Here is a 72,089-nt window from a genome sequence, read left to right as displayed (position 1 = left end):
CCATTTAAATGCTACCAAAATTTTTCAAAGTTATTTTATATAACCCAAAGCTAGGTTTAAACACCTTAAATCACATTTCTTTTCTCAAGTAACATGTGCAATCTTTTATTTTGAAAGTAATAAACTTGTTTGCCATAATCAAATGGAGGAATAAGCATTAGAGCATTCGCATCCTGAATCTTCAAACTATTCTATTTGACCATCTCAAAACTTATTTTATCGTTTATACAATACCATTTTACAATACACCCAGAACTTTTATTTTACTATTTTACTCATTAAAATAATATATCTACACAATAAAATATATTTTTTCCTTCTTTTTTTAATTTCCCAATTTTATCCTACACACGCATATTTACCTTCCCTCAACCTCTAGCACTACACCTCCACTACCCAGTCACCACCATTATGCCTCCATCATGCCCACCAAGCCACCACTGCTTACTGCCCACCAAAATCCCACAGGAACAAAAATCCATGAAAAAAAATAAATAAAAAAAAACACAGAACCCAGAAGGACTAGAACCTAAAACCTAGAAAACGCAGAACCAAAACCCAAAAAACATAGAACGCATAACCCAAAACCCAACTACAAATTCTCCATTCTTCAAAAGATTTAGAATTTCTCTACTTTTCTCAATTTCACATTCAAATTATCAAAATTCCCTTATTACTATTCTTCAACCTCAAATCTTAAATGTGCAAAACCAAAATGGCAACACAAGCCACCGATCCCACACCCAAATCAAACACTCGATCTTCTCGTATCCCATGAACCCCACAAACTCAAACCCAATCTCCTCTAACCCAAGGTACGATCTCACCATGCTGTGACTTTGCAAAAAAAAAAAAAAAACACCACCACAGTGAACTTGCCACACCGAGATCCACCACAAACAGGACACCACTGCACACCGAGAGAAATAAGGAGTGGGTGTGAGGGAGAGAGGACTGAAGGAGGAGAGAGGAATGAAAAACACAAAAAATAAAGAGAGAGAAAAAGGTTGATGGAATAAAAAACTATTATTTTGTTTTAGAATTGAGCTACAATGCGATTCTACATTTAGAATCGCACTGTAGCACAATTCCAAATATTTTTACAATAGTACCTTTTCAGAAGTCTAGATGCAGAGCGTGTTTTGGGTTTTACACTAAATTGAACCAACATATGACATATAACATTCCCAATATGAATGCTCTTAGTATCACATTGCTGCCAAACCCTAGAAGGCAAAACAAGTTGACAAAGTTTAACAAACTTTGACAAAGGACAGACTAATACCTCTCTCTCTTCAAAAAGGCATATTCTGTTAATTTTTAACATACTTCAGATTTTCAATTCCGACTAACAAAAGAGAGCTTTCATGACACTATAAGCAGATATAAATTATTAAAACTCGTATACAATAGTTTCAAAAAAAAAATTTAATATTTTTTTTGTAAGAATTTTACCTAAATGTAATTTATTTTCAATGATATTCTAGAAAATTTTCATTTATCTTCCATGTTCACTAGTAGGCCCATTACCAACACCGATATATGAACCAAACACATGGACAAAAGTACGCAGTTTTGTACTTCTGCGATTTCTCATTAATTTCCATTATTCTAGCCACATTTTCCTTCGAATTTTGCTTAAAGTGATAATCATAATGCTTTTGTGGACAACCAAATGTGTTATTTTTAGATGCGCCTGTGGGTGGTGGCTTCTCCTATGCAACAATCTCGAAAGCTTGGGGCGCATCTGACACAAAAGTAGCTGCACAAGCCTATGAGTTCTTGAGAAATGTGAGTGTAATTGATAGTGAGAGCCAATTAAAATGCCTAATTGTTACATTTAATTAGATATAATGGCTTTCTAAATAGTATTCGACTCTTGTATGATGACGCTTTTGCTCTTCCACCTAAACCATTTAATTGGAGTAATTTTGATCTTACCTTATAAAGTTTCAAAATTTTGATCAACTCCCATAACGCTAGGTGTTGTTTAGATTTACTTGCTTCTGTCAATGCACCATGCCTAACTATCCATTAGAGTTCAAAATTAATCAAATAGCCCCAAACATATAGGCTGCAAAACCAAATCGATTACAAACATAGAAGTGTCATTGGAGTGCCAATTTGGCATTTAATGAAGGGAAATGCTAACAGATGTTTTTAAGGCAATAGTTAACAATTTATTTAAAGAAAGTTTTTATGGAAAAAGAAAAAAAAATTAATGTTTTGACATTTTTTTTTTAATTTCTCATAAAAATTGTGTCAAAACTTTTCTAAAATTGATTGTTAATTATTTTCCTAAAGCACTTGTTAGCATAACCCTTTAATGAAATGCCAGACATAGTGTAACGATGGAAGGGAGCAAATCTAAACAATACCTAACTTTAGGAGAGTGGATCAAAATTTTGAAAAATCAAGGGGCGAAATTGAAATTATCATAAAGTTTAGGAGTATAATTTGCAATTTAGTAGAACTATTAAGTCTGATGCAAGGGATTTGAGATGAATTTAGCAAGAATTTGATTCGAAAAATGAAGTTTTCTATAGTTTTTTAATATTGAGTCTATGCTAATGCTCATAGGAGTAGAGATGAAGCAGGACTTCAAGTTATGGGGCAGAAGTATAAACCAAAAAAAAAAAGTAAAAAAGCACATTATTGTTTCTTAATATATTACAATGCAATCATTTATGAAAAAGAAAACTCGGCACGTCTTTGATGATTGTGTTTGCTACTGGGTAAGAGTAAAATTATTTTGTTAAATATTTTTTTTAAAAGGATCAGATTGTTTGTTTTAAATAAAATTTGTTGATTGAGTTTAATATTTTTAGTTTTACTACTGGTAATTTTTGTTATTAAGCTAATTTTTTAGACTTGTTAATTTTATTTAAAATTTTAGATCTACAAATTTTTTTTATGGCCTTTAGAATTAAGTGGAAACCAAGTGTAATTTTTTAAAACTGAATTGCTAAAATTAGTTCCATGGAGGCCAACATATTTTTATTAAATCATGATATGTTTGTTCATGATATAGTGGTTGATCGAACACTCAGATTTTGTGAACAATCCGGTCTATCTTGGGAGCGACTCATATCAAGGAGTGGTCACTCCAATTCTAGCCCAAGATATTATAAATGGTAACTTATATTGATCACAAGCATCTAATAGAGCTTACCTCATTGAATCAAGTCTCTAGTAAACTCAATATTAATCACAATCTTCAAACTTGATTCTTTTTTATTGAGTTGCAGGCAATGAAGCAGGAATTGAGCCTCAAGTGAATATCCAAGTACACAATCAAATTATTGGACTTGAATTACTCTTATATATATATATATATATAAATTCCTTTCATTTGGTATTTCGATGAAGATTAGAATATAATGTTCTTCAAAATAATGCAAGAGACTCTCACTTGGATGCCCACATACAAATTCAGATCTCGAAGATAACACAAGAGTAATATTTGCGCACCGAATGGCTCTAATATCAGATGCAATGTATAAGGTAGTTGAGACTTAAGACAAGGTTTTTTTTTTTTTTTTTTTTTTTGGGATAACAAGTACGTTAAGACAAGTTTTGATAAGTAACTAAAACTAGCTAATTGGGTTTCATTTGCGTTTCACATTTTGGCTATCATCTTCATAGTTGTTCTTGTTAAGTGCTATTTCAGTCAGCCAAAACTAGTTGCAATGGGAATTACATCGATTCGACAAATGCAAACTGCACGAGGCAGTTGCAGCAATATCCCAGGTTGGATAGAGTATCACTTACGTTTATTATAACATCATAGTTTTTGGTCAATTATATGGGCACCAAGAATGAGTGATCGTTAATCTGAATATTTAGTGCATAGAGCAAGTAAATGACGCAGATATCTTAGGTCCCAATTGTGCGTTCATATCACCAAAACCAAAAGAAGGCGCTCAAGGATTTCTTAATGAAAACTCAAGAAATTTCATCCTACCATGGTCTAGGAACGGAGACTTTTGGTGCAAAGTAAAATTCTCACTCTCACATTCTTACACCCTTTTGTGTGTGTGTGTGTGTGTGTGTGTGTGGACAAAGCAACATTCTTGCACTAATTGTTATAACTTATAAATGCTCATTCATCCACTTGTTATAAATGTAAGACTGTACAATAGTGGAACTAATTTTATTCATTTATTTATTTGTCACTTTATTTTTGCAGAATTTTGATTATATTCTCTTTGACATATGGATAAACTATAAAATTAAAGTGTCCAAGATGCTCTTCATGTACGACCGGTAAGTAATTCTTGATAGTACAGTACAATCACTACAATGACAAACAACAAGTTTAAGGACACAAATATTTTCTTTTACAAAATAAACATTCACATCAACAATTAAAAAAGAAATTGTGAATATTTTAAGTATACTATCAATGAAAAGCAAATGGGTGCTAAATAAGTAATTCTTGATAGTTCAATACAATGACAAACAACAAGTTTAGGACAATTTTTCTTTTACAAAATAACATTGCCATCAACAATTAAAAAGGAAATTGTGAATATTTTAGGTACTATCAATGAAAAGCTGATGGGCGCTAAGCTGCTTGTATTGTGAGTTATCTCTACAGGGAACAGTCAAAGAAGTCTTTAGATGCAACATCACCTTGACCTCGGAGTACTCCTACAATGTCAAAGATGCAATTCCCTATCATAAAAATCTGACCAATTCAGTCTTGCAAATCCTGGTTTTCAGGTTCCAATCTACAAGATCACTACACTAAGTATTTATTTGTATTAATTATTACTTAAGCTATTACTAATAGAAAACCAAACTGAAATATAAGAATTAGTTACATAATTAAATTACAGCAATTTAAATTGTATGTGCCAGATAATTAATAATTTTATTCATATCTACAATTTTACTCTTGCGTTGGCGATCATGACATGTCTGTCACACATATTGCTGTTCAACAATGGATAAATTCTCTAGATTTGACAATTGATACTGAATGGAGACCATGGTTTGTTGATGGCCAGGTTGCAGGGTGAGTTTATAAGATATGATATCGGACATAAGCATTTTGTTTCCTTCCATTTTCTTTTTCCCACTTGCAACTAAGGCTTTATTGTTACTGTTGTTTTCTTATTGTTAATAATGTGTATATTATTCTCTAGGTACGCAAGGAAATATACAAATAGTGGATATCGCTTGACATATGCAACTATAAAGGCAAGAAAAAGAACCTTAATTTTTTACTTCATTAAAAAATTTTCATTTATTTATGCAAGCAATTAATTAAAATAAAATAAATTAACATTAATTCTTTTAAACTTGTGTAGGAAGCTGGACACTCTCCAACAGAGTACAAACGCAAGGAATGTTATGACATGTTCCATAGATGGATTCACTACTATCTAGTTCTTTCCTTTCAAGTATTGTTATTGTTTTGGGAGGAAGTTTTCTAATATGTTTATCGTAAATAATTTCAATCCAAGTCCATGCTGTGACTCATTTCAATGATTTTAATCCTAGTTGTAGTTCCGATGTCCTACATTATTGCTTTTTGGAGGAATGTCAAAGCATATTTTATTCCAAGTAATAAGTGTTAGGGTTTTAGGTCCCAGATGTCACAAGATTAATCAAATTTTAACCATGAACTTAACCCTAAATCTATTACTACCTCATGTAGTACTTAGTGGTGTGACTGCACGAAGTTCCAAATTCACGAACTCTTCTATTATGGGTTGTTGCACATGAACTCTCATGTTTGCGACTTCAAAATTTTTGCTAAAATATTTGATCAGCAACTATGGTTAACTGACTGCAACAACTTTACTAAAAAATTGGATCCAATGTTTGCATGTAGTCTCTAGTTGTAGCTTTAAAAATATTTGGAAAAACTCCAAACTTGTGTACATAACACTACCCTCTTGTTTCTTAAAGAATGTGCTCTAGGGTTTGTATTCATATCTACATAAGATCCATCAAAACCCTAGATGAAACGGCTGAAAAAAGAAGTTGAAATTCCATTCTATTCGAGTCTTGATTAGTTGAGACATGCAGTTCAATTGGTTGAAGTAAGTGACTTTCAACCTTTCAAGCCTGTAGCTGAAATGCAGTATTCTAGCACTCTATTTTTTGCATTCTTGAGTCTTCATTTGTTCTAAACTTGATTTGTCTTGTTCCAAGGTTTAATCCAACACTAATCAACTAGATAAACTATGTTATAAAATGCCATGTTTGTTTATGGTTGTCAATCTAAAAATATAGACTCTACAATAAGGATTATCATTCCTTTCATAATCTTCATTTAATGTACCAAGTGTGCCTTAATGATTTCAATCTGCGTTCATATAGCGACTCATTGCAATGATGTTAATCCATGTTGCAGTCTTGGTCTCCAACATTTAAATATGTAATTCAAGACCAAACAATAATGAAAGATAAATATTTTTTTAGTTTTTGATTCATACAAAATTCATTATTTATGTTGCTCTATATTAATTAATTAATTTCAGTTCAATAGTAAATCCCTCAATTCAAAATTATCTATACTATTTATAAGAGTATTACTCTCTTTAGACTGATTTTTTTTTTTTTTTGGTTTAGAAATACCCTTAAACTTTAGGTTTAAGGGGAAAAAAAACTTGAGGAAAGCCTAATAAAAATATATCTCAAACTCCACTTAAAATGTTTATAAAATAGGACATTCTCTTACTAATCCGTATCTTCAAAACAAACTTATCCAAAATTAAAAGAAAAAACAAATTATGACACTAGACCAAAAAAAAAAAAACTCATTGCACACGCAAAGCGCATGTGATGAGGCTAGTTTTAAATAAGTATATATAATGTCTCTTAGAAGTTTTTAAATCATCAATTTAAACCTACAATCAAATCCAAAACGTCCAAGATTTAAATTAATATGATTTTTTAAGTTTAGTGTTCAAATTTGAAACTAGAGAAAGTATAAGGTTTAATTTAAAACATTTAAAGATATATGGTTTAATTTAATTTGAAACTATCTTTTTAAATAAAGGGTTTAAAATATAATTTATCCCCCGCCCTCCCAAAAAAAAAAAAAAAAATCTATAGTTCAATCATCAATGATGCAAAGAAAATTTTCTAGGTGCGCACGTTTCAACAAAATTTCAACCAACGTTCATGAGCTAGACTACCTGGTCATTCACCTGACCACCTTCCATACCTATAATTCAGTTCAAACTTCAAACAACTAACACCATGGCTTCACTAATAGTAAGTTTGAAGCCTAGTCATTGTACATAATATTTTGGAAGCTAGTAGCCTAATAACCAAACCACGTGCATGCACCTTGACAATGTCTTCGGAAGCAAGTTCAGTATGCTTGCATTTGCTGTTTCTACTGCTTGTATCTGGCACGGCAGTCTCACACTGGATTGTCAAGACTCTTCCTGGCTTCCCTGGTTATTTGCCCTTTAAACTTGAAACTGGGTATGCATTACTTTCTTTTATTTGCACTGAAAAATTTCTACTTGCACCAAAACTGGGTTTGGGTTAATTGATTGTTGATGATGTTGATGAGAATTTGTATACAGATACATTAGTGTTGGTGAAGTGGAATTCTTCTACTATTTCGTCCAGTCGGAAGGGTACCCAGGAGCTGACCCTCTCTTGCTCTACATCAATGGAGGCCCTGGTTGTTCTGCATTGAATGGATTCTTGTACCAGATTGGTATGACTTTCTTCTTCCTCTTCCCTTTGCGTCTAATTAACCCCACACTAATTTTGAAATTTTCGTGAGCATTTGGAAATTTGTTGTAGCGGTAACATTTGTTCTTTTGATTGGTCTTGACACTATCTTTGGGCACATTTGGCACCTATTGACGCATTTGGAAGTAGCTTAGAGAGATATGCACTTTGTTCATTTGTTTTGCCTCTAATTTGGGTCTAGCAATTGATGCATTCATGGATTAGGATAAATCTAGTCACGGTGGAGATTCGTGATATATATATATATATATATATATATATAAAAGGTTGGGCTTAAGTTACATTTAGTGTAACTCTAAGTAATATTACATCACCCAATAACTTGTTATAGAATTCAAATTTTGAAAATCTCATCGTCAAATTACATTTTTTATATGTTCTTAACAATCATGCCAATTTTCATATTAATTGGATGTTATTTATTATTTGATCCATAAACTTATCTTTTATGCATTATTTTAAACTACAATAATTTGAATTTAAAAAAATTATTGATAACATAACTATTAATTTTTTATCACCTTGAAATTTGGCAAGCATGAAAAATATATGAAAATAATATAATCTAACGGTAGATTTGTCAAAATTTGCATTCAATTAAAAAATATTGAGTGGTGTAATATTGTTTAGAGTTACACTAGGTGTAACTTAAACCCAACTCATATATATATGCTCAATTCATGCCAAAGTTAAGAGAGGAATTTGATCAACCTCAATGCTCTATAAATTTTGCCAGGGTAGAAAATTGTTCTAGGGTTTGGCTCACTTGTGATTTTACTTTTTGAATTAGGGTGAACTTTCTATATAAGAAACCAAGATTGTAAAAATTATAGTTAGTGAAAATTATAGTTAGTGTATGGTGTAACCATTGCTTATAAGTCACACTTCAGTCATATGCAAACAATTGGGCTACACACATCTTGTTGGTCAGGAATGAAAAATTAATAAATAAACACCAATTTAAGTACCAAATATATTTTTAAAAAATTAAATGACATGTTACTATTTGACCACAGTTGAACCTCAGCCTGACCTTAAAAACCTTGAACCTTTCTATCTTTTAGTTCATTGAATGGTCCAGATTTAAAAACCATGAGTGTAACTGACATTGTTTAGAATTATTCTAGATATAATTTAAACCCAACTCTTACAAATTTTACTACAAAATGATTCTAAATTGATGTGATAATGAATATAATTAGCACTATTATAAGAATAAATAAATAAAGGCGTAAATACACTTTTAGTCCCTATACTTTTAACTTTTTTTTTTCATTTTAGTCCCTACATTTTATTTTTATTACTTTTAGTCCCTAAACCAATTAACGCCCTTCATTTTAGTCCTTAAACCCCCATTCCGTCACTAATTAATGGGGAAACTGACAGGATCAATAAAATAATAATAAAAATTCACTATAGCACTGACATATCAGCATTATAAATTTAAAAAATTAATTTATTAATTTTAACTAAATAAAAAAATAAAAACAGAATTAAAAATCAAAATTCAAATGAATTATGATTTAAAGATTAAGAAAAGAGAAGAGAGATTTGGTTCGCAGGGACAGGGCCTGATTTTTTCTCACCGTGAGTCACTTCTCCCTTCGTCAGCTCCACTCATCACCGCCGGAGGTTGGTTCTCTAGCCTCCAGTGGTATGGTTCCTAGACTCGGTTCGATGCGGTGCATCGGTAGATCGACGTCCACAGTCAATAAGCCATAGAGTGACACCCACAACCACAGATCGACACCCTTAAATCCAAAAAATGCAAATCAACACCCATAATCATACATCCAAATATCTACACCCACAAATTGAAACCCAGTAACCCACAAAGATCAAAACCCACTAAACACAGAAAACTTAGGTGAGATTGAAGCTTATGAGTGTTGGGTATCGGAGGTTGAGGTTGAGTCTAGTGAAGTTGATTGAGGTGATGCTAAACGATCGGCTAGGGAAGAAGGTGAGAGTGAAGTGCAATGAGGACGACACCATCAGAGACTTGAAGAAACTCGTGGTGGCGTAGACGGGTACCCAGGCTGACAAGATCCGGATCCAGAAGTGGTACAACATCTGCAATTAGGACCATATCACCCTTAAGGACTATGAAATCCACGACGGAGGGACTTCCAACCAAGTAAGCAGATCGGCGGCGGTGGATATCGCCGATCGCGACGAATCGACCCGTTGGCACGTTGAGCTTGTTGTGGGTTTTTCCATTATGAGATTTTTTTTTTTTTTTTTTTTTTTTAAAGTTTAGGTGTTTGTGTTTTTGTCTGTGAGAGATTTGGGCGCGAGAGAGATTTGGGGGCTTTGGAATTTATGATTTTTTTTTAATGGTGTTTTTATGCTGAATTTTCTAGGTTTATGAATTTGGTTTCTGGGTTTATGAATTTTATTTTTTGGAGGTTTTGTTGTTGATTGAAAGATGAGAAAATTTGGGTTTGAGTTGAGATTTTGTATATATGGGTTTTGTAGTTTGAGAAAATCTGAGAAGATTTGCTGCTAGGTTTGTTTTTTGTTCTTGCTAGAGATTGATTTGTGTTTGTGTTTGGTTGACAAGAAAGGGCAAGAAAATGCAAGAAAATCTGGGCATGTGTTCTTATGTTTAAAATCTGGGTTTGTGTTCTTGATGATCTTCGGTGTTCTTGTTGAAGATGAACAAAGATCTGGGCAACTCATATTTTTTTCTTTTGTTAAAATTGAAAAATAAATATTTTAAATTATAATCTGATGTGGCATGCTATAGTAAATTTGTATTATTATTTTATTGATACCGTCAATTTCCCTATTAATTGGTGACGGAATGGGGGTTCAAGGACTAAAATGAAGGACGTTAATTGGTTTAGGGACTAAAAGTGGTAAAAATAAAATGTAGGGACTAAAATGAAAAAATGTCAAAATGTAAGGACTAAAAGTGCAATTACTCCATAAATAAAATTTTAAATTACCTCTATGCCATTTGTGACATAAAATATATAAGGCTTATATAGGAAAATATGTCATAGTCTTAGCATCACTCAAGTATGTTTAAGGGTTAAAAGACAATCTCAAACTTGATGACTTTATTGTTCGCCTGTAGGCCCATTAAAATTCAATATCTCTGATTACACTGGGGGCTTACCGACACTGCTATACGAACCAAACACATGGACAAAGGTACAATGTGTTTTGCACAGCAATTTTTCATTCCTTTCCATTATCTACATTTTATTTTCTTTCCACTTTTGCCTTATCATACTTTTTTCCTTTATTGATAATCCTAATGCTTTTGCAGACAGCCAATGTGTTATTTTTGGATGCACCTGTGGGTGCTGGTTTCTCATATGCAACAACCTCAGAAGCTTGGAACGCATCAGACACAAAATTGGCAGCTCAAGCCTATCAGTTTCTGAGAAATGTGAGTGTAATTAAAGTCAATTAAAATGCTTGTCGGTAATTTTAAATTGGATCAAATTGCTTTGTTAGCTCCATCATCTAAAGCATGAGTTTGGGTTTTTTTTTTTTTTTTTTTTTTGGTTTTTTTTTTTTTTTGGTTTCCCAACCGGTATCCGAACCCACTGGGCCGACTAATCCGGTTTCGAACTTTCAATTATAGCCTTAAATTTATTCACTGCGGGTCCTACAGCAAAGAATCTCCTTTGTAGTGAAAGTAGATTTCATCACACGGGGCAAAAAATCTGCCACCGAATAATAGATTATGGGTATCTCCGCTTTTGAAAACTGGAAATTTATTAAGTAGTTTGGGAATAAGTATGCATTTAGCTTAATTCTATCCATGGTTTGCGAGTCCCGCAAAAACATACATATTTCAAGTTGCCTATTGATCTGCTCAAAATGCTAGTTTGACTATAATAAAAGAGTAAAACGTTCGTATCAAAAAAGAAAAAAGAGTAAAACGTTACTTTTTTGATAATCATGAGTAAACGTTACTTGCTACTGTTTCTTTAAAGGTTGGTTTACTTTTCTGAATATAATCGTTTATCAGGAAAAAAAATAAAAATAAAAATAAAAACCTTTTTTGAATATAATCAACGTGCACAAGGATTTGTCATGAATTTTTTGGCTTTTTTTTTTTCCTTTAATTTGTCTTTTTTCTAAATCTATTTGATTCTTTTTTTTTTATTATTGGTTTTGCTTTTTAGTCTTTTTCTTTTACGTACTTCTCTCTCTCTCTCTCTCTCTCTCTTTTCAATCCTTTCACTTGGCTCTTCCCAAAAAAAAAAAAAAAAAAATACAAAAGAAGTGATATAATTGTGTTACTTTTCATTTTATTTAATATGGATATAATTGTAAATTTCTTCTCAACTGTTTTCCATCTCTTTTTTTTTTCTTTTTTTTCTTTTTTTTTTATCTTCCCAATTAAATATAATTAAGAGAAAACTAAGGTTATGTTTGGTAACTGTTTTTGTTTTTTATTTTCAAAAACTTATTTTTGAAAATATAAAGAAAAAATAATTTTCTTGTATTTTTGAAATAAAAAACATGTTTGATTAGTTGAAATTAAAAAGATAATTTTAAAAAAATGGAAAATACTAAAATATGTTGTTACTAGGATTTGAACTCTAATGCTAACTTATTAAATGTGACAAATTCATTAAATTAAATGTGTTTTTTCATTAACTTTTAAAAATTAAAAACTAAAAATAGTCTTTTGCATGTTTTCAGTTTCCTTCACAAATTGAGTTTTAAGAACAATTTTTTGTTTTTTGTCCATTTTGGATTGCCAAACAAGTTTTTTAGTCTAAAAAGTAAAAAACTGTTTTTGAAAACAGAAAATAAAAGGAAAAAACAGTTACCAAACATACCCTAAGGTTATGTTTGGTAATAGTTTTTGTTTTCTATTTTCAAAAACTTGTTTTTGGAAATATAAAGAAAAAACAATTTTCTTGTATTTTTGAAAACGAAAACATATTTGGTTAGTTGAAATAAAAAAGATAGTTTTTAAAAAAAAATAGAAAATACTAAAATATGTTGTTATTTGGATTTGAAATCTAATGCTAGCTCATTAAATGAGACAAATTCATTAAATTAAATGCGTGTTTTCATTGACTTTTAAAAATTAGAAACTGAAAATAGCATTTTGCATGTTTTCAGTTTCCTTCACAAATTGAGTTTTAAGAAAAGTTTTTGTTTTTTGTCTATTTTGGGTTGCCAAACAAGTTTTTTAGTATCAAAAATATAAAATTGTTTTTGAAAACATAAAATAAAGGGAAAAAAAAAAAAAACAGTTACCAAACATACCCTAAATATTTTCTACCCTCCCAATTTTCTATCCCTTTCCCGCTTTCTATCCTTCCAATTTTTCACTTCTCTAACCAAACAGATCTTTAATTTTAAATTAAAAAAATATGAAATTTGAACATTTGATTTTTGATGACTAAATCTCTTTCATCCTCCCTTTACTTAGAGAATTATAAGTATGAATATTTTTTTCGTGGCACAGTGGTTGATGGAACACTCAAATTTTGTGAACAATCCGGTCTATCTTGGAAGCGATTCCTATGCAGGAGTGGTCAATCCAATAATTGCTGAACACATCATAAACGGTAACTTATATTGATCACAAGTCTTTGGTAAACTCAATATTAATCACAAACTCAAAACCCAATTCTTTGTTATTGATTTGCAGGCAACGAAGCAGGAATTGAGCCTAATGTGAACCTCAAAGTACACAATTTATTAATAGGACTTGAATTGCCTTCCTTTTTTCCTCTTTTTTAAATCGTTTTTCATTTTTTATTTTAATGAACATTAGAGTAAAATGTTCTCTAAAATATTGCAAGGGACTCGTGCTTAGTTGCCCACATACAAGTATGGATCTCGAAGAGAGCACAAGAGTAATATTTGCTCACAGAATGGCTCTAATATCGGATGCAATGTATGAGGTAGGAAAAACAGGCTAACTAAATTAAGTCTTAATTCTCGCTGCTTGGGTTTCATTTGCGTTACACATTTTGGCTCAAAACCTATCGTCTTCATAGTTGTTCTTGTTAAATGCTATTTCAGTCAGCCAAAACTAGTTGCAATGGATATTACGTCGATTCGACAAATGCATACTGCACAGAGGCACTTGCAGCAATATCCCAGGTTGGACATGGATTATCAGATATATTTATTGTAACATCATAAATTTTGGTAAACTCTATAAGCAGCAGGAATGAGTAATATCGTTAATATGAATATTTAGTGCATAGAGCTAGTAAATGAACCAGATATCTTGGGACCCAGTTGTGCTTTCATATCACCAAATAAAGCAAAAGAAGAAGGTGCTCAAGGAATTCTTAGAGATTACTCTGGAAATTTCATTCTACCATGGTCTAAGAAAACAAACTTTTGGTGCAAAGTAAATTTCTCTCTCTCTCTCTCTCTCTCTCTCTCTCTCACACACACACACACAAAAACACACATTCTTGCAGTAGTTATAAATTCTCATTTATGCACATGTGTAAAAGACTGTACAATAGTGCAACTAATTTTATTTATTTATTTACTTTTGCAGAATTTTGAATATTTACTTTTGGACATATGGTTAAATTACAAAAGTGTCCAAGATGCTCTTCATGTTCGACCTGTAAGTGATTCTTGAGAGTTAGGTACAATTATATTTAATGAATCAAGAAGTTTAAGGATACAAATTTTTTTCTTTTACAACATAACCTGTCACATGAACAAGTAAAAAAGGAATTGTGACTACTTTGTGTACAATCAATGCTAGACTTGGATTATGAGTTAATCTTATCTTAACAGGGAACAGTTAAAGAAGTCTTTAGATGCAACATCACCTTAAACTCCGATTACTCCTACGACGTCACAAATGCCCTTCCCTATCTTAAAAATCTGACCAATTCAGGCTTGCAACTCATAGCTTTCAGGTTCAATTCCAATCAGCAAGTTCACTGCACTAAGTATTTATTATTATTAATTATTATTACTTATTAAAATAAACCAAACTCAAATATTGTTAGCCACATAATTAATTAGATTGTCTGCGCCAGATAATTACTAAGTTTTTTGACAACTACAAATTTTATTCTCTCCTGCAGTGGCGATCATGACATGGCAGTCACACATATTGCTACTGAAACATGGATAAATGCTCTAGACCTAACAATTGATACTGATTGGAGACCATGGTTTGTTGATGGTCAGGTTGCTGGGTGAGTTTATATGATGTCCAACATTAGCATTTTTTCTCATTCAGTGTTAATGTTTTCTTATGGCTAATAATGTGCATATAATTCTTTAGGTACACAAGGAGATATACAAATAGCGGATACCGCTTGACATATGCAACTATAAAGGCAAGAAAAAGAACCTTAATTTTTCACTTCATCGATACAAGCAATAAATTAAAAGAAAATTAGATTGAATAGATTGTTTTATTTTGAATAGGGAGCTGGCCACTCACCGGCAGAGTACAAACGCAAGGAATGCTATGACATGTTTCAAAGATGGATCCACTACTATCCTCTCTAGTTCTTTCCTTTCAAGTATTGTTTTGGGAGGAAGTTTTCTAGTATGTTTATCGTAAATAATTTCAATCCAAGTCCATGTTGTGACTCATTGCAATGATTTTAATCCTAGTTGCAATTCCGGTGTCCTACATTTAAATATGTAACCCAAGACTAGATTGTAAGAACAATAGCATCTGGAGATGCAAAAAAAAATCTATTTTGCATCCTCAAATACCACTTTATCTATTTTACCATTTCATTTTACAATTCACGCAACATTCTAATTTTTATTTTTACATAGAACTCATCAAAATAATATAAACTATCCATCAAATAATACTCCTTCCGTCCCAGTTTGTTTGTCCTTTATTCCATTTTGGGATGTCTCAAAATATTGTCATGTTTCTAAAAATAAAAATCATTAATTTACTCATGTTCCTATTATACTCCTACTTTATTTTTAGAACTATTTGAAAAGAAAACTAATAAATATTTTTAAAAAATTAATCTAATTGTGACACATTTTTAGTTGCCTTATTAAGAACAACTTTTTTTCAAAAAAAAAATGATAAATTTATTTAAGGGTAGTTTTGTAAACTTATACATTTTTAGAAGGTAGGCAAGACAATAAATGATACTGCTTTAAAAAGTTAAACAGGACAAACAAATTGGAATGGAGGGAGTATAATATAAACTCACTTCTCTCTCTTTCTCTCTCCCTATCCATCAAGCTTCAAGCCCACGGCCAGTAATCACCACCACCACCACCAGCAGACATGGCAAAACGGGTCAGAATTTTCTGACCCGACCCGACCCGACCCGAAAAATACCCTACCCGAACCCGATTTTTTTGACCCGAAGCAAAAACGGGTTGACCCGTGACCCGACCCGTGTTTTTTGCGGGTCAACCCGACCCGACCCGCGACCCGACCCGAACCCGAACCATTTTTTTAAAACTTTTTTTTTTGGGTAAAAAAAATAGTAAAACTAAGACAATATTGGTTTAATTGTTTATTGTGAACTTTAAGGAAACAATTGATACATTTACATAACTATATGCAAATTAATTGAAAGATTAATAGTTGAACATTCTGTAATGAGTGAATATTTTTAGATATCAAATAGTAAAGTACATGCCAAGATAATCTGGTTACAGTAGAGTTAAAAACATAGATTTAAAATTGTAGACATGTAAGAAATATTCACAAGTGTGAAAATAGTGAAGCTAAAGTATCAAATTAGCATAAATTATGAATACTTAGACCTATTTTTTAATAATTTATGTCCAAAATAAACAGTTTTTCAAAATAAATTATGATATATTCTAGAGTGTGTGTTGCTTAACAATAATATGATATTCATAAAAGAGACCATGTATGAATAAGTAAGCAATCAAATTTTAAAGTATATCTCAAATTGAAATAGAGTGTCAACCACAACTGATAATAGATTATAAAATTAATTTTCAAGATTGTAAATTTCTTATATATTTTTATTCTTTATCAAATGAGTTATCCAATAAGTCATTTGTAATTTTGTTTTATATTTGGAATGTTGATATTGTGCAGAAATAAAACTTGTGTATTTGTTTTACTTATTTTTGTGTTATTTTGTTTTAGATAGTAATGTTAGGATTTGTATAATTTTAAAATTGTTGAATAAGTATTAATAAGTTTAATTGAGTTCATTCTTGATATAAGTGGTGAATTCAAAATAATGCATTTTACATTAAGTAATTTATTGCATAACTTTCCAAATGACATATACATGTTGTTTTCTATATAAAAATTAAATAATAAAAAAATTCATGTGAAAAATACGGGTCAACCCGACCCGACCCGCAACCCGATTGACCCGAACTCGATTTTGACCCGCTTAAAGTGACCCGTTTTGACTCGTGACCCGTTTGACCCGTAACCCGATTGACCCGACCCGAACCCGACCCGACCCGCCTGTTTTGCCATGTCTAACCACCAGTAGCCCACCAAAGCCAGCAACCACCTAAACTCAACCCAAGCACCAAAAGCTAGCTGCCACCAACACCACCCAAACACCACAAAATCCTAAATTTTTATGAATACCAACATGAAAAAAAACACATCTGATCCGAACTACATCAACACACTCCCCAAACATCTTACAATGAAAATCACAAAAAAAAAAAAAAAAAAAAATGTCAACAGCTCAGATCTGAACCCAAAGATAGCAAAAAATAATAATAAAAGACAAGAAAAATAATTTCATAGGAGCTTATGGATTTTAATAGCAAATTTGGGTTCTTGAATATTGTTATGGATTTTTGTTGTTGTTGTTATTTTTTTTTTTTCTTTGTCTTGGCTGGGTTCAGTTGAAAAAGAGAGAGCAAACCTGGGTTTGTGAGAGAGAAAGTGTGAAGGGAAAATGGGTAGAGGGGTTAAAGTGCTAGGTTGAGCGGCGATGGTGGCGGAGCAACAGCAACGAAGCATCTATTCGAAACCCAGAACAACCAATCTTCAAGCATCAGTTCAAAACCAACCTAGAACAACCAATCTTCAAGCATCAGTTTTCAAAACCTAGAATAACCTAGAACAAGCATAGAAGCATCGATTTAAATCCAATACCCAAGCGAGCAAAACCCAAAACAACCAATCTTCAAGCCACCGCCGCTATCGCCTTCATTCTTCAAGCCTCTACCATCGCCGTCATCGTTGCCTTCACCGCTGCCATCGCCATTGAGACAAACTTAGCTAAGATGGATGGGAGAGATGACAGCAATGAGGGATGAAAGAAATGGTGGGCAAAAGGCAGAGAGAAGAGAGAGAAAGAGAGGAATTTTTTTTTTTTAAGCGGAGGGAGAAAATTAAAGTAGAGAATAAAATATATTATTTAGTTTTTACAACTGAGCTACAGTAAGTTGTATATATACAACCTTAGAGCATTCACATCAATCCATCCATTTTACACATCTATTTTTACACTAAAAACTTACTTTTTCTATTTTACGGCCCTATGTTTACAAAACCTCCACATCAGTTTATCTATTTTACAAGATTTTTTAATAAAATATTCATTCTTCTCAATTTTTTTATTATTTCTCTCAACTACCTATTTACATACGCGCTCTCTCTCTCTCTCTTTCTCTCTCTCTCTCTCACTCTCTCTACCCATTTTTCTGAACTGTTGCTATCTCTCTCTACTTATCTCTCTCTCTCTATCTCCATCTCAGATCTCCACAGCTTCACTCCTCAAACAACAAGACCCAATCTCCAAACAAAACCCATCTCTATACCCGGTCAAATCTCCAGCAAGCACCAATCGATCAGATCTCCAGCAAACACCAATCGGTCATCTCTCTCTTTATCTCCATCTCTATACCGGTCAGATCTCCATAGACAGCTTCACTTCTCAAACAAGACCTAATCTCCAAAAAAAACCCAATCTCCAAACAAAACCCAACTCTATACCCGGTCAGATCTCCAGCAAGCACCAGTCAAATCTCCGAGCATCGATCTCCAGCAAGCACCGATCTCCAACAAGACCCACTCCCTCTCGGTCAAGCACCAATCAAGCAACTGTAGCGTGGGTTTATCTGTGTGGGTTTGTTTGTGTGTGGGTGTGTTTGTGTATTGATTTGTCTATGTGGATGTGTTTGTGTGTGGGTGTGTTTGTATTTGTGTGTGTGTGCATCTGAGGAGAAGAAGATGAGGAGCTGAGGTAGTTGTGCACAGAGAGAAGAGAAAGAAAAATTGGTGCGAACTGATATTAATAAAATAATAAATACATGAGCTACAGTAACCGTGTATATATACACGGTTACTGTATCTCATGGATAAATATACATGATTATACAAGATTTTGGAAGCACTGATGTGGAGCAATTTTGAGACAAAATGTGTAAAAATAGTAGTTTTTTCTATTATACATGATTTTCCATCCACTAATGTGGATGCTCTTAGAGCAATTGCATTATTGGGTGTATAAGTGTGTATAATAGAAAAAGTTCTCAAATTTACACATTTTTATTCAAAAATAGCCCATAATAGTGGGTGCATAAGTATGTATATTTACACATCTGTTACAGTAACCGTGTAAATATACACGGTTACTGTAGCTTTGTAAATCAATATTTTATACTATTTTCTCCGTCACCAGTCATATCCCTCTTCTTTCTCATTTCACTTTCTCTCTCCCTTTCCCTCTCTTCATCTAAATTAGCACAGTCGATCAACCATCCACCCACCACCACAATCCAGTACCATCCCACCACCACCATTACAACACATAATAATCCAACCAAAAAATCAATGGAAAATCAAACCAAAAATCAACAGAAAAGGGAACCCAAAATCAATAAAAAAATCAAACCAAAACTCAAGCTAAAGCTACTATCGCCGTTGCCATGGAAGCTTGGGTGGAGTATTCGCTGCTGTCATGAGAGAGTGAAGATTTGGATCACTGTTTGTGGTGGTGTTGCAGCTGATCTTTGCTGCCACCGGTGATAGCATGGTGAAGGATTTAGGGCTCTCGGCCCTGGATAGAGCTCAAGGTGAGCTCTAGCTATGGCTGATTGTGAGAGAAGAGAGACTGTTATTCTGAAAAATGAGAAAAATAGAGAAGGAGACCGTGTGTGGTGGATGTTGTGGGTAGTGGTGGGTAAGTTAAATAATAAAATAATAATATTAAATGATTATTTAAAGAAAAGATAGTGTATAATAGATGATTTGATGTGGGTATTTTTATAAATTGTTTATGTAATATAGAAAAAGTAGGTTTTTAGTGTAAAATAGACAGAAAAATTTAAAAGAACTAATGTGGATGCTCTTACTGTAGCCAGTTTGTATAATTTATTAAGAATAAAAACTTGGATGTGGCATGTTTTTGAAGAGTTGGATTGTAAGAGCATTCATACCCTAAATGTCAAATGCCAAATGTAAGTAATTTTAGCATTTAATCCCAAAATCTTCACTCCATCAAAAATTGTAAAAGCCAAGTATTGTAAAAAAATTTGCAATATTGTTACAATGCAATACTGCTACAATGCAATTCTACATGTAGAATTGCACTGTAGTTGAATGGTAAACTCTCATATTATTATTTAATTCTCTCTCTCCTACTTTTTATTAAATGCCCTGTAACTAATGTGTTGTACTATAGATGAGGGAATTATTGTGTACTCCCTCCTCTCACATGAATGGTGGGTCTCACTAATTAAATTCATGGTAGAACCCACCATTTATGTGAGATGGAGGAGTATGCATCTACGATACTCTAGAAGTACCTAATAATTTTCCCTGTAGATGATTGTGATTTTAGGTTATATTATTTTATTGTGTATAAATATTATTTTAATATGTTGTATTGTAAAATAAAAGTTGAGATGTTGGAGTATTGTAAAATGGTATTGTATAATTAATAAAGTAGTTTTTTTGGATGGTAAAGTAGAATAGGATGGCATTTTGGTATGTGAATATTCTAAAATAGCAACCGGAGGGTGTTTACACCCCCAATGCTAGTGCTCTAATGAAAGATAACTATGTTATTAATTTTAGGTTTGTACAAATGCAATTCCTTAAGTTGCTTTCTATATTAATGAATTCATTTGAGACTCATATATATTGAATTATAGAAGAGGAGCCTTGCACATACTCTTTATATAAGATAGTAAGAAACTCAAGATCACTAGAAGATTTTAAAAGACTTTGATAAAAAAATTATGTGTAGTAAACTATAATAGTAAAAATTTGAAATAATATCATATTAGTAAGGGGGAGAAGCTAATCATAGAACAAAAAACTCAAAAAGGAAGAAAAAAAAGTTTCAACATGAAATAAACAAATAAAAATGCTGGAACAAAACTTTCATAAATCCAATCAAAGCAGGTGTCAATACCCCGTTTTGGTTCACCACTAAACAAAAGCTATAAAGCCCACAACCACAACTAAATTATTGTACAAATTGATTATATAAATTAAAAAAAAAAAAAAAAGTATTGTACAAATTGCCACTAGTAGTCGCCCATACACTATACGGTCTAAGTTGGACCCTAGGCTTGTGCGACTACCAAGGCTTTACCTAGCTTGGTTTAACATGAAAAAAAAGCCTCTAAACAGTTCAGAATGCAAAGCCCACCCCACATATAGTGTATATGCAGTATGCTTTGCTTCACAGCCACGTTTAGCCCACGATATAGGGTTTGTTTGGATACTGCTTATTGGTAAAAACTAAAAATTGAAAATACTGTAACAGAATAATTTTTAAATGTGTGAATAATGCCATGGGACCCTTTTTTTTTTTTTTTTTTTTTTTTTAAGGTTGCTGAATATGGTACTTGTGGATTTTAAATGTGTGAATAATGCCATGGGACCCTTTTTTTTTTTTTTTTTTTTTTTTTAAGGTTGCTGAATATGGTACTTGTGGATCTCGTGAACAGTGCACAAGACCAATTGAAAAAATGCTTCCGTTGGAAAATGTGCAAAACGCGCTTCCCAAACGGAGGCATAGTCATACCATGGCATTGCATAGGATTTAGATCCCAATATGATGCTAGATGATTCTACCACAAGTTCAAATCAAACCATGGTTTTCACTTTCAAACCCAATCGAATGTTAACCATGAACTAGAGCCCAAATTGGTTTTTTTAATGATAAAAACAGGCCTAATGCAATATTTTCGTGCACTGGTTTGACCCGTCAGTGGTGAAAGGAATTGAGTAAAGCTTGAAAAGTCAAATCAATTGTAAAGCAAGCAAAAAACTATGAAGCAAAACACAGAGAAGCATAGAGAACAGAGAGTGAGAGAAAGAGAGAGAAAGAAAGAAAATTCTAGTGATTTTCTGTAAATGCTTGCTTAAGTGATTTTCATTACATCTGTTACTATTGTTGATGCCCACTTTTGGACAAAAGGCCCAATGGCAGAAGAAACCCAACAATATGAAGAAAAATTGGAAGAGAAAATAGTAAAGCAAAGACTAACAGGCCAGAATGGCAAGAATAATGATCAGCAAGCCCACAGAAAATAATAAGTGACAAAGAAGAAGCAAATGGGCTGAGGAAGCCCAAGGAATGAAGTAGTAAACCCAGGGGAATAATAAGAGGTAAAGAAGAAGTAAATGGGTCGGGGAAGCCTAAGAAATGAGTTAGTAAATTTATAGGGTTGACATACAGGCCAATAAGCCCGAAAGATAGTAAAATGTAAGGATGTGGTAGTTGGGCTGAAGAAGCCCAAAGGATTTAGTAAAGGCCTATGGGAGTAAAAGAGGTAAAGAAGAAGTAAAAAAGCTGAGAAAGCCTGAGAAATGAAATGGGCCGAGGAAGCCCGAGGAATGAAAGGGGCTGGCATAGCAGGAATGTGGTCTAATAGAGCCCAAAAGAGGTAAGGATGTGGAAAGTGGGTTGGCACAACAGGAATGCTAGTCAGTAAAGCCCAAAAGAGGAAAGGATATAGAAAGTGGACTAGCAGGAGTCTCAGCTCGTAAGCCCACAAGCAACAAAGAAATAAAAGAGAAGTGATGATATAGTTGGAGTAATGCAATGGCATGGCAAGACCACCAACCAAAAAGCCCACAAACATAAGAAAGAAGAGGACGTGGGCTAGGCAAGAAGGAGAGGGGCTACACCCAAATAATGCCTAGTCCAAAGAAGAGATGGAAGGTAGAGAACATAAACCCAAAGGCCCATCTATGTTTCACATCGCAAGAGTTAAACAACTACCAGAACGTACAACAAAATTAGACAAAAATGGAGGCAATGGAAAATGCGTGAAGGCCAAAAAAGTAATGGATTTAGAGGAAAGTAGCATACATATAGGGCCCAACCACCACCTACTTGTACCTAACCAATACATGAGAGGTGGGCCATAGGTTAAGGGTATGAAAGGGTATAGTCTGGCGGTTGAGACAAGGGGAGCCTATTTTAGAGTTCCTGCTCAAACTTCTTTAGGGAGAAACATCCCGCTGGGATAACATCTCCCCAAAAAGAAGTAAATATGAGTTGGAACCACTAGATGCATGCCATAAAGGTAGGTGGGGTAGAGGTTTAACCCTTATTTAGATGAGAGTAGTGAAAACAAAGAGAGGTAAGAGACAAGACAAACCACTTTTGTCTAGGAATGAGGCGTGGTGCAATCGACACAGTATAATGGTAGTGGCTAGATAGTCGGTAGGCCAGTAGGCAGTCTTGGAAGGAAGCCCACAATAAGCCAAAAGTGGTTGAGGGGTAAAAATGGTAAATCTTGTCATGGCAAGTAGTATAAAAGGCCATAGTTGTGAACAGTGAAAAAAGGGGGGACCAGGGCAAGAAATAGAGGTAGAGAGAGGAAAAAAAAAAAAAAAAAAGGAAAGACACAAAAATCCATTAAATAGGAGTGATAGGAATAGAGGCATACCCTCTCAACAAATCTATTCTTTGATGAGCTAAGAATTCAAGTTTAAGTCATCTAGGTCCTTTTTCCAAAGTGTGTAATCTTTATGGCAAGAACCTTCTCTAAGGTTACCTACATTGGAGATCGACTCCCTTTTTAGACTTGTGTTTGCTAAAAAGATAAGCCCTTTTTTTTAGCAAACGAATCTTGTTTTTGGTTGACAAATGACTAATTTGTTACCTTATTATTGAATTGTTTTCTGCAATTTTGTTATTCGTGATTGTATTATTATGTTATGACCTCATTATTCTCCCTTGTTGTGTTATTTACGTGTTATTATTATTTGTAAAGATGTTTTAGTTATTTTGTTGTATTGTTTTTCCTACTGTAATATCTATAACAGTTATTCCTACCGTGAGTATGCTGCACATTTAAGACTCCTGCCAAGGCGCATCTACATGGGGATGGCCCAACTTGTGCATAAGCTGGCCTAAGGTGTGTTTCAGTTAGTCCAGTCCCAACTCCCCTACCTCAGAATCACAGGTCGTTGTACAGCAGGAGAAATCAAGCCTAAAAGCACAAAAGGCCCACCACAACTATATATACATAATCCCGCTATAACTACTTAATTAGACTACCCCTAAATCACGGAATTGATCCGTGAATGGTGGACCAAATCCTAGAGGTAGAAACGGTCTTTCTCGCCTAATCCAACTTACAACGGCTTCACTAATAGCCTCTCTAGAACGACAGTATTTTGCCTATACACATAATTCAACTAATTAAATAAAACGACACCATTTAGAATTTAGCCATTGCTCTGTTCTTGAGATTCAAAAACTATACATTGGTGAACAAGCTTTGTTTTATCTTTAGCCTTAGCCTTAGATATCTCAACATCCCCCTTCAAACATAAGGCTGAATCAGCCAAGAGTTTGCTATGAAGAAACAAGAAATAAGGATTAGACAACGGCTTTGTGAAAATATCAGCATAACTATCACAGCCAAAGATAAACTTGATGCCCAAGTAACACCTAAGAACACTCGCTCACACATAATGGCAGTCCACTTCAATGTGTTTCATTATGGAATGGAACACAGGATTGGAAGCTAAGGCAATGGCAGAATTATTGTCATACCAAAGAATAGGGATGTGAGGAAGACACAAATGAAGCTCCCTAAAAAGAATACAAAGCCAAGCCAATTCTACAATAGTGGAAGCCAGAGCACGATACTTAGCTTCAGTGGAGGAACTAGAGACTATTGATTATTTATTGGAAGACCATGAAATTGGGCTAGAGCCAAGGAAGACCAACATACAGCAGCAGGTAAATGGTCGTATGATGAGAATGATAAATGAACAATGAAGAGTTTGCCAAGGAAGCCACAAACCTAAGATGAAGAAGTTGAGATGAAAAATGATCAATCCAAGCCCAAGGGACTTGTTTGGGGCCATATAATGATTTATGTAGCCTATGAACATGAGAAGGAAATTGAGAGTCAACATAGCCAAGGGGTTGTTGCATGTAGACCTCCTCCTTAAGGAAATCATGAAGGAAAGCATTAGACACATCAAGTTGTCTGAGAGGTCATCTGAAACTCACAGCTATAACAATAATAAGCCTGACTGTAGCTAGTTTAACAACTAGACTGAAAGTCTTATTGTAATCAATGCCAACCAGTTGATGAAAGCCCTTGGCAACTAGCCTTGCCTTATACCAAGCTATAGAGCCACCACTACTAAAATTCAATTTGTAGACCTACTTGCAACCTACTAGATTGATATTAGGTGTAGCAGTAACCAAAAACTAGATTTTCTGCCTTTGTAATGCAGAGAATTCCTCATCCATGGCTTTAGTCCATTGAGGATATTGAGAGGCAATCTTGTAGAATGGTGGTTCTGTGTAGGTGTAGTCAAGAACTGCCTTGTAGCAAAGCTTGGGTTTGGTAATGACATTCTTAGATCTGGTAGTCATGGGGTGAATATTAGTGGTAATCGGGAGGACACGATAAGGATCTGCAGAAAGGACAGGACTGGGTGAATTGGAGGTGGACGATGGCAGTAGGGCAAGTGACTAGATAGGTGAAGTAGTTGGAGAAGTAAGGGAAGGACTAGAGGAGTGAGAGATAGGAATGGGAGTAGATGTAGTGGAATATTAGAGTGTAATGATAGAGAGAGGAGAAGTACTATAAAGTATAGGAGTGGAAGGATTGGAAGTGGATTGAACATAAGAACCTGAAATGGAAGGTTGATTAGAGGAGTGAAAAAAGAAGATGGGATAACCATGTGTCAGGTACTGGTTTAGCAAAAATTGGAAGAGGGTTGAGATGAAAAGATTGAGAAGGAAACTTGGATTCATTAAGCAATACATGCCTGCAAGTATACAAGTGATTAGAATGCAGATCAAGACACAAATATCCTTTAGAAACAGTGGAATAGCCTAGGAAGATGCATTCAATAGTTTTGTGTTCATGTATATGTTTAGTGCAAGGCCTAATGTAAGGTAGTGGGCACAACCAAACACTTTTAGAGATGTGATATCTGGATGATGACCATAGAGTTTGAACCAAAGAGATAGGAAGCCAAGAGTAGTAGTGGGAAGAAGATTAATGAGACTCATGGCAATTTGAACAGCAAAAGACCAAAACTGAGAAGATAAGGAAGCTTGGGAAAGGAGAGTAATGGTAGTCTCAATTAACTACCTATGCTTCCTTTCTACTAACCCAATTTGTTGAGGGGTATAAGGACATGAGATTTGGTGTTGAATAACATGAGAGGAAAGATAAGATTCAAAGAGTTTAGAGGTGTACTCCCCATCACCATTAGACTTGAGTGTCTTTATAGTTGCAAAAAACTGATTTTTAACCAAAGCATGGAATGTGACAAATTTGGAATAAACTTCATATTTATTAGCACAAATACAACCAAGTGAAACGAGTACAGTGATCAACAAAAATAAAATAATACTTGAAGCCATTTATTGAATCAAGAGGTGCAGGACCCCATAGATCAGTATGTACAAGCTTAAATGGTGAATTAGCAACAAATCTAGAGCTAGGAAAGGGAAGTTTACGCATTTTCCCATGAAAACAATGAACACAAGAAATAACAAAGTTTGTACAATTATTGAAAGACAAGCCTTTGTTTTGAAAAAGAAATCTAAGAACTTATGAGTTAGGATGCCCAAGTCTATTGTACCACGAAAGCCAGCTAGGTGGTGAAGTGAAGGTAGAATTGTAGATTTTGTTAGGAAGAAGAAGCTTAGATGCCTTGTTAGGGTAAATAGGATACATCCTACCTTCATGCTTACCCTTGTAGAGCACTATCCCTATGGCCAAGTCCTAGATAGATAAGGTGTTTTCATCAAAATAACACCAACAATTATTATCATGACATATTTTGTGGACTGATGCAAGATTGGATGCTATAGAATGAACTCTTAACACATTTTTAAGTTGAATGGCAAAATTAAAAGATGGAATAAAAGAGTAACCTATGTGTGTGATAGGCAGGTTTTGTCCACTACCCACTGTGAGATGATCCTGCCATTGTAAGATTTAGGAAAGCTCAAGTGGTTAAGGCTAGAGGTGACATGGTCAGTAGTTGCACTATCTGCTAGCTAGGGCTACTCTTGTGCAATCACAGATTTGGAAGAAGTGGCCATTGTTAACAATTTAGTAGGTGGATGTTTGCCTTGATAGGCTAATCCATCCTATGGTAGCAATCAATAGCTAGATGGCCAGCTTTGCCACATATTTGACAAATTGGTCTTTTTGATCTTATACCAGACCCTTGATTAGGTGAGTATTGTGAGAACTAATTAGGTGAAGAGCCTCTTCCTCTGCCTCTATTATTATTGCTCCTACCTTTACCTTGATTTGTAGACTAATTGTAGTTGCTGTAACCACCATTGTTGTTAGATCTAGGTGTTTTGTTGACAGCCATAGCAAAGGTAGGATCTTTTCTTCTTCTGCGTTTAACATAGTGGCTAATTCATCAAAACTTAGTTTTGTGCTTCTTGTCCTAATTGCATATGTCATGCCGCAAACCCAAAAGGGTCAAAAGCATGAGAAAAAATCTCAAAGGTACCTATAAATTTTTCCTTTTCAACAATTCAATCCAAAATTCATTATCGAAGCACCAATATCAAGAATTATCATAATAATTTCATTAATGATACTTCTAAAGTAAGTCAAAGATCTATGCAATAATTACAATGACCATTGACCACAAAAGAATGGAGGTCTAAATAAATACAATTACCTATCATTTACTTGTCCCATTAGTGAAATAAAGTCATAACCGATATAATATACAAAAGAATGTGTCAAGCCTACACTAGTATATGCATTATCTAAATATCATCATTGCAAAAGTCCAACCTCCATCAAAAATTAGTCTAACTATTGCTATCCACAAAAACATGCCTCAAAACGATCATTGCCTACTCTGAAAATTTTTGTAAAATAATGGGATAAGACAGAGCCCAGTAAGTAGCATAATTAATGGGGGTGGAAGAAATGTAAGTTTCATAATGATGAATAGTTTGCAAAGCATGTTTTAATTTGGGAAATTTCAAATTGAAAACCACATGATCATTTCAATAATAATACGTCAATAATGATTAAATAATGAACACAAAGTTTCTCAAAATAAATACCTTCAAACTATATACTATAATCTATGAGCACTAACAATATAATTCCAAAACCATAAAATCTAACATAAGGTAATTTATTACAAATATACCACATTACCACATAGACCGGTCTAGGGATCCACCCATTCACAACTAACATGATATTGTCCTCTCTGGTATGCAGTCTCTGGGCAACAGCCTCACCCATACTCTCAAGATTTTGTCTCTCCCCCCATAGGCAGCAGGGAGAATGCATCAAATAGGACCTCTTTTGCATGTGGTCTTTTAGCCCCATGGGTAGCAACCTCACCCACACGCAATTAAGGAACCTCTTCCCCCCATGGGTAGTAGGGAAGAACGCGTCATCCAAAGTAAAAGGGCACTGACCTAGATTTAATTCCATTGTCACAAAGACTACGGAAACCAAATCAGGTGATCATCGGAAAATCACACATGACATAGAGTTAAAACAACATAAGCTCATAGGTTATATTTTCTTTCAAATACTTAGTTTATATCCAGGTAGTTTCAGAAAAACCTTAAACAATCAAAACTTCCATAAAGTTTGTAAGGTTTTCAACTTCATTCTTTGTCCAAAAAGGTCTTCTATCAATTTCCCGACAAGATAAATAAAAACCTTTAAGTTTTCTAATATACCATGAAATCCATGATTTTCCTTATCAAAGATTAAATCAAAGATGCTCATATTTTCCATGTCAACAATTCATGCATTTCCCCATATGCAATATTAAACATTATGCGCTTTTGTATATAATCATATATAGTAGGGTCACAACATAACACTTTTTTAAGAAAACATAGTTCCACAAATAATTTTCCAAAACGTGTTTGACCCAAAAACAATGTTTATGCAACATGGTTATTTTCCAAAAATTTCATTAAAAAGCTACTTACCTTGCAACACGCAAAAAGCCTAATTCTCCAAACTCGAAAGGAGATTAGCTAGAACCTAAACAATATCAAGAAAATCTATCACAAAAAGCATAAAGCTTGAAATTGTATCTACCTACAAATTAGGAATTGCCAAATAAGCACCTGATTAGGCAAGCCTAGTATTTAACCTCATCAATAATGTATTCCACTTCCAAAGTTTCTCAGCAAATTAATTCACAACGCATAGGTTCCAATTTATAAAATTAACCCATATATATAAACACATGAATATCACTTCAAAGCTCATAAATCACATGGGTATCATTATAAAAGCTTGGATAAAAATAACGACAAGCAAAAAGCATATAAACCCACCAAAAAGATTAGAAAATTCTACCTCAAATAAAAGATGTGAAGATGCAAATGTTCCTAAGAAGTTTTTTTGGTGATCTTGCCAGAAAAATGATGGTGGAGATGGTGGTGTGGAGTGTACCAGTGGGAGAGTGTGAGGGAGTATTAGAGAAGTGTTTGTGTTGTGTTGAGAGAAAATGGAAAAGGAGAAGCAAATAAGGGAGTGATGGCAAGCTAAAAGGGAGAAAGTGAGATTTTTATGAGATGTGTGGTGTGGATTAAGTGGGGTAGGTGGGGCACGAGGGTCTCCAAAAAGTTTGACCATACTTATAAAAAAAAAAAAATGGGACGTTATAGCAAACCTTAATGCGCTAAATTCCTTTGGAAGCCCTTTAATTGCAACATGAAGCAATGCTTCATCATCTAGAAAAACTCCAACTGTCATTAGTTTGTCCCTAATGACCTTGATTTTCTGTAGATATGCGTTTATAGAATCTGAGCCTTTCCTTACATTATGCAATTCTCCCTTGAGATTCATCACATCTGATCTCAAGATAGAAGAGAACCCATTCTCCACTACTTTCTAAACTTCTAAAGCTGAAGAACAACCAATAGTTATAGCAAGAACTAAAAGGTGTTAGAGTGGAGCTAATAAAGGTAAGCAGTGCTTTTTCCTTTGATTTCCAAGCAAGATAGTTTGGATTGAGTACTGTTGTAACAGTACTGGAGAGATCTTTTAGAAATTTCTTAGGAACAAGTGGAATTTCATCAAGGAGTTCAATCATTGAATAGGTCTCCAGCGCCATAGAGATCTAGCGCTTCCACACTATGTAACTAGAATTGTCAAGCTTGACAGTCATCATGTTAGCCATGTTTGCAGTAGCAACAGAGGCTGATTAGTGAGATTGATTGGAGAAGTTGTTGTTGATGAAGGCATAGTCGAAGAAGAAGAAGTTGATGTTGTAACTACCATTGTTGAATCAAAGTTGGCAAGGATCAATTGTTGCTTTGATACCATGAAAGGAATTGAGTAAAGCTTGAAAAGCTAGATCGATTGTGAAGCAAATTCTAGTGAGTTTTTGTAAATGCTTGCTTAAGTGATTTTCATTACATCTGTTACTATATATATATATATTTATATATAATCCCACTATAACTATTTAATTAGATTGCCCTTAAATCACGGAATTGATACGTGAATGGCGGACCAAATCCTAGCGGTAGAAACGGTCTTTCCCACCTAATCCAACTGACAATAGCATCACTAACAACCTCTCTAGAACAACAGTGTTTTGCCTATACACATACCTCCACTAATTAAATAGAACGACACCGTTTAGAATTTAGTCGTTGCTATGTTCTTGAGATTCAAAAACTAGCAGTTGGTGAACAGACTTTGTTCTATCTTTAGCCTTAGCCTTAGCCTTATGGCTTGTTTGGAAGTTTAGAGAGGGAGGAGAGTAGAGGGGAGTAGAAGGAAGGGGAGTAGTGGGGAGGAGAGTAGAGGAGAATGATTCACCTCCACCTTATTTGGATGTTTTTAAAATTAGTAAGGGGAAAGGGAGTAATTAGCCCTTCCCCTTGTGTAATTTTGTTAATATAATAAGAGCAAATTAGGTAATTTACTTAATCAATAGTTTATGTACTCTACTCCCCCTCCAAATCTCTCCAATTTGAGGGAATTAAAATTAGGGGGCTAGAGGGAGTCCAAACCCCTCCAAACTCCTCCAAACCCCTCTCCCTCATTCTTTAAAAAACTTCCAAACAAAGTAATTGCATTACTCTCCCTCCCTCTACTCTACTCCCCCTCCTTTTTTAAACATCCAAACATGCCATTAGATATCTCAATAGTTCAAACCGATGAACCGCTGAATTATTTGCACTAGTTGACTTTTTTGGGCCTTTTAAAAAGCTAGTTCACATAGTTTTGATAAATCGAGCTTGCTATCGATCTCAATAGATTGATATTTGAACACCCTGATCCTAGATTTTTTTTAAGCTCGGCTAAAATAAGTTTGAATATAATCCTCTTAACAATATCTTGGCATCTTTAAACACAAAACAAAAATCCCAATAACAAATCAATTTAATCTAAAATATGGAAGAAAAAAATTAAGGGCTCGTTTGGTTAGAGATTTCTAATATCGTTGTTTAAGTGTTATGAAAATACATGGGTTAAAAAGTGTTGTGAAAATACATGTTTCAATGTTTAAATACTGAAAAATGTTATTTAAACAATTGTACCAAACACCCCCATAAGTCCAACAACAAAAGTAGAAATTTATTAATCTTAAACCTTAGAAAAAACTCATTTAAATCTTAACAAGTTCGAAATAAATCAATCAAATTGGAAATTAATTGATGAATGATTGTTTGGTTGTGTACATTGAAATAGATATAACTCGTAGGATTGATAATGACGAAATCATGTAACAATTTCAAAATATGAAAAATCATAGAAAGCAATTGTAAAATTTTATGTATTTCAATTTTTTTTTTTTTTTTTTGATATCGATATATTCAAGTTCTCTTTTGTTTTATATTTTTTATAATTTATGTTTCTTATTGACCTCCCTTAAAAATAATCCTAGAGCTGACACTGTATTTAGAGTGATGTTACAATTATTATAAAAGTTTTAATACAAAGATTTTACGTATTGATATGTTGGTAGTTAAAAAATAAAAAAATAAATAGTAATTAAGAAATTCATATATTATATTTTTTACGCAAGCATTAATCACATTCATTGTTATGTGAGCTTCTCTAATAAAATTGATGCTAGATTTAGAGTCTATTTGGCATTAGTTTTAGTTTTTAACTTTTATCTTTTATGTACAATTTTTTAAAATTTCACTTTTTCCTAATTTTTTAAAAGTATAAGTATACTTTAACATATTTTCTAGTAAAAAAAATTTCAACAAAAAATTAGATAAATTGTTTTCAAACGAACACTTAGTATTTTTTATTTGTTTTTCTATATGGGTAACACTAACAGCATGCATTCTTCAGGTACATAAGGAAGTACACAGCTTGACGTGCAACTGTAAAGGCAAGATTTATTTATTTATTTATTTTTTTATTTTTTTTAATTTCCACTTCATTGCTCCATCAATTATTTTTTATTTTTTGGTTTGCAGTCTATCTTAATTGATACTAAGGTACTAAAAAAACCTTTTTAATTTGTGTAGGGAGCTGGACATTCACCACATGAGTACAAACGTAAAGAATGTTATGATATGTTCCTCAGATGGATCCATTATTATCCCGTGGTTTTTTTTTTTCATCGTATGCAGTTAATAATTGCAATTCCAGTCCTTGCGAATTGCGATAATCGTTTCCAAGGAATGTAAGAGCTTGTTACTTGTTAGTGTTGTAGTCTTGTGGGCAGTTTATGAATACTAATCTAAGAATATGAACCATAATGAAGAGAACTACGTCATTGCTTTCAGTTAGTCCTACAGAACTGTTCTTTATGCTTCTTCAAATTGCAATAATTCTCCTATAAAAAAAATTAAAATTAGAATCATTCTAGACAAGGTCCAAATCTATTATATATAATAGTTTTATGTTTATTGTATTAGGATTTGCTTCAAGTAAAATTAAAATAATCCTAATGAAAAATCTTTTTAGCCCCTAGGTAACTAAAATACTGAATGCTTTAATATTGAATACTCAAGTTTATTATGGAATTTACCCACAAATAGATATATCAACCACATCTTAAATACAAAATTTAAAGCAACAATGTTTTTTAAAATATAAAATAGTAAACTCCCCCTAACAAAACGTATCATCTAAACCACATATCAAATTACTCCACTCCACTCCCCTAAATCTAAACTACTCCCCCTTTTAATTAATTATAAATTTTTTTAATAACTAAAAATTTTACTCTCTCCTGCAATGAAGATCATGACATGGCAGTCACACATATTGCTACTAAATTCTCTAGACCTCACAATTAATACTGATTGGAGACCTTGGTTTATTGATGGGTGAGTTTATTAGTATTTTCCCCCTTTTATTGTCAATGTTTTCTTATGGCTAATAATGTGCATATTATTATCTAGGTACACAAGGAAATATAGCGGATACTGCTTGACATGTGTAACGTTACAATAAAGGCATGAAAAAGAACTTTAATTTTTCACTTCATTGTTACATGCAATAAATAAAAATAAAATAAAATTACATGAATTATTTTTAATTTGTGTAGGGAGCTGAAGTGCTGAACACTCACCAACAGAGTACAAATGCAAGGAATGTTATGACATGTTCCATAGGTGGATTCACTACTATCCTTTCTAGTTCTTTCCTTTCAAGTATTGTTTTTGGAGAATGTTTTCTGACATGTTTATGGTAAATAATTTCAATTTGAGTCCATCTCCATGCCATGATTCATTGTAATGATGTTAAATGTTGTTGTAGTCACGGTGTCCTGCATTTAAACATGTAATCCAAGACTGGACCATAATAAAAGATAGCTAATTAGCTATGTTATTAATTTTAGGTTTGTATAAGTGACATTCCTTAAGTTCCTTTCTATGTTAATAAAATTCACTTCAGTTCAATAGTAAATAATCTGGATTTAAAGTTAATTTATATAACTCTTCTCTCATATATAAATCAGGGAAAATTATTAAGTACTCCCGGAGTACCATAAATGCGTACTCTCTCCTCTCACATGAAAAATGGGTCCACCATTCATAAGAGAAGAGAGAGTACGTATTTATGGTACTCCGGGAGTATATAATAATTTCCCATCAATCAGACTTATATTCGTAGATTACATTTACATAAGAGGGGCCTTGCATATACCCTTTACATAAGATAAAAAAGATACTCAAGATCACTAGAAGATTTTAAAATGATAATCAATGCAGTTGTGCTTTAACTATAAAGTCTTGACCTTAGCTTGAACTGGATCAAGCTTCACAATTTATCATCGTCAAGGCCCATGAGGGCAGTCCATTAACTGCAAATGTCAATGGCCCATTTTGTTCCGCACTAAACAAAAACCATAAATAAAGCCCACAAATAATGGCCTGTTTCTGTACAAATTGCCACTAGCCGCCGCCCATACAGTAAATGATCTAAGTGGACCATGGTGTGACTCCCAAGTTAAAAAAAGGCCGGAAACTTTTCAAACAGAAAAGCCCACCCTCCATTTAGCGTATTCGCAGTATAGTTCGCTTCACAGCCACGTTTAGCCTATGACATAGTCACAAGAATTGAAAAAAAACAAAAAAGGAAATGAAAAAAAAAGGAAAAATATGCTAAAATAGTTAAATTGGTAAATTTTTACTATTTCTCATTTGAGCCTGCCAATGATATCATTTTTTTCCAACCACTAATAATCTCTCACATTTATTACTATTAAATTTTTTGCGTCTATAAACTTTCTCTAAATTAAGTATTACTCCCAAACATATCCATTTAATGCAAATTTAGGAAACTTAAGATATCAAGAAACTTCACAGAAGTCTTTAGATGTAACATCACCTTTAAACTTAAATTTGATAAAGTTGTGTTTGAAACCAATTTACAAATTCGAGAGTTTGGTTACTAGTGGAGAATGTATTAGGTACCCCCGAAGCGTCCTAACTTAATCTGTACCTAATTTTGATTATCCTATAAAAATGTTGTGCAATGTAATGTAAACGTAATATTTGCCCAATTTTTGGGGCATAGGTTCCATGATATAATGCATGTATCAAAGAAGTATACATGAAACCTTTTATCTATTTATTTTTTTGGAGAAACAAATATACATGAGACTTAATAATTTAATATCAATAGTTTTGATTTTAAAGGGAAAAAAATGGCTAAATTTAAATCAATTTTCTAAGAATTAATGGCATTTTCATGTCATATATCGTGCAACTTTTACAAGAATAATTATTAAGTACTTTCGGAGTACTATAAATTCGTACTCTCCCCTCTCACATAACTATGAGTCTCACTAATTAAATTTATGGTAAAACCCACAATTCATATAAGAGTTATTCAATAATTTTCCCTTATACAATGGTAACTATAATAAATATAGAAAATTAAACACAAGTGATCATTTATGTGATCATTCAATTAGTCATGACAAATTGGAATTTTCTTTTACGCTATGAATGTAAACCTTTTTATGGCCAAACCATATTAATTCTTTATTCTCTCTCTCTCTACATCTTCCTACTAATTTCTTTTTCAGATAATTATTGAGTACTCTTGGAGTACCATAGATGTATATTCTCCCCTCTCACATAACTATAGGTCCCACTAATCAAATTTAATATGGGACTCACAATTTATGTGAGATGAGAGAGTATACAATTTTGATACTCCTGAAATATTCAATAATTTTCCTTTTTTTTCTAGCATGGTATCAGAGAAATGTCTCACGATTTCTAACTATTCTCAAACATAACAAAAGGTCAATGTCAATTGAGAGAGAGAGAGAGAGAGTAAAACAAAACAAAACTAAACACTCCCAAAAAATAAAATAAAATAAAATAATTTGCAGCCCAAAAGATGATGCTGTTAGGACCTGTAAATTACATGACCCATCCGAATTTCTCTCTCACAACGAAAATTCTATTTCTTTTACTTCATGTGACAATGTGACATCCAAAAGCTCTTCTTGACTAGTTGGTAAAGCACACGCAAAACTAACGGGTCCTTTGCCTTAATTAGGGTCAAACCGGAAGTGTTGTTAACACCTAGCTAGGCTATTTGGCAACCAGACATTTTGATTAGCAAGTTCAATTTTATTGCAAAATTTCAATTCCATTACTGTTTCGGATTGTACTACATAATTATCTATGTTGGATCAGAAACTGGATAATTTCACATGGATAAGCCAACCAAACATGCAACAACCATGACCACCAGACCTCTAGTTGGGATAGCAGCTCTGACTTTCCCTAAGCGGAAGAGTCCAAATTCTAGTCCCCATGGGCACTAGGTCTCACTTTGTTCTAACCCTAAAAACACCCCAAAGACCTAAATTGACTAGGTGCATTGATGAAAGAGTTATTCCCATATGGTTTATTTTGAAGTAAGTCTTTAAGTCAAACTCTTAAGGTGTATTTATTTGGAGGTAAAATAGAGTGAATAGAAAACTTTAAAAAGAAAACTTTTTAGAGGGTGCTTGATTGGGAGGGAAGAGAAGAAAAAAATGTGGTGGGGCCTGAGTGTTTTTTCTTCAGACTCACCAAAATGTTTTCTCTCTAAAATGGAGAGAAAACTGAGAAAGAGAGTGTAATTTGTTATATGGACAAAAATGCTTCCAGTTGCTTTCCTAGGCAATGTTGGTTTTTTTTTTTTTTTGGGCCAATGTTGGCTCTTTTCTTTTTTTCTTTTTTTTTTTTTTTTTAACTAGACGTGATTTTTTTTTTTCTTGACATGATTATTATTTTTTAATAAATTTGAGTGATTTTTTTTCTTTGTTTGTCACTTTTTTGTTTTAATTGAGCATCAATTTTTAATAAGGATATATGAGTAAATTTATTCAAACTCTTTTTTTTTTTTTTTTCCATCCATCCACTTTTTCACTCCCAGCCAAACAAAAAGGAGAGAGATTAAAATCTTCTCTATCCTCTCACTTTTCCATCCTCCCATTATTTTCTATCCTCCCACTTTTCTACCCCTCCAATCAAATGGACCCTTAAATTCCACATAAGTTATTAGTTCATTTAAATTTATATATCAAGTGACACTCTAGTTTTTTGTAACTACTCATGATGCAAATTAAATAATTAGATACGAACAAATGCCATCTTTTTTAAGAGAGTTATAATCTATGTTTTCCGCTCTTAATGAGAATTCTTTATCATCAGACTAAAAATTTGTGCTTTTGAGAAGATATTATACTATAATGGGCAAGTTACACTTAAGGTTTGAGGAAATGACATTCTCCAGTCCCCCCAAACTTAGAAGGAAACTTATTGTTGTTGTTGTTGTTGTTGTTATTACTCATGCCAGATCTGTTTCTCTCAAGGATTTTTCCCTTTTGCCTTTTTTCCTTGTTTTGTTTATTTGTGTTTATCTTTATTTTGCATTTATCTTCTCCACCCACCCATACGTGAATAGACTTCTTATCAAATTTGTCTTTTATGAGTTAAAATTCACCACCCATCAAGCCAAGTAATTCTATCATTTTACAATTCTATTTTTCATTATTTAGATAGACAATAGACACACACACAAATATCTTCTCCACCCACGCATGTATAGACATATGCTTGTGTCCTAGTTTTTCAAAAATTGTCGTATTGCCATATTGTATCCATACTTATATTTGTGCCAGTATTAGTGCAAGTGCTTCCTAAGTCATAGTTTACTAATTTTTTAATCAAACTAAGTTAAACATATGAATTCTTCTACAAGCACAATAAAATCCTAGACCATTTTTGCAATAAGTTTAAGGCGCAAATCCACCATAAATCAAAGCAAAATAAGATTGCATTGAGATCCATGACCACAACTCAAAACAAAATTATTGTGAAAATATTTGGAGATTTTGTTGTGCTTCTATACTTGCTCTACACAGATAATTTTTGTGTTGAGTTGTGACAAGTGACAACCATAGTTCTTAGAACCGGACCGGACCGGAAAGTCGGATCGTGAAACCAAGAACCAGGATGAAAACCGATTTTTTAAGCATAAAGAACCGGGCATATGTGGCAATTCTGTGAACCCCTAAAACCGGGGTTGGACCACACGAACCGGGCAAGAACTATGCAATCCAACCCCTTAGCAATTTTTTTTTTTTTTTGAAAAAAAACAATTTAACACACTTTTATTCTACTTAATTAAATTATCCATCTCTTACAAGGAATAAAAAAAATTATAATTAAAATCCTTCAAAGATATTCAACTTTACTTCAAAAATTAATCATAAATTTTAATGTTTTCATGGTTATTATTTTATTTTATTAACTTTCTTATTTAATTATTAAATATATGCTTGAAAATCATTAAATTTACCTCACATATATAGATATATTAGTCAATTTTGCTAGTTTTATAAATTTAATATCTATATTTAGGCTTTAATTAATTATTAAAAAATTATAATTAAAATCCTTCAAAGATATTCAACTTTACTTCAAAAATTAATCATAAATTTTAATGTTTTCATGGTTATTATTTTATTTTATTAACTTTCTTATTTAATTATTAAATATATGCTTGAAAATCATTAAATTTACCTCACATATATAGATATATTAGTCAATTTTGCTAGTTTTATAAATTTAATATCTATATTTAGGCTTTAATTAATTATGACGTCATCACGGTTCAACCCCGGTTCGACCTCAGTTTGACCTCAAAAACCTTGAACCTCTCCCTTTTACTGTTCAATGAACGGTCCGAGTTTGAAAACCTTGGTGACAACACGCAGGGGGTTAAAGTTAGTATGAAATCGTGGATATAGAGAACTATCATACTAACATTTGAAACATGTTCTATGTTGGTCCACCCTTTACTAACATCGATTGGGTGGGAGATTGAGAATGTCTATTTGGAAGGTGATAGATGATTAGAGATTTTAAAGTTTTTTTTTTTTTTCCCCCAGTACTTCAAGAAAAGCTATTGCTTTCTAGTTGGTGATTTGTTTTTTACTGTTAATTTTTATAATTTTTAGATTTTAAAGACTTTTAAAAAATAAAAATAAACTATTTAATTGAGGTGGTAAGTATAAATAAAATGACATGTCATAATTTCATTGGATCAACTAGCTCACATGATAGTCTTTACTGACAATTAGACGCGGTGCATGGATGGAATGGAGTAAATTTAACCACAAAATATTAGGGGAGCAGACAAAATTTTGAAACTTTAGAAGATAAAATTAAAATTAACCCAAACTTTAAGAGTGTAATATGTAAAAATAATAAATAAATAAATAAAAACAAAGTTGGAAAGGACTGCAGTTTTTTTGTACTGTGAAAAGCTTATCTAAAAAGTAACCTTGGACTGCTTATTTCAAAAGAACACAAGCTGCTTCACAAAATTGACAAAAAGTTCAAAAAGGCATTTGGTTTACCATATAAAAGATTTAGGGTAGCTTCTGAATTTTAAAAGTCCAAGCACCATTAAATAGTTACATGTACAACTAAAAAAAAAAGAGTCACGTTTATAAAAGCAGATAGTATACTATTATCTTATCAAAAAAAAAAAAAAAAAAAATAGTATACTACTACACACAATTTGTATAACAAATGTTCAACCCACTTGGTTAGATTTTCCCCTATGCTTATTGTCAACCGTACTTCAAATCCCATAAACCCACAACAACAATTCTTTTCTATCTTCTACTATTTTTAGTTATTGACTTCATCTAGAAAACGTGTCATAGAATTGCTTTGGCTTTAACCGAAAACCATAAATAAATGTGAACTACTTTGGTATCTATACTTAAACATTGTCATCTTAGCCACATAATTTTAGAAACTGACTTGGGTTTTAGAAATTTTTGTACACTCCTCTAGGCCAGACCTCACTGGCAACATAGACAGAAGAACCATTTAACAATGGTATTTAGCTCAGGAAATTATGCAAACAAAGTGTGTTTGCATTCGCTTCTTCTACTGCTTTTCTCAGCAAATGTGGCTTTCTCTGGCACACTCGTTACCACCATTCCGGGATTCGATGGTGACCTTCCTTTTAAACTCTATACTGGGTATGTTTAAAAAAAAAAAAAAAAAAATAGTATACTACTACACACAATTTGTATAACAAATGTTCAACCCACTTGGTTAGATTTTCCCCTATGCTTATTGTCAACCGTACTTCAAATCCCATAAACCCACAACAACAATTCTTTTCTATCTTCTACTATTTTTAGTTATTGACTTCATCTAGAAAACGTGTCATAGAATTGCTTTGGCTTTAACCGAAAACCATAAATAAATGTGAACTACTTTGGTATCTATACTTAAACATTGTCATCTTAGCCACATAATTTTAGAAACTGACTTGGGTTTTAGAAATTTTTGTACACTCCTCTAGGCCAGACCTCACTGGCAACATAGACAGAAGAACCATTTAACAATGGTATTTAGCTCAGGAAATTATGCAAACAAAGTGTGTTTGCATTCGCTTCTTCTACTGCTTTTCTCAGCAAATGTGGCTTTCTCTGGCACACTCGTTACCACCATTCCGGGATTCGATGGTGACCTTCCTTTTAAACTCTATACTGGGTATGTTCTTATCGGGGTAGATTTTGTTGGTGATGTGTTGCAATTACCTTCCTGAAATCTATACCTAATTCATTACACTATGTTTCTTTTTGATTGATTTTCAGGTACGTAACAGTAGATAAAGCTGAGATGTTTTACTATTTCATCGAATCAGAGGGGAGCCCCAAAGAGGACCCTGTTTTGCTTTGGTATAGTGGCGGCCCTGGTTGCTCTGCTTTCAATGGTCTCATCTACGAGATTGGTATGCTTAACTGAAAAATATGTTTAAGGAGTAAGTTTTTCAGTACTTTAGTGGCGTGTTACTCTTTTCTCTTGCAAAATAAAAGGTTTGGCTAATTAAATTTATGGTAAAATCTATTTTTTACGTGAGATAAGTGAGGATCACGTCAGGATATATTGAGAGTATTTGATAATATTTTTTGTTTGATAGGACTTATTAGACTCTCAATTTTGAGCAATCTATGCAGACCCCATATGGAACTTTATAAATTGTTTCATTTTGTAAGATTAAATGGAAATCTTTTTTTTTTTTTTTTCTTTTTTCTTATATCACCTCATAGATCTAATTTTGGAAATAGGACCCTTCTATTCTCACTTAAAATACAAAGTGTTCATTTCGGTGTTAAGATTTCATTTTTAGTATTCACTAGGCTTTGCATCTATTATAGAAAACGTGATTTGACACCACACATGTCCTAAATTGATCACATGTCAACCTCTCATTTGGTTGAGCGCATAGAGGCATTGGATGAACAATTTAACCATTTAAAATATAGCTAATACTAAATCACTTAAAAATTTTAAATGATACAATAATAGATCATTTTCAAACATGTTATACTTAATTTTGGCTCAAGCAGCCACAGTCTAAATCCACCGAATTTTTGAAATACTTTAACATGTCATATAATTTGACCGGTAGGGTGATCTTTAAGGATCAATCTGACCATTAATCCTACCCTCATGAATCAAATTCCACCATTTGATTCATCCAATATGTACTATACTACTATCTTATTCTACCAAAAGTTCAGCAAGTTCATCTAACTTCTTTCTTGAATTGTACTGGGTTTTGGCGAAATGGAAAAGGGGATTCTCCATGTTGGTTGATGAACTCCATAATAAAATAAAATAAAATAAGCTAAAACAAATACTTATAAAATTATAAATGTTTCTTTTTTAGAAATATCATTTTGGATTGTGTTTATTACACACAAATTGTTACACAATTTTACACACCTCATTTTTGAACTAAAACGATGACTTCAAGTCACGGTTTCAATTCAAAAATTTTGTGTGTATCCTTTCGGGTTATGTCCTATATCGTTAATTACATCATGTCACTTTACTTGTAGGTCCATTAGCTTTCAATATGACACACTACGCAGGGGGTATACCAAAAACATATTATTATCCATACTCATGGACAAAGGTTAGTACACCACACGTTTTATCTAATACTAGTACTCAATTTCCACATGAGCTACATCTAATTTGATGTGTTATGGTGATGTTATTGAATGTTGGTGAATCATTTCCCAGGACGCCAACATTTTATTTGTAGATGCGCCTGTTGGCACTGGTTTCTCCTATGCAACAAGTGCCGAAGCTTACGCTGTCTCAGACACAAAAACAGCAGCACAAGTTTATGCTTTCTTAAGGAAGGTGAATAACGCTCTTAGCTTATTACAACAACAGAAACAATTAGAGCATTAGCAGCTGATTATTAGATCTCTTGACTCATCCCCACAGTTAAATGGTGATAAAATAATCTTTGCCAATGTTAATAACAAAAAGTAGTGCTTACAAAGTACTTCTAGGTATTTATATCTGAGTTCTGCTAGAGCTACAACTTAATTCAAGACACAATGTTAATAAAGTGATAGGTTCTGATTGGAATAGTATCATGTTTACATGAATTAACTACTGGCACCAATTTTACTATTAATGAACAGTTGTATAAAAAGTAATGAAAAATGTTGTATCGTAGTTATAAGCCAAATATTGTTTGTTGGTTCCAAACAATATAATTGAAGTTGTAAATGTTGTCATGGAAGTTTTTTTTTTTTTTTTTTTTTTTTTCACTTGTAATTTTTGTTGTTGTTGTAAATGTATTGTTGATCTTCCTTATGTAAATTGCAATCCGTGTATTTGAACCCAAAAAGATGCCCTATCAAAGGTTGTGTCATCCACTGTTGCTACATCACTTGGTTTGTATATAATTCGATTGAATATTTATCAAAATAACATGTTCCTTGCATGAGGATTCGATTTACATCAGCAGCATCTTCAAAGATGATTAAAACGGTATTAGCTCATAGGTCCCAAATTTCAAAAGCTCCCCCAGATCTCCACATACTTTTGAGGGTACAATTGATAGCGTCTAGGTTTGTTTTGCATTTGGTGAAGAATTTCGCTACTAAAGTCTTGGAGTTATCAATAACATCATCCACTAACTCCACGGTTTGGCTCTCTTTTGTGTTAAGAGATAATCTTGCCCAGTGTCCTGTAAGATCCTCTATAGAGAGAACTCTGTTGAGTGTTAATGTTTTCACCTAGAAGGGAAAAGGTGGCCTATCAGGGGATAGGTGAGAGTGTTTCACTGTATTAGGGTTTCTTAAAGAGAAAACCTAGCACGTGAAAAGTTTTTAGCGAGAGAGTTGACGGATAAAGGATGGTTATTGTAGTTACATTTTGATTCGTAGCACGACTTGATATTGATTTTAATTAAGTTCACTTACACCAAGTGATTAATTGATTAAATTTCAGTTTGTAAGTACAAGGACACTAAATAACAGTAAGTAAATCACAACACATGCACAAATAGAGGCAATATGTAATTTCTAAGTAAAACGTGTCAGGTACTAGCCAATTGCAATATTTAACATGTTCAACACAACAAGGCTACATAGACTCTATGAAAGTCTAGCCAACAACACAATAAAAATAATAAAAGTAGAATTATTCAATACAAGCACAAAGAAACATAAATTAATTGCATTAAACTAAAAAATGAATGTTTAATGATACACATTGAGCACAATGTAAACAAAATCTCTAACACTATACAAAAGTAACATTATAAGAAAAATGTCTCTCCCCCTAAGAAAAAATAATAAGACAACCCACAATTGCTCATTACTCCCTCGAAGAATGAGCAAAACCAAGGCAAAGTAAGAATTTTAACTCGAGTGCTAAAAGTTGATTTAGAAGCAACCACAATTATAGAAATGCTCAAGAGATCCATGTCATTAATAACCATTTAGAAAACCAATTTTAATTCTCTTTCCAATAAGAGAAATCATCCAATTTTGCATATGAGATTCAAAACGGGTCGAGTTGCTAGTTAACCCAACCCAACCCATCATTTCAATAAGTCAAGTACAAGTTGACCCATTTTCCCTACTAGTCTAAAAACCTCAAGTCAGGTCAAGTTAATGGGTTTAAATATAATTTTGCCATATCTAATATTTTAGGATTATTGAACTCTCCAAGACAATAGCAAAAAATCTATTTAACTTTCACCACCAGCCTATCATCAATCGAAAGGCATTTCTCCTCTTCATTCATTACCCTTCATTTTTGGCCAAAAAGAAAAAGCTGCTTTAGATTGATTTGCATGACAACCTCATCCTTTGAAAAACATTCAATCGACTAAAACCCTATGTAACAATGAGGGATTGTAATGCACAAAAAGAAAAAGAACCTTCTATCAAGCCCCCACACCCAAACACCCANTTGTAATTTTTGTTGTTGTTGTAAATGCAGTGGTTGACTGAAGAATACCCAGAATACCTGCTAAATGAATTATTTATTGGGGCTGATTCTTATTCAGGCATATCTGGCACAATTGTTGTTAAACATGTAACTGATGGTAATTAAATTTATGATTTTGCTCTTAAAAAGTAGTAAATTTTAGTTTTATATTTGAAACAAACTTTCAAATAGAAGTGACTCATATTTTTCAAATTGGCTAAAAATATTACAGCTAATAATGCTGGAGCCGTACCACGCCTGAATCTCAAGGTAATTGTTCGAATTGCAGGACTTAAATGACTCAAGTAGCTCGTAAAGTTACTTCAACACATTGATAAATTAGGCCGTGGGTTTCGAGAATTATGAGTTGAAAAACTCTTTGTTTGAAATGGTTTCAGGGGTATATTCTTGGGTGCCCTCGGACTGATGCGGACATTAATGACAATTCAAAGATAATATACGCCCATCGAATGGGGCTTGTATCAGATGAACTCTATGAGGTAATTCAACATGTTCATTTGTAATTTTTAATCTCATTATGTGTTCAGCTTTTTATGGGAGTTCTTTTTCTATTAGGGTAAAACTTAAGTAGACTTTCTTAGGCAGTCTACCTTATGTTCATTAATTACATTCAATTACATGGCTTCATTGATTAATGTAGTGCAAATACCATCTTCTTTTATAGAAACAATTAAATTCAACTATGACTTACTAGTCAATACAACCGCATAATTGAATTTAATTGAAAAAACTACTATAAAGTGCCTAAGAAACTGACCTCTGTAAATACGAGCTATGGTTTTGTTTTGCTTGTCATCATGAAATTGAAAATAGTGTATGCTTTTACAGGCAGCAAAAGAAAGTTGCAATGGTAGTTACGCTGATGTTACCACATCGCAATCACAATGCTACGAGGATCTTCAATTAATGAAGCATGTAAGAGACTACTAACTCTTCTTAAAACACATATTTCTTTGTATGGATATTTGGAAATCTAACACCAACAGAGAATAATTCCCTGAATTTTCAGTGCACTAAAGACATAAACAAAAACCATATTCTGGAGCCTAAGTGCACCTGGACATCTCCACATCCATCTGGAGAATCTCTTAGAAGAGCCCTTGAGGAAGACTCTGATGGCCTCACCTTAAATTCTGATGATGTGCCAGAATATTTTTGCCATGTAAATCTCTCTCTCTCTCTCTCTCTAAAAACAAATTTACAGCTTGTAGTGTAAAAATGTTTATAATGAAATTGATCCACTTTTTGCAGACCTTTGGTTATGCACTTTCTTACATTTGGGCCAATGATAAAACTGTCCGAGAAGCCCTTCATATCAGAGAGGTACTGGACTCCTATAACATTAGTAATGGTGGTAATATTATAACATGATGGGGCAAAGTGCTAAACACATCTCTGTGATTGCAATCAGGGAACAATATATGACTGGAAGAGATGCAACAAGAGCTTATCATTCACATATGACGTCACCAGTGTCATTGATTATCATAAAAATCTCAGCAAATTGGGCTTACAAGTTCTAATATACAAGTATATTCCTTAACTCACTGCATCAAAATTCTTCCTCTTTTTTTGGACCTGTTATAATTAAAAGTTAAACTTGTTTCACACAAGTTATTTTATACAATTTTACACATGCCAAAAAGCTACTGAAATCGTGACTTGAAGCTCAAGTCACAAGTTCGGTTGCTTTTTTGTGTAAAATTGTAGAAAACAACAAGTGTGTAATAAATGGCACTTGTGTTTTTTTAACAATAAATTAGGCTTTGGCCCTAAACATCCATATTTGCCATGGGATTATACCTTATGTATAAAATTGGTATATAATTGAGGATTACATTTTCTTTAAAGCAATATGTTTATAATTTTGCTGTACGATATGGTTTTGCTTATTTTTCCCGCAGTGGTGACCATGACCTAACAATCCCAAACATTGGAACGCAACAATGGATCAAGGTGCTAAATTTGACCATTGTTAATGATTGGCGACAGTGGTTAGTGGATGGTCAAATTGCAGGGTAAGTTCTTTAACCTTTTAGATGTAGCAGGATTGGCTTTTTCAAATTATAAATATCACATATTAATAATTTTTATCATTTGTTCAATGCAGATACACGATCAAGTATTCTAGTAATGGATACCGCTTGACCTATGCATCTGTTAAGGTAAGTTTAAAAAATTGATAAAAAATAGTTTCATAATTATAGATGAGCATACGTGGAAAAAGTTTGGCTTGAAACATATTTGAAATTATCCTATTCCAACCTACTATTTATTAATTAAAGAAACCATTTATATGTAATTTTAGTTATCAGGTAATAAATTAGAAAAGATAAATCCAAACATATTTAAAACCAAATTTTGTCGATCAATAATTAGGGCTTAAGATATGTCTTAACCATTTTCTTATCGTTTGTTTAGGGAGCTGGTCACTCACCACAAGAGTACAAGCGTAGGGAATGCTTTCAGATGTTCAACAGGTTCATCCATTATTATCCAATCTAATTAACACCCGTAGCTTCAAGTTTAAGGAGTGGTTCTACTCTCATTATGCGGAAAATTTTCTTCTTGTAATTTTGTACTATTTCATTGATGTAATCGAGAAAGTGTTGAAAACAATTAGTAGTTGATTCCTTAATAAAGGTTAGCGGGATGTACAATTCATGGCATTTTGAAGCTTTGAGTTTGATGTTATAAAAGATTTCGGCTTTCCCAAGGAACCGTGGAAAGGGTTATAAGGAATTAGCGAGAGAGAAATTTTTTTTTTTTTTTTTTTTAATAATAAAAATACTGTAACTTTATTAAGAAGAAGATAAATTTAATACATCCTAAGTCAGAACAAACTCAATCATAATAGGATTTTCCTCTATCCATGTTACATAATCATCAATATTCTTAGTATATTGTGCCAAGATGTGTGCTGGATGATTACCTTGCCTTTTAACGTGGGAAATAATTGTATGTCTAAACTCTAGTAGCTTAAGCCGTGTCCCCTCAATGATATTTGCAATACACACTAGTGTTATACCATTACCTTTTAAAGCATCGATAACAGCCTGTGAATCACTCTCCATCACCAAATCTCTAATGCCAACCTCCCAGGCAAAATTAACTACTTCCTCTAACACCTTTGCCTCAATCTCCATAGGACCTAAGGGAGCATATAGCTTCTTGCTCAAAGCGGCCTCCACCCTTCTTGCATGATCATGTACAATAGCTCCTATACTAGTGGACTTGTGAATAGAGAAAGTCGCCCCATCCACATTAAGCTTGAAATAAGGCTCAATCGGAGATAACCATTGCACTGCATCCTCCTTCACCCAATGAGATATAATCAAATTGGCTGTTTGGAATTCCTCCAAAAGATGTCAAGCTTTTTGCAAAATTGCCGATGCTAAAGATCTAGCTCTACCCTGCCTCACCTCATTTTGATTGAACCAAAGACACCATGCCACTGTAATAACCAATCCCAAATGTCATCATCCATTTTCTGCCAAACTTTAGGTGCCAAATGAAGTCCACAAACTCCATGAAGGCCATTGTTGCATGAAGATAAAGCCACCCTATACGCACTTCGAACTGTAAATACTCCCCTAGGTGTATATGCCCAGACCAAGCGATCCATGGGTAATCAATAGCTAAGTGGGATACTCAGAATAGCTGCTGCATCATCAGGAGAAAAGAATTGTTGAACCATGTCAATCCTCCAAGCCACTGTATGTGGGTCATTAAGTAGGGAGACCTTAGCATCAGAAGGTACAACAATAGGTTGGGAGGTAAGACGAAAGGTTGAGCATTGATGTAACCATGTGTCCTTGAAAATCTCAACAGAATGGCCATTGCCAACATGCCACCGAGTTCCTTGTCGGACAATGGGCTGGGCTGCCATTATGCTACACTAGGCATAGGATGGGTTATTTCCTATTTCCATGGATAGAAAATCACCATTAGGGAAATACCTTGCCTTATGTACTTGATGAACTAAAGAATGTGCACATATCTATAGTCTCCACCCTTGTTTCGCCAATAGAGCTAGATTGTACGCCTTTAGGTCCCGAAATCTAAGCCCTCCTTCCTCCTTAGGTTTACACATTTGATCCCAACTTAGCAAAGCCATCTTGTTCTTCTCATTTGTTTGACCCCACCAAAACTTTCGGACCAAACTAGTCATCTCCTCATAAAGAGTATTATGTAGCTTAAAGACACTCATGGTATATGTTGGGACTACTTGTGCCACAGTCTTTATAAGAATCTCCTTTCCCGCATTCGATAATAATTTTTCTTTCCAGTTTGACAATTTGTCATTTAGTTGTTCAATCAACTGATGGAAAGTATTATACTTATCCTTACTGATGAGAGATAGAAGCCCCAAATACTTTTCATGTTGCTTTATAATCTATGCTCCAAAGCAAAATTTGACGACTTCTTGAACTTCTTGGGGTGTATTTTTACTGAAGAACAATGAAGTTTTCTCTCAGTTTAATTGTTGGCGTGAGGCTTGTTTATATTTTGCCAAGATAGATATCAAAGTGGAGCATTCTTCCTTTGTTGCTCGACAGAAGATCAAGCTATCATCCGCAAAGAATAAATGGGAAATATTAGGTCCCCTTGCACATGCTGCAACTCCCTTCAGTGTTCCAAGTTCTATGGATTTTTTGAGAAGTGCTGAAAGACCCTATGCACATAGTAAGAACAAATAGGGGAGTAAAGGGTCACCTTGGTGTAAACCCCTAGTGGGATAATATTGCCTCAGGTTTTCCCATTATTTTTTGTAGTATATGTAACAGTTTGAACACATCTCATCATGATATCCACCCACTTTCTGTGAAAACCCATTTATACCATAATTCTCTCTAGGCAACCCTATTCAACCCTATCATAAGCTTTGCTCATAACTAGTTGAAGGGCCATCTCCCTCATTTTCCCACTTTTCTTTTAGCTTATATGGTGCATAGTCTCAAAAGCAACCAAAACATTATTAGTGATAAGACGATTAGACATGAATGCACTTTGATTTTCACTAATAATATGTGGAAAGAATAATTTCAATCTATTAACTAAGACTTTTAAGGCCACTATAGAAATCACATTGCTAAGGCTAATAGGTTTATATTGGGTAATTTGTTTTAGGTTCTTTACTCTGTGGATGAGAACGATATGAGTTTCATTGAACTTAGGGGGACAATACCATGGTTTAGAAAATCAAGTACAGTACGTGTAACATAATTGCCTACTAAAGATCAATAATGTTGGTAGGAAAAAAGGTTGCATATCATCAAGTCCCGGAGCTTCTTAGATGATATATATATATATATATATATATCTTATGTATCAGATATATACAAAATGTGTCCAAAAAAAAAAATGCCACCCACACACAAAAAGAAGTGTCAATTCAAAAGGATTGTTTGATACATAAAGTCGATGTTCAAGTTTTTCTGATTGAATCTATAATCCAATTATGACTTGAAGCCTTTGTCATTGTTCCCATCATAAACATATTATTTGTTGATGATGATTGATGAGGCAGTTATATCCGCTATTTTTAATGGAAGTTATTGTTTTACCAAAAAAATAAAAATTAGGGGTAGTTTATATCCTCTCAAGTCTCAGAGAAGGTTTGGGTAGTAAGGTAAAGGCAGCCTTGCAAATCCAAATCAAAGCTCCACCAATTATTTTATTTTATTTTTTTGGATAGAAAACTAAAATTCCATTAACATAAACTAGAAACAAGTATATCAGTTGAGAGAGCATGTTCTACGAAACAAAGGCTCTCCTCAATCCAAGCAACATATTGCTCAACACCCTAAGCATGTTTTGCTAACAAGTGGGCTAGCCGATTACCTTTCCTACCAACATGTGAAATAGAAAATCTACGAAAAGCACTTAACAGAGAACTAATTCCATACACAACTTATGCAATCGAAGATGGAGGAGGAGAAATGCTAGCAATAGCATTTGAAACCATAACATAATCCCCCTCAAGAACAATCTCATGAAATCCCATATCTTTAGCAAACATAATACCCAATTCATAAGCTTTTGCTTCAGCTTACAAGGATCCCAGATGCTGATTTAGCTTCATTGACAAAGCTCCCATGAACAAACCTTCACAATTGCGTATTACCACTCCTACCCCAATCTTTCGTTGTTTCGCGAAGACAGACCCATCGATATTTACTTTAAAAACAGAAGCAACCAAACCTGTTTGCATTGTTTTGCCGAGCCTAATGCAGAACTTCTAGAAATTGTAGATGTTGCAGCATATACAAAAGTTGCTACATTTGTAAAAACTGCATTTGCAGAAACTACATTTATAGAAACTGCATATGCAGAAACTTCATTTCTAGAAACTGCATTTCCAGAATTTGATACTACATTTGATGAATCGCCAAAACTTGGTGAATTTGAAGAATTTGCTGCCCTGAATGACTCAATATATTTTCCACACCACTTGACTAATTCAAATCCTGTCATAAACTGCTTTCCATTTCTTTTCTCATTTCGCCTAGTCCACAAAGCCCAAGCAATGGTCACAGCTAATGAGAGGACATCCTCACCACTTTTCTGAACATGCACCAGGAACCAAAACAACTCCATAAAATCATTAAAAAACAAATGTTGTTGCTTGCAGAAAATAGAAGTAAGAGCCCAAGTACCTGAAGCACATAAGCAGCTCCAAAACACATGACCTGAGGATTTGTAGCCCATTTTACACTCTTCGCATAAATCATTCTCAACAATTCCTCTCTTCTTAAGGTTAGACAGTGTTGGTAGAATGTTTTTACATGCTCTCCACCCAAAGTGTTTACCACCCAAAGTGTTTAAGCTTATTTGGAATTTTCAAACCCCATAGCACCTTCCAAAGTGTCTTCATATCACTATTGTTTGAACAAGAACCAAAATCGGGTTGTACTCTAGTCTCCATTGCAATTTTGTAGGCACTCCTCACTAAGAATTTCCCATTTGAGGTTGTACTCCATATCAAGGTATCTATAGGCAGAGTTGAGCTAAGTGGCAAACCCAAAATGATGTCAGCCTCATGTGGTACAAAAATCTGATGAATCAATTCATATTTTCACTCCACAGTATCACTGTTTATCAAATCAGAGACCAATGCTTGACTGCTCAACACTCTTGGTGGTGATATTACTTTAAAGGTAGATGGAATTGGCAACCATTTATCAGACCAAATCCTAATCTTCTGCCCATTGCCAACCCACCATCTTACTCCACTCCTAACAATATTTTGTGCAGCCATTATACTCCGCCACAAATAAGATGGACACTTCCCAATAGTTGCTGCTACAAACTCACAGTTAGGAAAATATTTAGCTTCAAGGACTTTATATACAAGGGAATTAGTTTCCATCTAAAGCTTCCAACCTTGTTTAGCTAGTAAAGCTAAATTAAATTCCTTCAGCATTTTAAAACCCATTCCCCCCTTACTTTTTGGAACACATAGTGACTCCCAACTCGTCCAAGACATTTTCCTTTCATCACCCTTCTGCCCCCACCAAAAATTCCTAACCATACTTGTCAGTTCTTCCCAGATAGAATCAGGAAGTTTAAAACAACTCATAGTGTAAGTAGGCACTGCTTGGGCAACAACCTTTATCAAAATTTCCTTGCCACCTTTAGATAATAATTTCTCCTTCCACCCTGTCAATTTGCTAGCTAACTTCTCTTTAAGGTCCAAAAAGGTATTGCGTTTAGAGCGGCCCACCAATGATGGAAGACCAAAAGATTTTTCATGTTGGCAAATCACTTGAGCATCAAATCTCAATCTGAATTCTTCCTTGACATCATGAGGAGTATCAAACCACCAATTAAAAAAAATGCAAATTTTGATCCAACCACCTGTCCAGATCAAAGTATCAAACCATGACTCGGCATCACAGGACCTACCCTTCAAATCTGCATAATAAAGGATAGTATTATTGTAGGGACAACTAATAAATACTAGGGATAGTATTAAGTATTATACACATGCGGATTACTTATTTTAAATAAGAAAATCAAGAGAACATAATTCTTGAAACACAGTCTTAGTCCGGTGCCTCTGCTAAAGTGAGCTTCCCAAACACCCCCCCCCCCCCCCCCCCCCACAAAAAAAATCTACATGCTTAGGTTCAATTCCAAACAACTATCAATTGTGGATAGAAAAGGTTTCTAAAAAAAAAATAGTGGATGGTAAAGGATTTAAGAGGGGAAAGAATTCTCTCCTTTTTTTGATTCTCAAAAACAAAAACAAAAACAAAAAAGGATTTTTTTTTTTTTTTTAAGTCTTCTTCCTAAATTTATATATTAGACACATTTTAACTACTTTCATATCAAATGGTAAAAATTTGTTGCAAAAAGAGATTTCCTTGTTGGGAATTCAAAACATTTTTCTCTGTCTGTGTTTCTTTCTCGTGAAGATAAAAGAATCAAATGTACCACTTAATTAAAAAAGGAAAAATTTAACAAATGCCTTAAGGACATTAGTTTATGAAATATTTTTAGAAGTTTTTTATAGGAAAAAGAAAAAAGCAACTGAATTTTTTGATAGATTTATTCATTTCTCATGAAAGTGATATCAAAACTTTTTAAAAATGACCTATCAACATATACCTAAGGATACTCATTAACTAGACCCTTAAATAAATGAAGAAACTCTTTATTTGATCCCTAAAATTTATTAATGTTGTTGAAATTAAGGAGTAAACAAAGAAATAATTGTAAAGAAATGTAGGAAATGCAAAAGCAATGAAAGAATGAGAGAGAAAACACAAGTAAAATGGGAAATCATTTCCCATCAAATGTTTTACTTCAAAACAAACAGAGTGTTAAGTTCTTTTCTATTTTCAAATGTCTATGGGCATCTTTATCGGTTTATCCACTTTTACAACACATAATACATCATATTCTTTATTTTACAATGCATCATATTAAAATAATCTTACTTTAATGCTACTCTAGGAGAGAAGAGGAGAGTAAGCCTTTTTTTTTTAAAAAAAAAGGATAGACCATAAAGAGAATAAAAAAAAATTAAAAACTTTACACAATATTGCTACGGTGGTATTTATATAACCACTTTAGCAAGCTGTAAAATTTTATGAAAAATGCCACATTTGGGTGTTTTTATGCTTTTTTTTTTTTTTTTTTTTGTGAATAATATCATTCTTGTATTTGCATTTGTGGGTTTCACAGTACCCAATGAGAATGATCTAAGATTGGTCCCCTTTCTTGTTTAACATAGCAGCTTAACCCAATTTCCAATTGTTTGATTAGTGGGCTATATTTTAATAACGGTCCAAAAAGTTGAAACCTAACTGGTGCCGATTATCCCTACTCATACATGGCTAGCCACTGCCCACTTTTGGGTCCTTCAAGATTTACATTCATTGGTATAAACACCAAATTTGTATTAAATAAAGCTGTAATATATCTTTTATTCTGAAATAAAATTAGGTTAGATTAAAAATTTGAAAACTTGCCACAGCTTGAAGAGTTTAAAAGTGATATTTGGATATTGGGTATCCTTATTTCAAGAAAATAATAAGATAGAATTGATGCAGAAATATTTCAATACTTTGTTTTCTATCTTTACAATTGAATAGAGAAAAGTTTGACTTGCTAGTAGTGACCTTCTGCTTTGGTGGTAGCTCCAGGGAACTATTTGAACATATCTTTGATATGAATGATTTGAATAATAATTTCTAAGCACACAATCCACGTTGAAGATATATAAGAACATAGACATTTTTTTTGGCTATCTCTGCTTCCTTTCTTCTATTGTTATTGGCTGGTAAAGAAAGTTTGTTGAATAATGAATATACTTACAGACTTCGAATTCTTTGACCATTTAGTAACAAAAAGCCTAATACAAAAATTGAAGATAAGTTATACCCACCTAGCGTACCTAAATCTCATACATCAATTAGTCATTGCACGTGCCCAATTGAGAGCTTGATTCACGAATCCATTGGTGACACATAAAGCCTATTTGGTGTCAAAATCATATATCCATTTTTATAATTAGATGTTGTGCTCTGCTTTACAAGAACTTTAGCTTGGCATATTGGACACAGTTCCATCAATAACATGTGTACAAAGCAAACACTTATGTTTAATTCAAGCACTAGAATTGTTAAAATGTGCTTGAGTATACTTCTCTTACTGGTTTTCTCTACCATTGCCTTTTCTCAATCAGTCATTGAATATGTACCAGGATATCCTGGCAAGCTTCCTTTCAAACTTGAAACTGGGTAAGCAAATTTATTAGTATACACAATTTATATGTAGCTTCATTCTGAGATAATTAACATCTACAAAATTTTCGGTTGGTGTAATTAGATACATTGGAGTAGGAGAAACAGATGAAGTGCAACTATTCTACTATTTCATTGAGTCTGAGAGGAGCCCAGCCAACGATCCCCTTGTCTTCTGGCTAACTGGAGGCCCTGGTTGTTCTGGGTTCTCAGCACTTGCCTATGAAATTGGTATGTTTTTCAGCTCTGGCAAAATAGTTAAAGAAGGAATGGCCTTAATGTGAAATTATCTCTTTTGAGATGGATGCAAGTTAGGAGAAAACTACGACGTTTTTTTTTTTTTTTTTTTTATATTTTAACAACAATAGGGGAGTGGGAAGTAGGATTCGAACCCAGATTCTTTTAGAGCAGACAATATAATTGAATTGAATTGCAAGGCTCTTGGTCTTGTAAGGTTCCGTATGTTGCTAGTTATTTTATAGACGGTGAATGATTTGAAGTTGTGGGTGCAGGTCCATTGACATTTGATTATGCATCTTTCAATGGGACTTCACCAGCAGTCACAGTGAACCCATACGCATGGACTCAGGTGCATAATTTCATATATCACTAACCCTTGCTTTGCTCTTTAATCAAAAAATTTCTTCATTTCTTTTGCTCCTCTTTTCTATTGGAAACTCATTATTATAATTAATTTATCCAGGTGGCCAATATTATATTTATTGATGCACCAGTTGGAGCTGGATTTTCATATGCAACAACCTCAGAAGGTTACTATACCTCAGACACAAAATCAGCACAACAAAGCTATATTTTTTTGAGGAAGGTAACCAATTTATCCCTTTATTGTTAAGTGTATTTATTTTGTTAAGTGTTAAGCAAAATTCTAATTTATCTTGCAACGTAATTGTGACAGTGGTTGCTTGATCACCCACAATTTCTTGGAAATCAACTCTACATTGGTGGTGATTCCTATTCTGGTCTCATTGTTCCTATGCTAGTCAAACATGTACTTGAAGGTATAAGAACAAATTTAATTGCATTTGGTAAACAATGGATATAAGCTAATGTTTAGTTTATACTATGAAAAATAGGTCTGGAAGCCGGACTCAAGCCAACAATGCAACTTCAAGTACGTGATTTAATCCTGTAACTCCATTAATTTTCATAAGGAAAATTGTTAAAACTACTATCGATTTTATTATAAAATGCTTACAAACTGATGTGATAATAAATTTCATTCATACCACTTCAATATTTAAAAAATGAATTTCTAAATTACTCTTTGCTGATATTTGAAAGGTTTATGTATTAAATATATAGCATCACTAGTATTACTCTTTTAATAAGAAGATGAAGAGAAAGGATCTTAGATTTGAAAATTTAAAAATTTTTTTCCTTCAATTATTAATCATTTTGTGTCTTTGGGCAATCACTGAGGTAGATGGTTCCTTTGAATTGTAACAGGGATACTTGCTTGGGAATCCAGTGACGGATTCTTATACTGATGTCAATTTTAGGATCCCTTATGTGCACAGGGTGAACCTTATATCAGATGAACTCTATGAGGTACAAAAAAATGATGATAATTAGTATTTGCCTTCATTTTGATGACCTCTCCTCATGAAACCCTATCAATAATCTCAAGCTCAAGATCACTTGTGTGCTTATATAATATACATGATAAGTTTGTAAAGCCTGAAAAGCAATTTGTACGCTCACATCAGAGAGGGAGGGTTCTGTTTTCTTAAGTAAAAAACTTTTTAGGTTCTTTTAAAAAAAAAGTGTTCAACATTAAATTAAGAGTGTGTTTTTCCTAACCAACAAAAATTGATTTTGGTTTGATCAAGTTTTACTGCCACTCAAAACTAACAAAAAATGAGACAAAACATTTTTGGAAAACAATTTACTTGCAAACAATGGCCTTAGTTACTATAAGCTTGCGAATCATGGTAACTTACTCATGTGTTTGCTTTGCTTGGTGTCATCCATTTTTAGTCACCATCCATACACCCTTTTTTTTTTTTTTTTTAATGGCTAACTTTGAATAATTTTTCTTTTCTAGGCGGCCAGATATAATTGCCACGAGGATTATGTCAATTATAATATTAACAATACACTATGTGTGACAGCTCTTCAAGCAATCAAAGAGGTAAATTAAATATTACTACTTTTTTTCACCCAAAAAAAAAAAAATTACTACTTTTCATGATCTTGCTAATGAATTGTGTCTCTTAACTTTTAAGGGAATTGAGAATGAAATTCCATTTGAATTTGCAGTGCCTTCTACAAATAAACCTAGCACAAATTTTGGAACCTCAATGTGCTTTTGCATCCGGAAAACCAAAGGAGGTTGAATGGGATTTGAGAGTTCAGGAGTTCAAAACCATGAACTACCTCCTCTCAGAAACTAAACTTCCTGAACTAGAGTGTCGGGTAAATCTACCTTTCTCTCATAAATGTGGTTGTCGAAGTTTGCTACATCATGTATATTCTTGAAATGTACATGAATTTATGAATTCGATCGACTTATTATCTGTAGGGCTTTACATATGTGCTCGCTTACAAGTGGTTGAATGATGATAGAGTCCGAAAAGCTCTTCATGTTCGAGAGGTATGTATTAAATTATGGCCTATTTGGGAGTTAAAAAAATGAGGGGGAGTAGAATAAAGGGAGGAAGAGTAATTCAATTATCTTGTATGAAGATTTTTAAGGAAGGAGGGAGAAGGATTTGGAGGGGTTTGAACTCCTTCCAATCCCTTATTTTTAATTTCCCCAAATTGGAGAGAGAGTGGAGCATAAAAATGCTTGATCAAATGAATTATCAAATTTACCCTTACTATATTAACAAAATTACAAATGAAAAGACTAATTATTCCCATCTTCCTTACTTAATTTTAAAAACATCCAAACAAGGTAGAGGGTAACTATTCCCCTCTACTCTCCTCTCCACTACTCTCCTTCCCTCTACTCCCCTCTACTCTCCTTTCTCTCAAAACTTCCAAACATAGCATTAAAGATTCTCCCAAAAGTTTATCTTTTTAGAAGACAGTAAATTTATTCATTTAACCACATAATTCTTACATTATTTATTGTAAGAAAGACTTCACCTTGAATCAATAAATTTAAAAAAAAAAAAATATATTAATGATGATTTAATGAAACTTGACAGGGAACCGTAGGTTCATGGGTAAGGTGCCCCAAAGCTTTGTCGACTTACACAGAAGATGTCACAAGTAGTGTAGCATATCAAAAAAATCTCACAGAGACAGGTCTCCGGGCTCTGATATACAGGTGGATTTCTGTCCTACTAAAAACAAATTGTTTTCCTTCACTGATTTTCCTGGAATTCTGAGTAACAATTGTCCTGAAATTTTTCTCATTTGCAGTGGGGATCATGACATTTCTGTTCCATGGGTTGCTACATATGCATGGATAAAAGCTCTTGGTGTGGCCGTTTTTGATGAATGGCGTCCATGGTACCTTGATGGTCAAATTGCTGGGTGAGAACTTTTAGGATTTGCATTACTTCTAGAATATTAATGACAAAAATTTTAGGTTTAAATTGGTTTAGAATTATCTTTTTTTAACTGATTAAATGACGATTTATAAGATTATTTATATATATTGATTAAACAAGTCACGTGACTTAATAAAAAAAATTATACGACTAAAATTACACATAAATGATCATTTCAATTGCCATATCATGGATAGAAGCTAAGGTTTTTCCCAAATTTTATCTCACATTGTTATGCTCATTGCAGATACCAAGTGAAGTTCATGAATGAACAGTACCGCTTGACTTACGTAACTGTAAAGGTAACGGATTAAAAAAAAAAATAGAAAACACAAAACATTTTAATTTGATTTTTTTTATGTTTATAATGTTTGAAAGATTAAAATGAAAATACAACTAATCCATGTCCTATAATATACATAGGGTGCAGGTCACACGGCGCCAGAGTACAAGCACAAGGAAACCCTTGCTATGGTTGATAGGTTTTTTGCTCGCTATCCAATCTAATTGGTCGTTGAAACTAAGAAATATTGAGTTGTTTATATTCTTGCTTGGAGTTATATTTTTGAATAAAGTCTTGTTTTTTATTAATGTAATCGGAAGAACATTTGGGAATTCATTATCTTGCGTTCTCAAAATTGGACTTTGTACAATTGATGCAATGCAAATACAATGTAAATTGCATAATTTAGTTCACTGTTCAAGTTTGATGCTAGGAAACTTCGGAATTTCTTCCAAGTTGCCTGTTTACTTAAAGAAAGGGGCAACATATTATATCGAGCAGAAAGTTTTGTGAACTTGGAAGGAATTAATGATCAGTCATACTCTTGGTGTTAATGAAGAATGATTGTGTGGTACAGTGGTAGGCCTTATTAATTAATCTGTGATGTGCTGATATAGCATGTTGGTATTGAAGGATGTAAACAATGGTTTTAGACACTAGCTCCTTATTGAATTTAAAAGTTTAAACTCTTTTCGAATAAGAAAACGTTTGACTCCAACCATCAATAAGAAGATGAAATATGTCTTGTTATGTGTAACACACATGCTTAGTTGATTTGGTTAAGTGAGTCATGTACCTCATATATGTCAAAGACAAATATGAACTTACTACTAATAGTTGGATCTCAAGTTTCACCAAACTTTGTCATTTCTGATATATGACTTTGTCCTTTTTTATATATGATGAAATTATACCGCATGTATCCAGCCAACCACCAAGCCCTTCATAGCAATATAAAAGGAAAAATAAATTGAGAAAAGAAAAAAGAAAAAGAAACATACCAAAACAGAGCATATAAAAACCAAACTCAGAATTGAAAAAATTTTATTTAACAAGCTTAAATAAAGGAATTTATCTAAAAAGAGTGTAAGTCATGACCAAAGACAATAAGGGGCTGATTGGATTTGCTGTTTTCATAGCTCATAATTCAAAAATGGTGGGACCCATGGCTAAGAAGTCCATTCGGATTTTGTTTCCAGTTTTTGTTTTCATCACTCAATTCGCTTTCGATCTTCACCTACTGCCTCCTCCTTCTGACCCCGCCTCCGCACTTGCACTTGAACACCCTAGTGATGAAGTCACCATTATCTCACAAGTCATCATCTCCACCTTGCTCCTATCACCACCACTGGAAGATGTAACTACCACCTTCGCTCATGGTAGCGCAACCCTTATCCACCACAGCCCAAGTCTTGGGAGTCTCGTTCGAATCCACCATCATACTCGATTCCCTCACCATTGCCGCCGCCATTCTCTTGTTGTTGTTGTCATTGCTCTCCTGTTCCAATTTCGACGGTGGAGATCTTCTTATAGATCTTTGGTTCGTGAGGGTTTTGGCATAATAAAGGGGCTGAGAAAGATGAGAGGCAGAGAAAGATGAGAGTTAGGGAAAAAAAACCCCCCCCCCCCCCCGGGGAAATGACATTGGGTCAATGTGTGAGTCCCTGTTTTTTTAGTTTTTTGGTTGAAAACATAATTGAGTAATGGTGCAAAACAAACTTCGTGTAGGGAGTTTGGGTATTTTAAGTGATAAGTGACGAAAATTGAGTGAGGAGTGATGAGTGATGAAAAAAAAAAATCCAAATAGGACCTAAGTTTTGATGTTCATAATGATTCCCTTCAAATCACCAAATTTTACATAATTTCTTCTTTGACTCTAATGGTTTTACTAGCATTTTTCTATACTTCGAAATTCTTTTGAGTTGATTTTAACGATTTCTCTATTCAAGTATAGTTTGTTCTTGCTTGTTCTATGTTAAAACATCTCCATTTGCAAGATTGATATCAAATACAATATCTATATGATAATAGCTATTAAGGGGTTGAAATTGAGAGTTGAAAAAAACAGTTTTTAATCTCAACCGTTGAATAAAAAAAGTGAATAAAAAGTAAAAATGATAAAAATATTGGTGTGTAAGGACTATGGAAGGGTGAATTGCACCCAATCCAAATCCATTTGCGTTGAACAAGTGCAGGCCAATTCTAATAATTTCCTCAACGGCAAAGCTCACTTTTGAAGTTATAGCACCGTGAAATTAATGGGCCAAAATTCATAAACAAAAAAGAAAGGCATAAAATCCTAGAAAGAAAAGCCCAAGAGAAGCAAAAACAAAAAGGAAAGAATGAGAGTGAACCCACTTATAAAAGTGGGCTACATGCCGAAACACTTCTCACCTTATTTACCGGGCTTTTAGTCCAATAAATTATCAAAACCCAAGTTAGGCTAAACAACACGCAAATCTAAAGCGGGCAGACTTTATGGTCCACAACTTGAAAATTTAAGCGTAAACTGGGAACAAATTATAAAGTTTCTTGATGCTCATATATGGAAAACTAATTCATTCGAATTGAATTTAAAAGGATTAAATATGTGGCATATACCAATAAAATGCATAAAATTTCATTACCGTTAATCATAACTAATATACTTATAATTTTCCATTATTTCATTTTTGTTATAATTAGCCATCTCTAAAAGGAAAAAAAAAAAATTTGTTCAAAAAAATATAATTAAAATCATATACATTATTGATTTACTAGCTTGTAACTCCATGCATATACATGAATACACTTAAAAATATACAATAAGATGCATAGTATAATTCCTATATTTATAATTTAAATATTATTGATAGTCATTTTTATATTTTGTTAACTCTTTAAAAAATTTTGTTAGGATATTATTAGGTATAAAATGTAAATTGTCCATGTTTTTTTTTTTTTTAATTATTGTGAAGCACTTTTTTATTTTTTTTTTAACAATTCATTTATTCTAGACTCTTTGGTTTTTGTACTTAATAACTCACTTGGATGAATATTTATGATGTGATCCCACATTTTATTTTAAATTTAAGAAATAAAACTTGTAGGGTCAAGATTTGTATCTTAAGCCCAAAACAATGAATATGTAGAGAGTGGGTGAAAGAACTGGGTTAGTTGTGAATTTAGCAATTGTTAACTATAGTATTCGGGAATGAACCAATGTAAAAACACACTTAAAAGCTAAACAAAATGATGTCCGAAGAGGAATGTTATTGATTGAACAGTGAATACAATTCTTAGTGCTACAGTAAAATCTTTCTTCCTCTCTTATTCTCTTTTTCTCCCTCCCATTTATCAGATGCCTCTTCCCTTTATATAGCATCCTTCCCCATCATCTCCATCGTCCACTTGTTCTTCATCTATGTATCCACTTGAGTATATGTCACGTCAAGTATCTTCTTTAGCTCTCTGTGAGTGGTGGTAGTTGAGATTACACTGTTCAGAGGTCTTCTCCACATAAATGCAATCAGGAAAGTTGCTGCAGTGCATTAAACACGATAGTAGCAGCTTTTTCTTTTAGATATTTCTCCGTTCTTATCATCTTCAGGCATACCCAAAGCTCATCCTTCTCATTGAAGACTTTAGGAAGATCACTCGAACCTTCCAGATATTTGCTTGATCGAGACTTTTTATATCCGAGGAGAATGAACTCTTCGGACCACTGGTGCTCTCTTCGGACTAAATTCCTCGTTCATTTCCAGGTATATCTCTTCCACACGGACTCCTTCTCAACCACTTCATTCTCTTCGGACACACAGTAATCTTCAAGTAGGGCCCTAGGCCCAATACATAAGGTTGGACTTTTAACCCCCACAAAACTCTTTAAGAATAAATAATTTATGACACATGACACAGAATTAAAACTCTAATTTTGAATTCTAATTTGAGTTTCTTTTAACTTCACCTATTATTATATATATATATATATAAATTATATTTTGTAACTTTTTTATATAAGTTGTGTGAATGTGTTGAAAAAATTTTATTTAATTTTTCCAGATTTTTATAATCAAAATTACCTTTTTTCTTTATTTACAAATTTGTAATTTTTATTTATATTTAATGTAATTATAAAATTAATTATAATTTCATTCTGAAATCTAGTTTGAACCCTAATCCAATCTTTGACCTTGAAGCTCTCTTTTTTCTTTTGAAAGGAACCATGATTATAACTAATAGCCATAACACATCCTCTTACTTGAGTTGACAATTTTTTTTATTTGTCTTTATTTGAGCTCATTATAAGCAAATTCCCATCTTGTTAGTTGTAAATTATTTTTGTGAAATTTTGTGTGTACCTAAATTTATTAAACTTATTGTTACATAAAATGGGCTAATAGATGAAGCACACAAAAATCCATGAAGCTTAAAACCCAATTGAATTAATGGGTAGATTAGTTAAAAGTGGCAGTAAAACACAATTCCTTGAACTTGAATGAGTCCAACGGGCTGCTTCGTATTCAATGAAACTAAGGCCCAGCCCATTTTAACTCGTAGACAACCAGCTCATCATCACCGAGGTGGAGAAAGATGAAACAACAACAGGTTTTTTCAGGCTCACAAGACGAACGCAAGTGAATGACATGAGTGGGCTTAATTCTCTCCTTTGAAAAGAGAGTGGACCTAAAGAGACTAACATAAAAAATGTTCAACGAGACTAACATAAGTGGACCTAGTGCCCCTAGAGCAAATTAAGTTGGGCCAAGTGCCTCTAGGCACTAAAAAATGATTGGACAAATGCCTCTAGACTCGAAGAAAGGATGGGCCAAGTGCCCAAACAATAATGAACAAAATAAAATACCATAAAAGGACAATGTGTCTAACGCCCCTAGAAATTTCTAGACTTGAGATAACAAATAAACCATGAGAAAAAGTGATTTTTTTTTTCATTATTTTAAACAATGCATACAAACAATTGGGGCAACCTTAAATATATGATCAATTCAGGCTCACACAAAAGGGCAATAAGTAATGGTCAAGAGATATGAAAGAGAGATAACTTTTGATATCTTTGATCAATATTTCAGAAAGAAGGGGAAATTAAAGAGTATGTGAATCATAAGATAAGAATAAGGTGAATAAAGTGGAAAAGTGCATCAGGAGTGTTGTGCAACCGTAAAATACATATTAAACTACAGAAAAATTTTATAAGACTGTTATACTACCTATTATACATTATGGAACTAAATGTTAGGTTGTTAAGAAGCAACATAATCATAAAATGAGTGTAGTTAAAATGAGATTGTTAAGATGGACAAATAGAAATACTAGAAATAATAGGATTCAAAATAAGGAAATTTGCCTAAGATAGGGATTAGCCGTTGCTGATGAAAATATAAGGAAGAGTGACTTAAGATATTTCGATTATGTTCAAAGGAGAGTGACAAATACACTAGTAAGAAATAACGAGTTTATTCAAGATGAGAGAACAAAAATGTAAAGAAAGATAAAAATAATATTAGTAGAAGTAATAAAAAATAATGATATGTCAATTATGGGAGTAATGGAAACTAGAGAGTATGACTTTAGAAGTTAAATAGAGTAAAACGGAGGAAAGAATAAATGTAGCCGACTTTAACTATCTGTCATGGATCCATAACTAACCCCTAAAATTTGGGACTTTTGTTTTTTTTTTTGTCATCGTTGTCATCGTCGTCACTGCTAATATTGGGACTAAGACTTTGTTTTCGTGAGTTTTACCATGTAGGGGTGGGTTTACTATGGTTCCTTATTGGTTGAAATGGGTTGTCCATTAGTTAGCGTGGCCCTGTTGACCATTCCAACAAGGCTTAGTATGGACCCAAGTCGGTTGGTTGGTTGACCCGTTAGTAGCTCATAAACCCAAAGGCAAATGGCATTGAAAGCCCATCATAGGAAATTGATCAGGTCATTGATAAGTGATAGCAACCATAACTAATGCCACCCTTAGTTGGCGCCCAACGCCTCAATTGATATCTAGTGAGTTTTTTTTTTTTTTTTTTAAATACGTAAACCTCTTTGAATTTTTTACTATCCTATTGGGTGTATGCAATGCCCCCGTCCCACACACACCAGCTTGTTACGAGGAGGAATCCTCTGAAGGTGACCTTAAGATGCTGGTAAGAGATTTTGAACCTAGGATCTCATAGATATCATGAGGCTTCAGGAACTACTTAGTGAACCCTTTGGGTCATTTAGTGAGGTATTTGTAGGCAAATTGTTGTGTGTGTGCATTCGTAGGTGTGTGTATGTGTGAAGTGAACAAATATAACAATTTTTTTTTTTTTAATGGCATAAAAATATTTGAAATCTATCCATTAGTCCCTAATGGTGTTGGCACTGTGAGTGCTCCTAAAATTTCATTAGATGTTGTAAAAGTTAAGGGAGTGGATTCTTGGTTTTACAATGCAAGAAATGAATTTAACACCATTTTATGTTCCAAACCAAAGTCCTTGATTCAGGGTTATAGTTATGGAAAATTCTTAGGTATTCTCGGAATATGAAAAAATTATGCTTCCTCCTCTCACATTCCTGGTAGACCTTACCATAAATTTAATAAATGGATCTCACTATGAATGTGAGAGGAGGAAGCATCAATCCCCGTGCTCCGAGAATACCCAAAAATTTGTCATTAACATTAATTAGACACCCAATTATTGGATTAGCCTTTTTCTAATTATTCAAATTTGTTTGAATTTTATTACGTTTGGTCTCTATCATACTCACACACTTTTTTTTTTCTTTTTTGAGAAGAAAGTAAGCGAATTTTTATTAAAAAGATTAAGGAAAATCAAAATGGAAGATAGACTCCAAATCACTAGGTAGTTCTGTTGGTAAATCTGGTCTTGTATCTCATTCAAAACACACAGCGAAAGCAACAATCATGGATCTACTTTATTAATGAAAGATAACGTGTAACCTTGAATTCTAGAACAAAGAATAGAAAGCATACCTAGGTACGGTGAAATTCAAAACAAAAGATTAGAAGTACTTGGGAACACTTTTAATTTTCACTCCAATTCTACTTTTCGCCCAAGAAGTGTGGTCTCTCAATCATACACACCATTTAAAAATGATGTCTCTCTTAAATAAAATTATTTATGTTTCTCCCTTTCTAACTAAATTATTATTTAATTGGGCTGACTTATTGGGCCTTTCCAATTGGGTTTTAGTGTGTGGCTTGGAATGGGACCAAAAGGGACCAGTAAGACACTAGCTCCAATGGGCCTTGAGTTTTTCTGTCAACTTTTGACAAGTTCAAAGTCACCATTAATTATATTTAGTATCACTATATAAATATAATTGCACTCTAGGCCTTTTTAATAAATTATATCCCTAGACTCTAATGATATTATATGACCCCTCCATGAAATATCTATAGTGAACAAAGCCATAAAGAACTGTCATTTTGTAAACAATTATTTTATCATTGAGTACCCAGTTTAATCTATTAGTTATTCACATTTATTGAGATCCAATTTTAAAAAATTTAAGTTTTAGTAGGTCCTTACTAAAGTGGGTGCCCTGAATAACCAGTTCTCATTAAACTTATCTCAAGGGGATATTTCGTATCTCTATAAAAAGAGATTATGAATTCTATCTTGAGAATATATGTTCCCTCAAGACTACGTGTAGTTGCCTAACATACTGAGATTTTGACCGTGAATATTAGATCTCACTCCTAATATATCAAAGTAGCCTATATTTCATGATCAGGTTCACTATCCTCTCAAGATTAAGAGTCTATGAACTTAAAAGTCGTGAAATTAATTATTCAGGTGACAATTGTTAATTGAATAATTAATCTCACAGTAGTCTAGTTCAATATGTCTTAACTCTTAAGACACATCAACACATCAACTAGAAGTCTACGCTTTCATGATCAAGACAAACCATTTTAGTTGATATGTTATAGTCTTCGCAGATGAAACACCCAATTTCATCACTGACTACGAACTATATTTTGAGTTTACAAGGAATTTGTGATTTATATTTTCTGTGACTAAATCACATAAACCACATACAATGCATCTTAAGGACTATGATAATGTTCTATTAGTTCATAAATAGTCTCATATAATTAAACAATTTAATTATTTATAACATACCAATAAATTGGATTTTAGAGCATAAACCCCAACAATCTCCCACTTGCTCTCAAAGACAATTTACCATATATCTGATACTTATTTCCCTCTAGAGTAATTCATAATCACTCTAAGGCAAGATTTGGAAACAAGATCCAGTCAGATTTATTGCATAAAAAATCTTTTCTACTACTACTTCTCAAGTACTCATATCTCTCTAATGAGATAATACTTACGTTTAATATGTATTTTCACCACTTAGGATGAACACATATCTTAAAGTCCAACTTCATGAATCACAATCAAACTACAAGTTAATATTTGTACAAGCATTAACCATCAAAACCTCACTTTTGTGGACAAGTATATAACCCTCCATTCTCTTAAGATATTTGAGTATATGCTTTACTTCCACGAAATTAAGTGATTTTAGATTCAATTGATATTTTCTTATCATGCCCACTGAAAAATAGATATTTAGCCTAGTACATAGCATATCATAAAGACTTCCTATTGATGTGGTATAAGGAACCGTCTTAATATGCTCTTCCTTTTATATGTCTTAGGACAATAGTCCTATATAAAGGAATTTTGAACTTAAAATGAAAAAAATCATTTCTTGAAGTATTACATACTATACTTGGCTAGAATCTAATTTATTTAAGCAGTTTGGGATAGACTCAACATCCTAATTTCTAAATTTTTAACAAAGTTTAATTCTTAGGATGTGACTTGTCTTTCCCAAGTCCTTTATATCAAACTAGACTAGACAACAACAAAAACTCCATTGACAACAATAACTCTGCATCATTTTAAATGATTAGAATGTTATCAACATATATTAAGAAATTTATTATTCTATATAGTTTTTACACACATAAGGCTTTTTAAATACTTGATCAAAATCAAACACTTTGATTGCTTGATCAAATATGATATTTTATGATTTAGATGCTTGCTTTAGTGCATAATTGGATTTTAAGCAACTTGCATAATAAACACTATTGGTTCTTTGCTATGAATAAGTTTAATTACATCATATAGATATCTTCCTCAAGATTGCTACTAAAAAAAGCTTTTTTGATATTCATTGTCATATTTCATCCAAATGAAATATAATTAATAAGAGAATCTAGAAAGAGTCAAACTTGACTAGTGGTGAAAAAATCTTTTCATAGTTGAACCATTTTTTTCTAAATAAATCTTTTCACCACTAGTCTTGACTTTGAAGGTTTGCACCTTCAAATCTATCAATCTTATTTACTTGTAGACCTATTTGAAAGCAATAGGCTTAATGCCATTAGGCATCTCTACAAGCTCTAGACTTTAAATAGAATCTAATTCTATTCACATAACCTTGATCCAATAATCCATATTCATATCATCTATTGCTTTTATGTAAGACTAAGGATCAAATCATATCCTTATGGAATGACTTCAAAAGTTTATTCTAAAAGTATGAATTTATTTGGTAATTGATAATCCTCCCACTACGATATTGAACCGGAGTAATAGTTATCTACAGAATAACGTCTTGTGGTGTATCTAATACAACCATATCATCTCTAAATATATTTTATAGTTGTCCAACAAAATTCTGACATTTTTCTTCTAGAACATTTTACCTTTAAGAGAACCTTATTCCTCCTTTATGTATGCACTGACTTAAAGAAGTCATTAGAACTTTATTCCTTTACAAAAAGGATCCCTAGATCATATTATCTTCTAAATAGAATTCATAGACTAGGAATATAACAAAATAATGGTTCTAAAAGCCCATCATCTTGAATATCATTTAGATTAATAAAATCTAGACATAAGTGCCAAAACATACAATACCAAAAGATGGAAACTTTCTCTTTAAAAATTAAGACATGTAAATTTTCATCTAAAAGATAATTATAGACAATGCTTATCTTTACCAAAATGGAAACACTTTCCTTTTGGTCAAACTTTTGAGTCTAATTTTCTTTTGGCAACTCATAGGACAAATAACTTGTCCAACTGTTTGGTATTATAATTCCTCTTCTAACCATCCTTACTTTTGGGTTTATGTTAAGAATTTGAATTAAATCATATTAATCATAGTTTTAGCTTTTAGGATGTCTTCCGTTGTATAAAACCCACTCATCAATTCAGATAATATAAAAGGAATTTATTTTCAAAACAATCTGAATTGATCAAATGATTCTAATAAGGACTTGTGGATCATATTCATGTGAAATTAACATTTAATCTTTACATCCAAGAATTCCAATTCATTTAAAAAATAAAATATTTTCATAAAATGATGTAGAATTGGAACTCCTTAAGTCTTTCTTAGCACTCAATATGATTCATACCAAACATCTCATTTAGACTTAATATAAAGTTTAAGTCTAGTACTAACTTTTGCATCTCATGCTGTAGCACAATTGAGATAGAAGCCAATGTAACATTTTAACATTTCAATGAAGACTATGATCACATCATAAGCTATCTTCCATAAATGTATCGTGTATAGGAAATTATGACAATGTTGAATCGAAACATAAATATGTACTTTAGCTCCTTTAAGCATCATGTCCAAAATTATTTCTTAGTTAATGTGATTTTATTAAAATAGTAGTTAGAAAACAAAAATTTATGACAACTTTATTTTGAGACTATGAACTTAAATACCAGAACATTATATTTTGCAACCACTACGATATAATATGGAACCCATAAAAACATATTATATTAGGTGCACTGACAACCCAATCCATGTCTATAATTCCTTGGTAGCAAGTATATTATAAACACCATGATTGATTGAGAATTATTCTCATTATTAGTGCTATCATGATAACTCTTATCAAACACTAATAATATGCCGTATTAACTTTAGCCTCTAAGTAATAATGATATAGCTCATTTGGGAGGTTAACATTACACTTAGTCTAGTGTACACCATTATCTAGAATCATGTGTAGTCACATTTCATCTACCTTATAATGTTTAAACTTGTAATACCATGAAACAAAACACTCTCCTTTAGGATTGCGAGGCATATACGCTAAGACAAGGTGCTTGTTCATACTACTTTAAACGGGTAAGTTCAATCTTGTAGTACTATGAAGTAAACACCCTCCTTTGGGATTGCAAGGCATATACACCAAGACGAGGTGCTTACCCACACTACTATGAACCGATAATGGAGGTCGTGAAATCCAACCCTTGTATCTTTCTCCTACTAGAAATTTTAAAAACAAGTGGATTGTCTTGAAAACATTGTGATCTCATTACAATTTTAACCCTACACATCAAAAGTCCTTAATTGTTTAAATTCGATGTGATCTTACTAAGTCACGTTACAATAGCATAACGAACATTCGCACAATCACAAAGAAGTTTAATCATGTAATCCATGAAGTAAATACCCTCTGCATGGAATACAAGACTCGAAGTCATGGCAAGGTATCTATTCACATTACAATAAACTTAACAAAAAGAGTTATTTCAGCACGCCCACTCATTATTTGGGTTTTTCTTAAATAATTGTGATCCCATCACAACTAATAACCTTGCGCTTGATAAAGACTCTAATCTTATTGGAATCACTAACTAAAACGGAAGTCCTAAACTATTTAGGATTCCTTAAACTCTAATGGATCAAAAATTAGTTATAAAGAACTCTATCCTTAATTTACTAGATAAAAGATTCTAATCTTATTAGAAACTATATACCTTTTAATTAGAATTTTAATCTCATTAAAAACCTCTAATTAAAATAAATTAAGGACTTTTAATCATAAAACAAATTTAGGACTAAGAGTTGTATTTAACTAACATCTTTGATCTCATTAGGTCTTTTAGTTAGATAATGATTAATAAATGTTCTTAACTTTTAAGGACCATAAAATTAATCTTATAGCCTTGCTTTTTATCAAAGTTTTAACACTTAGTCAAAAACAAGTGAAAATTCAAAATTTAGTGCCTTCGATCGGTTGAACCTATTACTCGATCGATCAAAAAATGAAGAAATTCATCACAAAGTTTCCGCCTCATTCGATTGATTCTCGATTCCTGTTTGATCGGTTGAAATCAACATTCGATCGGTCGAAAGGAATTCTCGATCGATCAAGACAATGAAGAATTTCATCATGGAGTTTCTGCCTGACTCTATCGGTTCTCGATTCCTCTTCGATCATATATATCCGTGTATCTCCATATAAATTGCAACATATGAAACACTTTAATATACGGATCCAAGACATCCAAGGCATATAACACATGCTAGAAATATTGTATCACTACCTTATATCAATAATCCGAATGCTCATGAATCCATATATATATATATATATATATTGGATGAATCCTTATAAACTATTAACACATGCAAGATGGCCATCAAGGCAATTAACATTAAATTGTCATTCTATAGCCAAATGGTGCAAAACATAATTCACATGCATGTGTCATCCAATCCGTATAAACAATTAACATTAAATTGTTTTATGCTTATAAGATGGCCAAGCGGTGCAATAACTAAATACATGCACATGACGGTTATTTCAATACCATTCAATAACTACTCACAACGGCCAATAATATCCAAGCTGTGCATAACAAAAGTAAACCCATTCGCAAGATGTGTTGATGGTGTCCTTGATGAATACAAACACCAAAAACATACGGCACAAAACAAAAGTTACAGTCATGTCCTCTTGGAACCATGCAAAACAATATATCGCATATATTGATCAATGCACACAGGGTTTATGGAACAATAATTTTATGTAGAAATTTGAAAACACAAAGATAATGGTTTTCTTAAATTCTACAACTCAATCACATGTTATACAAACATGATATTGAAGACTGCTCTGATACCAATTGTTCGTAAATCTGGTTTTGTATCTCATACAAAACACACAACGGAAGCAACAATCACGAATCTACTTCATTCATGAGAGATAACGTGTAACATTGAATTCTAGAACAAAGAATAGAAAGCGTATCTAGGTGCAGTGAAATTCAAAACAAAAGATTAGAAGTACTTGGGAATACTTTTAATTTTCACTCCAATTCCACTTTATGCCCAAAAAGTGTGGTCTCTCAATCAGTTTCCAAGGGAGAATAATCGAGTGGTTTCATTCACACATACATACCATTTCACAATGATATATCTCTTAAATAAAATTTTGTATATTTCTCCCTATATAACTAACTGATTATTGAATTGGGCCGGCCTATTGGGCCTTTCCAATTAGGCTTTAATGTATGGCTTGGAGTGGGACCAATAAGAGACTAGCTCCAATGGGCCTTGGATTTTTCTGTCAACTCTTGACGAGTCCAAAGTTACCATTAATTATATTTAGTACCACTATATAAATATAATTACACTCTAGGCCTTATTATTAAATTATATCCCAAGACTCTAATGATATCATATGACCCTTCCATGAAATATAAAGTGAACAAAGTCATAAAGAATTGTCACTTTGTAAACAACTATTTTATCTTTGAGTACCTAGTGTAATCTATTAGTTATTCACATTTATTGAAATCCA

General features: G+C 33.1%; 3 protein-coding genes across 3 annotated transcripts; all 3 read left to right on the top strand.

The window, feature by feature from the left end:
* The first annotated feature begins 7,218 nt into the window (after positions 1-7,218).
* On the top strand, positions 7,219-15,444 carry LOC112010447 (serine carboxypeptidase-like 18). The gene is made up of 14 exons (XM_024042790.2): positions 7,219-7,449; positions 7,554-7,690; positions 10,811-10,887; positions 11,006-11,128; positions 13,175-13,277; positions 13,361-13,398; positions 13,515-13,616; positions 13,738-13,818; positions 13,919-14,074; positions 14,231-14,302; positions 14,479-14,603; positions 14,775-14,888; positions 14,978-15,032; positions 15,124-15,444. Exons 1-14 carry the CDS (start codon positions 7,316-7,318, stop codon positions 15,205-15,207), a joined length of 1,401 nt encoding a protein of 466 aa, XP_023898558.1. The 5' UTR covers positions 7,219-7,315; the 3' UTR covers positions 15,208-15,444.
* A 24,850-nt stretch (positions 15,445-40,294) lies between these two features.
* Positions 40,295-47,129, top strand: LOC112010436 (serine carboxypeptidase-like 18). Its single transcript, XM_024042782.2, has 14 exons — positions 40,295-40,610; positions 40,715-40,851; positions 41,966-42,042; positions 42,153-42,275; positions 44,379-44,484; positions 44,599-44,636; positions 44,765-44,866; positions 45,216-45,302; positions 45,397-45,549; positions 45,639-45,710; positions 45,799-45,917; positions 46,292-46,405; positions 46,498-46,552; positions 46,809-47,129. Exons 1-14 carry the CDS (start codon positions 40,462-40,464, stop codon positions 46,890-46,892), a joined length of 1,416 nt encoding a protein of 471 aa, XP_023898550.1. The 5' UTR covers positions 40,295-40,461; the 3' UTR covers positions 46,893-47,129.
* Positions 47,130-54,373: 7,244 nt separating this feature from the next.
* LOC112010624 (serine carboxypeptidase-like 18) lies at positions 54,374-59,005 on the top strand. Its single transcript, XM_024042973.2, has 14 exons — positions 54,374-54,637; positions 54,726-54,871; positions 55,153-55,229; positions 55,344-55,466; positions 55,557-55,659; positions 55,735-55,772; positions 56,108-56,209; positions 56,706-56,792; positions 56,921-57,076; positions 57,183-57,254; positions 57,814-57,935; positions 58,031-58,144; positions 58,409-58,463; positions 58,585-59,005. Exons 1-14 carry the CDS (start codon positions 54,474-54,476, stop codon positions 58,666-58,668), a joined length of 1,443 nt encoding a protein of 480 aa, XP_023898741.1. The 5' UTR covers positions 54,374-54,473; the 3' UTR covers positions 58,669-59,005.
* Positions 59,006-72,089: the final 13,084 nt, after the last annotated feature.

The sequence above is a fragment of the Quercus suber genome, unplaced genomic scaffold (genome assembly GCF_002906115.3).
Source record: "Quercus suber isolate HL8 unplaced genomic scaffold, Cork oak 2.0 scaffold_84, whole genome shotgun sequence".
NCBI lineage: Eukaryota > Viridiplantae > Streptophyta > Magnoliopsida > Fagales > Fagaceae > Quercus > Quercus suber.
The sequence above is the reverse complement of the archived record's forward strand: the minus strand, read 5'-3'. Positions and strand labels throughout refer to the sequence as shown.

What these genes read in the sequence shown, in the direction of transcription:
- LOC112010447 (XM_024042790.2), top strand. Translation starts at nt 7,316, where the DNA reads ATGTCTTCGGAAGCAAGTTCAGTATGCTTGCATTTGCTGTTTCTACTG. An exon ending in AGCCTAATGTGAACCTCAAA is followed by an intron (nt 13,399 to 13,514) that starts GTACACAATTTA and finishes AAATATTGCAAG; the next exon opens with GGACTCGTGCTTAGTTGCCC. An exon ending in CACTTGCAGCAATATCCCAG is followed by an intron (nt 13,819 to 13,918) that starts GTTGGACATGGA and finishes ATGAATATTTAG; the next exon opens with TGCATAGAGCTAGTAAATGA.
- LOC112010624 (XM_024042973.2), top strand. Translation starts at nt 54,474, where the DNA reads ATGTGTACAAAGCAAACACTTATGTTTAATTCAAGCACTAGAATTGTT. An exon ending in TTCCTGAACTAGAGTGTCGG is followed by an intron (nt 57,077 to 57,182) that starts GTAAATCTACCT and finishes TATTATCTGTAG; the next exon opens with GGCTTTACATATGTGCTCGC. An exon ending in CTTGATGGTCAAATTGCTGG is followed by an intron (nt 58,145 to 58,408) that starts GTGAGAACTTTT and finishes TGCTCATTGCAG; the next exon opens with ATACCAAGTGAAGTTCATGA.
- LOC112010436 (XM_024042782.2), top strand. Translation starts at nt 40,462, where the DNA reads ATGGTATTTAGCTCAGGAAATTATGCAAACAAAGTGTGTTTGCATTCG. An exon ending in TGTTAAACATGTAACTGATG is followed by an intron (nt 44,485 to 44,598) that starts GTAATTAAATTT and finishes AAAATATTACAG; the next exon opens with CTAATAATGCTGGAGCCGTA. An exon ending in TACCACGCCTGAATCTCAAG is followed by an intron (nt 44,637 to 44,764) that starts GTAATTGTTCGA and finishes AAATGGTTTCAG; the next exon opens with GGGTATATTCTTGGGTGCCC.